At 43.8% G+C, this 72089-nt stretch overlaps 1 protein-coding gene across 1 annotated transcript; it reads left to right on the top strand.

Moving 5' to 3' along the window:
• Positions 1–13452: 13452 nt before the first annotated feature.
• Positions 13453–63060, top strand: LOC147731335 (dispanin subfamily A member 2b-like). Its single transcript, XM_086956387.1, has 2 exons — positions 13453–13906; positions 60173–63060. The coding sequence occupies exons 1-2, from the start codon at positions 13718–13720 to the stop codon at positions 60323–60325; spliced, it is 342 nt and encodes a 113-aa protein (XP_086812513.1). The 5' UTR covers positions 13453–13717; the 3' UTR covers positions 60326–63060.
• Positions 63061–72089: the final 9029 nt, after the last annotated feature.

The following is a 72089-nucleotide window of genomic DNA, read 5'->3' as shown; positions in this document are numbered from 1 at the left end:
AGGTGCAGAAGCGTGAAGGAAGGAGGGAGCAGTGTCCTATTGTTTCATAAGGGTGGCAGACTTGGTGTCTCCTCAACATTACCACCCTCTTTTCAGGTTCATTGGCGCACTCATAGAGGTTGTCCTGTGAGTGGTCAGTGGGCAGGGGAAGGGGACTGGTGCATGCTACGTTCCTGCAGTGCTCGGGCTGGTCGGAATCCAACACCGACAACCTAGGTGGGACGATAGCAGCAGACTAGGCCTTACAAAGACACGGCCAAACAAGGACAAATGATGCCAGGCAAATCAGAAATATACACACGCTGCTGTGCAATTGTATACTTTGGGAAATTACTCAATAAAAACAGTTTGGAAAAAAATTTGATGTAACAGATGTATAGATACGAAATATACGTACTGTCACAACTGTGTTCAACATCTACCACCGATCCATTCCATAACCTCTTCTATATTTTCCCATTATTGCTGATAGCTGTTTATGCACCGTGTAAATGCTGCTATGTACGGCATTGCTTGTCAAAATACTCTTGATGCTATGACAAAATATTATAAAAAAAATAAATAAAAATAGAGATGCTAGGATATAAGTAAGGCAAAGGAGTGGGAATAAATGTATTGGGCTAAAAGAAGCTATGTAGGTAGTTGGAGAATAGAAACTGGTAGAGGTAACAGGGTGAAGACGGGGTGGAGATACTATGTTATAGGTAGGTATGGCGGTATTACGGCATCTGCAAGAGCAGAGGTATTAGAATATAGGCAGGGGTAAGGGTATTACATCATAGCCATGGACATAAATCCTAGGGTATAGGCAAGGTAACTGGAATTATGCGATTATGGTGCTTCAACAGTATCCATGTAGCAATAGATTTACTGTACTTTACCACGTATTCCTCCATCTGATATATACATTTTATAAAAACCTACCACACGTCATTAAAATAAATTTGGCACTAATGGTGCTATACTGTGGGAGATATTTTCTAAAGCTTTTGTGGTCACCTCTTTGTTGTGTGCCAGTATTTTCAGGTGTTACATTGATACTAAACTGGTGAAACTGTAGTCCAGGCCATGCTAATTTCTCCAGTGCAAGAAGGTGGGAAGTGATTTTGTCTGCACCATGAAATATTTAATTGGAATTCAAAAAGAGCGAACTTCTTTGCACTGAAAAAGTTTTTTCCGTGATTCGTCTACATTCCTGTTACACCAGACACATTGGCACTGATTAGCCTGGTGGGCAGACTTTGCCCGCCATAGCCCCGGGAAATGAGACCACCAGCAATGCATGCGGCGGTCCCGCATTTGCAATTTGGATGCACCCGCCACACTGGCGGGGCATCCCGCATTTTTAACATTGCGGCGGGCGGAGCTGTCAGCAGCCCCCCCCCGCAAGGTTAAAAATGCAAGTTGTGCATTTGAATGCACAACGTGACAGACACCGCACGGTGCCTGCCACGTTGTACATGCAAATGGTACCCCCCATGTGCATCTGCACTCCTAAAATACCTGGGGGCCCGCTACGGGCCCCCAATGTAAAGGACCGCTTGTCTTTCCGTGGTGACAAAGCTGCCACCAAAAGGCAAATCCCTGCATGTATCCCTATATGGATGGCGGTGTCTACCAGACACCGCCACCATATTAAAACCTTTTCCGCCCGGTCGACACATCGGCCGGGCGGAAAACCGGTGGGCGGTCTTTCCCTCCACCGGGGTCCCCCCGCCTTCGTAATATGGCGGGGGGAATTGGGTGGCGGATGGTGGGTTATGGTGGGCGGATCGCCACCGCCATGAGGGCTGTGGCGATCCGCCCGCCATTGTAATCGACCCTATTGTTCGGAGAGCAATCATTTTTCAAGAGGGCATTCCCAAACATTCTACTTCTCTTTTTAACTTTTGATGCCTTAAATCATAGATCAGTCAAGGGGAAGAACAGGGGAACCCTACTCACAATGGAACCAGGGTACTGGGTATATAAAGGAAACAGCGGTTCCTGTGGTCTAATGCAAATGATTCAAGCAATAGATAAGCACAATGGCAATATAAAGGGTACAGTAATGTCAGAGGGCAAGAAACCATTTACACTGAAGGTTCAATATATCTTTTTTTTTGATTTTATGTATACTTTTTTACAATTCAAATAAATGGACATTTGTGCAATGTGTCCCCATGTGAAAAATGGAACCTAAATGTGAGTTACAAGGTGAACAATTATATACAAGGTTTCCATGAGTTCTAAGAATGACCATTCATATATCAGTTTTCGCAGCATAAATATACAATGATACATGCCGGGTAGGGGCTCGTTCTTTGTGCTTGTCGATGGCATTTCAACCCTTCTGTCAATGAGGGGTCTCCTCAGGATTAGTGATGCAGGGGCATCTCAATGCGAGGCAAGGCGTGCACTGTTGATATTAATGGGCCACAGGCTCCTCCAAAAGCACGCTACAGCTGTACCGGTGCATATGTTCCCTGGTAAGTTCTGCGTTCAGTAGTGGTACACTGTATTACCCGGATCGTGATTAGTCCAGAGCGGACTCTGTATCTGGTGTCAGCTTCAATCAGGCCACATGAGTCAGCTTCATGGTTCAAATCATAGATTGCCAGCAACACAATAAGAGCCAGATTCCGAAAAAGATTTTGATTTAGGTTTGCATCACTTTTTTGATGCGGTCCCAACACATGATCCTTTGTTGTATTTACAAAGCAAAGCAAATAGTTATTTGCTTTGCTTTGTAAAAAAAAAAGTAAGGTAGAGAATCACGCTGCCTTGCCATTACTTTGCAAAAGGCAGGCGCTCCAAGGTTGGTATATAGGTGTTAGTATTGAGAAAGTCGATGTCAAAATGAATAATGATACATTCTTGTATGAAAACATAATGACATCTTTATTAACTAATTTGCCCATTATGAACTTCATGTTAACCCTGACTCAGAAATACATAGTTATGCAGGCATTGAGACCAAGACCAGATGTCACTGATTGACAGGTCACAGGTGGGGTGGCATATAGCCTGCAGACAAACGTACAAACAGGAAATCCCAGATCAATCCCACAGATAGGTGCAGCCACACCACAATGGTCCAGGAAAATTGGCCCCATAAAGCACACATGGCCGGAGCGGTACGCGCTCTCTCAAAACACTATGAAGTCAGATGACACATAAAGTTAGGACCATATAGCGAATCAGGACACAGCACACACAGTACACGCAGTGATCACACGGTCCCCATGCTGGACATCTGTACACGTTACCCACTAGCCACATTGTGTCCACACCTGGATTTCCCTATCAGATACATTAATTTCTGACTCCACAGACAGCGGTTCACATTCCTTACCAAAAAGGATTGCTGGAACTTTTTATGACATTCAATGAATTTTATATAAACACATTTCAGATCGATTGTAAGTTCCTGTTCCTGTTTGCCAAACACCTTTTGTGACTTATTTTGTCAAGGTATTTAATGTTCAAGCAACATGGGTGTTTCCCTGCATCCGCCCATGGATTCTGACACAAACCCATGTCTACCAGGACTTGTAGACATGGGTTTGCAGCAACACAGTGTGCTTGCCTGAGGCTAGTGTAAAGAGGAGAAATATTTTTATCTCTCCTAGTTATTTCCTCTTTGCATGTGGACTGCACCCTGCAGCATACATACAAAGGGGAAATAGCGTCAATGGATAGTTGTTGTGGCTAAAGGTTCCCTTCCTGCACAAAAACTATCTTGGCCTTAGCCTAGATACCCTTGCATTATGGCACAAGCGTACCTGCATTGGTGCTAGGCAGCCACAACTGTTCCTGTGCATAGAGAGAGCAGAACAGTGCCATTTCGTTTAAGATATGTTACAGTTCTGAGCTCTTCTTTTCATGCAACAGATCTCAGCAACTTCACTTACTATGCTGCATTGCATAAACTCTTTGAAAATATGCCCTTTAGATTATAAATTGGAATCCATAGTGCTTCAGCAGGCCAAAGTGTGAAAACAGAGCACACTCAAACACAGGGATTAGCTCTAAAACATAACAGGTATACGCAGAATAATAAAGGCACATCTTTTATTACAAAGTGCAGCATGTAGGCTTGTTTTCTGCTGAGTGCAGCACAGCAATGCATTCAGCAGAAAACAAGCATACATGTGCACACAATTTTACTCTTAGAGTTACAAGGGAATCTAATCATAAAAATGATTTGCTGCTGAATAACATGTTCAATAGAGTCTGGTGAATCAGTAGACTCTTTTTCAGAAACCCTTGTATTTTGCATGGTGTTTGGGGTGCCTTGTGTATTAATGTGCTGCATGATTTAGTCAACCATACCATATCATTTGGCCCTTCACTGTTGCATGATTCCAAGGGTCGACGAATACGGTAAAGGAGGAGATGAAGGGAAGGAATGATAGCCGAGGAGGAGGAAGAGGAGTATCAGGAAAGTGTGCAGGATTTCCCATTCTTCCTCCCGCCTCCATCCCTTTTCGATCCAAATCTCCTTTTATCATCTTATCTCCTTTCATTCTTTCTTTCTTCCAGTCTTTCATTCTTCCCCACTTTTCCATAATCTGGGTGTGTAATTATTATACACTCGTAACTTTCGTAAGCCAAGCAGCTCTTTCTTTTCTCACCTTTGTCACTCTTTCCATGTGTCTGTTCTCCTCGCAGTTGTGCTTTCCTTCATGTGTTCTTTCTTTCCTGCTCTCCATCTGGTTGGGTAAGTGTTGCACACTGGCCACACTCTTTCTCTCTGATTGCTCTTCTTTATGTTATGTTATCCAAGCACCAATCACCCATGAGGGTATCCAGTTGCTTGTGGTAGGTGAGTAAGGCCTACCCTAGTTGGCTTACTTGAAGAGCCATGGTCCCAGCTTCTTGCGGAATTCAAGAGGGAAGGAGGAGACTCTGATATGTTGAGAGAGGTTGTTCTAGGGTTTAGGAGCCAGGTATGAAGAAGAAGAAGAAGAATCAAGTTCAAGTTTTATTGAATATATGATTTGGAACTCCATAGAGATCCACATATAACAAAATGACAAAAGAGCAGTATGAAGATAAAACAACATATTAAACCAACTTAATATTAACATGGTGTAACAAATTTTCATACAAATCATTTAATACAATTCTAAAAAGCATTTAAAAAAATTAAAAATTCTATTACAAAAGATTTCATTGGGAGGACAGATAATAGCATCTATAAGAGACCTTGCCGATAAAATGCCCAATTGTATGCATACTGGTCTCACCCACGTACGACGATAAGCCATTAGGGCAGGACAAACAACCAAAACATGTACAGTATCTTGGACCAAATTATTACAAAAACTGCATATGTTGGAGGTACCATACCATTTGGCCAATAACTTATTCAAAGGAAGGAGATCCTGCCTTAAAAGTAGCCAAAAACGGCGCAGACCATGGGGCATGTTCCAAGAGGCGTATGGTTGTAATTGTCTAAATAGATATGATTTAACAACTTGAGTGACACCCTTCTTTAAAATGATAGAGTTGCGGTCCCTTTCGAAGCTTAACTTCCATGTTGCCTGTTTTAATGTGGTTTTTAGCTGTTGTACAGAAAGGTCAAAAAGGGTTGTTTCCTCCAAATCCAAGAGTGTGATAGCCTTCCTAAAGTTCTTTATGAGTAACGAATACTCTTTTAGAGGACCCATTAACTCTTTTTTGATAAGAGATCTTAATGTGGTCGGATTTCCCTTAATCAAACAGGCAACCCAGCGAATCACTCCTGCCAAACCCTGTACCCAGCTACTTCTTAAGCCAAATTCTAATCGAAGGGATGCTGCAGTGCAACTGTTATTGACTGATGTAAGATTTCTCAAAAGGGAACCCTCAATAGTGTCCAAAAAACCCCACTTGCCTAAATCAATGAGTTCTATACCGTAAAGCAAGGTTGCAGGGATTTTTGCCCGAAATACCTCTAAAAGGTGCACGAAATGTCTCTTACCGGTTGATTTATATAAGGCTCTCAGCCCATTTCCCTGAGACCTTGCTTTGCGGGAACTGTTATCTATATGGGGTTTGTTACTTAAGTTGCTACTAACTATTTTACCTAAAAATACATATGATTGTACACTTTCTAACTTTTGACCTCCCAGCTCCCAGCTAATGTGACCCAGTTTCTGTTTTTTCCTCCCCTCCATACACATTACCTTGCTCTTAGAAATATTTATTTTCAGATAGTGTGCTTCGGAGAATACGTGTAGAGCATGCAGACGGTTATTAAGGCCTTTCGGGGTAAGGTCTAAGACTAGTATGTCATCTGCATACATCAAACAGGAAATGTGTGTGTCTCCCAAGCGCGGAGCAATTCCTTCACAGGGGGATATAGTGCGGGGAAGGTCACTAACATAAAGAGAAAACAGAAGGGGAGCTAATAGACAGCCCTGTTTGAGACCATTGGCGGAGGGGATGGGCTGGGATAAACCCCTTTCTCCCCCCAATAATACTCTACACCAAGTGTTGTCGTGTAAGTCCTGTACCAAGTCTAGGAGTCTAGGTGGCATACCAAAAGCTAATAGTTTTTTCCACAGCAGTAATCGGTCAACCTTATCGAAGGCTGTGGAAAAATCTATAAAAGCCACATAGACTCTCCCTTTTCTGGCTCTGATATATTTATCGATTATTACCTGGAGGGCTGTTAAATTATCCATAGTACCGTGGTTCTTCCTGAAACCAGTCTGTTCGAGTGGGAGTATATTTGAATGATCCACCCAGTCATTTATTCGCTTCAACAAACATCTTGTAAAAACCTTGCCGATTGCATCCAACAATGCAATCTGGCGATAGTTTTGGGGGGACAAGCGATCACCCTTCTTAAATGGTGGGACCAGGATACTTCCTTTCCAGGACGGTAGAACCTTACCTCTCAATAAACAAACATTAAATATGGGACAGAGTAATTTACTCCATTTGGCCCTACTTTGCTTTAATATAGAAATAGGCAATTCATCAGGGCCCATTGCCCCAGAGCGTCGCATTTCTCGGATGGCTAGGTCTATATCTTTTTCAGAGAATAGTACCAAGGGCAGACTAATCTCCTTTGGGCATACTTGTGGGGCCACAGAACTGTTACTGGCATAGAGGGTAGAAACAAAGTCCACCCATATTTGTTCCTCAATTGGGATGGGGAGAGGTCTTGTTCTCGACCCACACCCCTCGCCTATAAAGGACCAAAACTGCCTCATTTCACCGTTAATAGAGGCTTCTCTTATTTTTATCCAAATGGCATCCTCTTTTTCTTTACGTAATGTGGACAGTAACCTTCTCCTTTTCCTTTTTAACGATGATATTGATCGTGCCGTATCAACAGACTTAACTAAATATTGAGCCCTTACTAGTTTGTTGATTTCTATATTAAGAGATCTCAAGGGGCTTGGAGATATTCTAGCAGACTTTTTCTTATTAGAGTTTTTAGCCACCGCTATTACTGCCTTCATAAACAAAGAAAAGTTTTCAATTTCCAAACCATGCCAGGAAGGGAGATCATTTATTGCTACATTGAGCATTCCCTCCAAATTTCGTTGTGCTCTTGCATTCCAATGACACCTTCCTGATTTAACGCCGAAGTTTACCCACTCACTATTTAAAGACCACTGGTCACATTTAGGGGGCTTTACATTTACAGAGATAAAAAGTATTTTGTGGTCACTAAACGACGTTTCAATAATGCTGAGATCCTTCAGTAGCTCAAATGAGTGAGTCCCCACTATTACATAGTCCAAAATTGATTCACCCTGATATGATTTATGAGTGAAGTTAGCAGGGGAATCCGAGGGGAGTCTCCCATTTGCAATAATTCCATCCATATCTACCAGCTCATTTAAGAGTAACTTCCCTCGTTTGTTTGTTTTAATATTTTCGGGGAATAATGCCGGAGGAATATGGAGAGTTTCTTCTTTGAATTTATCACGAAATAAATTTATACTTAAATTGGAGATTTTGCAATTTAAGTCCCCTACTAGAATTATGGCAATCGTGGGGTCTTTCTCTCTGATACTCTGAAGGTAAGAAAAAACCTTTTTCAAAGTTACAGTAAAGCCAGCTTCAGGTGGAATATAGGCATTAATTAAAACTATGGGTTTAAAAACTTCAGTATTGCCATGGCTAAATAAAGTTACTGCTTGGAAAAGATTGCAGGGGTCCATATAGTGGGCATAATTCCAATTTAATTGGTTAGATAGAAGACAAGCTATCCCCCAAGCCAGGTATGAGAATACAGGACTGATCCACTTTTGTGTATGCATGGGGTGTGTGGTAGTTGGAGTCCAGTTAAGCAGAGGTATCTAGAAGGTTGGTGCAAATGAATGTAGGTGTTCAGGTAGGCAGGGTCTTTGTTGTGGAGTGCTTTGTAGAGTGGGTGAGGAGTTTGAAGTGTGCATGCTTATGTATCAGGAGAGAGTGGAGTTCCTTAACATGAGGAGCGATGTGGGCACAACATGAGATGTTGAGGACACTTCTGACTGTTGCGTTCTAGATGGTCTGATGTCTTTTTGTGAGCTGGTTGGTTATTCCTGCGTATAGGGTGATCTCATAGTCCTGTCTGCTAGTGGTGAGGGCTTAGGTGAGAGTTTTCCTGGTGCTGTCTGGTAGCAACTTGAAAGTTTTCTTCAACATTTTCAGGGTGTTGCAGCAGCCATTTTTAAGCAGTTTATTTACCCATTTGTTTCTACCTGCATTGCTGCATTTTGGCCCTGTGTGAAGGAAATTTCAACGCTGCTATTGCATAACAGCTTTTGTATTTCAGTAAGATCATTGCTCTGTTGCCTCGTGTTGAGGTAATCTTACTGCTGCTACCGACCTACAAGTTTTGGTTATTACTAAAATTGTTGAACTACTGGTAAAAGCACCTCTTTAAGGTATTTCTTTGACATTACTTTCTGTGTTTTTTTGTCTAAAAAAACCGTTATAATAAACATGGAACATCTGATCACTATTTGCAGCACTTACAATGTCCAATGTACAGCAGTTTGTTCAAATTCAACCTTTTCTCCAGATCCCTGAAAATCCTTCACTTTCAAGTGAAAAAAATGGTTCAGTTGTTTTGAGAATTTCTTGGTAGCTATTGAGGCTGAAAAATCTCAACAAAAAAGAAAAAAGCTATTTTTTACAGCAATTTAAGGTCAGAAGGTCAATAGGTTTATGACTTACCTGATGTATCACCTCCTGGGGATGGTGATGGTTGGAATAAGTATTTGGAGGTGATTACAAGGCTGAAGTACAAATTTACAGAACATCTGAGTGTACTGCTTGAAAGATTTAATTTTAACAACAGGAAGCAGACTCAGGGAGAGTCTAGTGAGGAGTTTGTTTCTGCGCTCAGGATTTTTGACTATGTTTGACTTTTATCAGGGGTCAATTTGTTTTTGGCTGCAACTCAAGAAAAATCCAAAAAAATGTACTCAGCTTTCATGATCCCACTTTCATTCAAGTATTGAATATGGCCAACGCCATATAATGTTCGGTAATTTCTAGTAAATGTATTGCAGCTCAACCTGTTACACATAAGTTGAATTCTGTACAAATTCATGAAACCATAAATATGTTGTCTTGCAGAGATAAAAATTATAAAAGCACGAAAAGGAGAGAGACATATTGCTTAAGATGTGGTTCCAAAACACATCTTAGCACTTATGCCTCTTGTTCAGCTGTAGGAAGAAAATGTAGTAATGCCATAAAAAGGAACACGTTTAGGGGGTCTGCGGGAGTGCTAGGGTGCTTCTTAGATCAGTTCTGTGGATATTGCTTCAGTTACTGATGAATGTTCACAGGGTTTTTCGAGATTCGTCCTTACGCTTGATGTGGATTCAATGGAAGCGAAACATGTGAAGGGTCGACACTTTGACGTGCATATTGGTTCTATCAAACTCAACATGCTGGCAGACTCAGGGGCACCCATTACGATTGTTTCAGATATGTTCTATGGACAAACATGTGCTAAAGTCAAACCTTTACTTTCCCCTGATGTCTATCCTGAGGCATATGTAGATCAGGATATTAATATGGTTGTTTTTTTATGGTTGATTTAGAGTGTTTGAGCAGGCAGACATGGCCCAAGATTTATATAGCTGAAAAAGGGAACATTGTTGGGTGGCAGGATATCGCAAAATTGGGTTTAATGATTGTACCTGGTGCGCCTAATCCTGTTATGTTGAACAATATGTTGGTGGCGTCAATCAGTGACAATAGTGACAGCTTATTGTCAGAGTTAGTTCAGAAATTTCCAGATGTTTTTACCAATAAGATTGGCAACATTCACAGATTTGAACACAGGATAAAGTTTAAGAAGAATGCCATACCAGTGTCCCATAAGGTTATCCATGAGGTCAGAATTCGAAAACCTGCTTGACAACCTGGTTAAGGAATGTGTTATTGCACAAACTGACTCCTCAGAGTGTGTAAGTCCCATATCGTTGTACGCAAGAAAGTTGGGGATATTAGGCTCTGTGGTGACTTGCCCACGCTTAACCAGAACTTGATTGTAGACTGTCATCCTTTACCCAAGATAAATGGGTTATTGGCGAATATTAGTGGTGCGCAATTTTTCACATTATTGGACTTATGCTCGGCATGTCACCAGATTCCGTTCACATCAGACTTGCAAGTCCTTATCACCTTTGTAAACCTCTTTGGAGCTTACACATTTTTAAGGTTGCTATTTGGTCTTGCGTCTGCTGCAAGGGTGTTCCAGAAGTTGATGGACTCTGTTTTGACCGAAATACCAGGTGCTCAATTCTACCAGGATGATATATTCATATTTTCCAGCACAGTTGCCGAACAAAAGACCATGCTCAATAAGGTTTTGCAAGTATTTAAGGGAATGGACATCACCATCAAACCTGAGAAAGATGTTTCTTGAAACAGGAGTTAGACTATTTTGCCCCCCATATTTCTGACAGTGGCATAAAACCCAAATGTTCATTAGTACAAGCAAAGCAGGATGTAACTCCAGCTGCAGCACCAGGATGCTCCTTTGGGAGTGACAGTGCCACTTCATTCATTCATTCATTCAACTCCACCAAAAGACAAAGACACATTGAGGTTGTTTCTTGGCATGAGTGAGTACTACTTAAGGTTCTTTCAGGGGTATGCCCTGGTTGTACATCCACTTCGGAAGTTATTGCAGATAGGTGTACTGTTTATTCGGGATGATGCAGCTAACGAGGCATTTTCTAGTGTCAAAACTTTGGTCATTAATGCTCCAGCTTTGTCCTCTTTAAGACCTGAAAGCAAGGGTGTGCTTACAGTGGATGCAAGTCAAATTGGAATAGGGGTGTTCTCTCACAATTTATGACAACAGAGAGAATACTGTAGCATTCTTCTCCAGCTCATTGAAGACCCCAGAGTCAAACTACAGCACCATCGAGAAATGTAAAAGTTTTCTTTGGGGCATGAGTACTATTCACAGATCACAAACCCTTACTATATTTGCTTAGTGGCAATGGCTCAGGAAAGACTTTTGCAAGGCTTGTCAGACTTCTTCCTCATTTGCAGGAACACAGTTTTAAAATTGATTACATCTCTGGGGGGAAGAACTCTAAGGCTGATTTCATGTCTAGGATACCAGGTCAGGGTGTTGAACAAAATAAAAGATTGTGAGGAAGTTGATTACGTGGTGGCCACTTTGGGTGACATGTTGAGCTCTTCTTGGTTTGGTCTCTCATGAAGAATGGCTGTCTGCTCTTACAAATGACGTGTTATCTGCTCTAATAGACTTTGTAAAAAAAAGGCTGGTCCAGGGAAAGGTCATCATCTATTCCTCTCAGATCTTTCTTACACATGGAAAGTGAACTAGCCATTTTAGATGGCATTCTCTTAGGTAATTATGTCACTGTTCCTCCCTCTGATTTTAGAACCAAACTCACTGAGACTGCTCATCAAGGCCATTCAGGGGTGGGAGCCACTTGTAAAAATGTAAAGCAATTCGTTAGGTGGCCTTCTTTAGATCAACATGTTGCAAGTTGGATCTCTGAACAAAGTACTTGTTTACTGTTAGATAAGCAATGGGATACTCACCAAACACTATTCTAATCTGTCCCTCTTCCTGTTGAGGTGTGGGCTAAGGTTGCCTTAGACTTTGCAGGACCATTCGAGGTTTTGCCCTCAGACAAGATATTTTTATTGGTCTTAGTTGATTATTTCTCCAAATTTAAAAAAAAATCAAAACTGAGGGGAACAAAAGGATTTAGTTACTGATAGCAGGACACATTTTGATCTTAACAAATGAAGGAATTTGTTCATAACCATCACATTCAGACATTTGAGGATGGCCTTATACTCGCCAACCTCAAATGGTCTGGTGCAAAAATAAAGTGATTTCTAGAAGAGGGAAAACAATCTGCTTTGGCCAGCAGGGTTCCTATGGAGGATTTTCTAAGGAAAAGGGTATTGGTATATCATCTGACTCCGCATTCAACCACTGGGGTTTCTCCTTTTTGCTTGTTCAGAAAAAGAAAACCCAGATCTCAGTTTTTTCCTGATTGGGTCAAGTACCTTATTTCAAAAGAGAAAGATTGCCAATGTAAAACCTATGAGATGGTCAAGGAAAAGGTGGCTGCAGTCCAGTCAGCTCATAAAATTTACTTGACAAAATGTATGATGTAAAAGGTATTGATTTCAAGGTTACTGATTGGGTTTTGACCAAACGTCCCACCAGAGTAAAAAAGTGGCTATCAATTCTCTCTGGACCTGTAAAAATTATCAAAGTTTCAAGAGGGCCAGTCTTGTTTAATGTGAGAGGTTAACACCTGAGCAAGCTTGTAAAATTCGCATACACAACAGTCTTGTTGGTGAAAAAGGAGGTCAAAGAAATTATCGGTTTGCATTAGAGGGAAACATCTCTTCTTCAAGTGCTACTCAATTTTCTTCCTCTGTCTTGTCTAGCACTCCTGAGGTGACAGAATCAGATCTCACTGAGCCAACATTGACAGGTAATTCGGGAGAAAGTTTTGATCTCAGGTCTTCTGAGGGTACTGATGCAACTGCCCTGTCTGGAATATTGGAACTTCTCTCAATGTTCCCGTGGCTGTGAAGTACAGAGATTTTTATGTGCACTGAAACTTATGCTGTTTTTCTTTTTGTTTATAAGGGCGGTGATGATGTAGTGATAAGCCTAGTCCTTCTTCCTTGTTTACATTTCAGGTATTACTTTCTTGGTACATTCGCTGTCTCGCACTGTGTTTATATTTGTATATGTTGATATGTGTTTTAGCTCACAATCATCATTCCTTCTCTATGGCACCCAGCCACAGCAGTCAGTTGCAGCTTGGATTCCTTGGAGGCAGGAAATGCAGGGCGTGGGTTCCTGCATTTCCAGGAATAAACATACTATTAATCATATTTGAAGTCTCCTGATTACTTCACCACCACCGCTACAGTCTACGTGGTTGCTGTGGTTTCCTCTGTGCTGATGGTGTCACATGAGGTTACTCTGCCTTCTTCGTTTGTCACCGGGAGACTTCTGGTGAGATTCAAGGGGAACGGTTGTGGGGTGAAGTTTCTGTACATGGGTGTGATCTTGCTGGTAGTGTGCTTTTGTCTCTCATTGTCTCCCCTGCCCTCGCTCACCCTCACTGTGGCTGTGTAAGTGTTGCCACACTGGCTCTTCCTCTCTTGCCCAACCATCACTATTATTCTGTTGGGTATAAAAGTGGCACTATGCAGAGAACGCAAATCTGCTCTTCCATCCCTGTGAGACAGCACTCGTCCTATCCCGGAGATGTCGACTCCTTACACAGTGAATGCGCCCCCTGCGGTGGTCTACATCCCTCCACCCTCCCACCAAGTTCAAGGCAGTGCTGCATACTTGGTGCCCAGTCAGCGAGACTATGTCCTCTGGTCCTTCTTCAACGCCATGTTCTGCAACGTCTGCTGCTTGGGCTTCGTGGCGCTCGTCTACTCTATCAAGGTGAGTTTCCCACCTGGAATCAGCCCTTAGGTTCCCATTGCATCCTTGTAATCCTGACTACATTGCTCTCATGCCCCTGCAGCTCTGGGCAACGACCTCGAACTAACCCTCGCACAATAACTGCTCCCGGCCAACCCAACACCGCCTTCACCCCCTTCTCTCGTCCTCCGTCTCTCCGCACAATCCCCCCGCCACCTCTGTTCGTGAAGTTCGAGGGTATGATTAACAGTCCGGATTAGGGTCTAGGGCAGTGCGAACGGTGCCACCGCACCGGGCTTTGACTTGCCGCGGGGGCGCCCTGTTTGCATATATATTATGGCTTGAAAAGCACCTTCTGCTGTGTTCCTTGCCTCCAGATATTTCCAGATATCAATAAAAATGTCAAGATAACTCTGTTGATTAATGTTCTTCCTGGAGAGAGATGGAGTTTTGTTTAGTGGAAGTTTGACTCCTGGTAAGTAGCTCAGAAGGTTAATGTGCCTGCTGCTAAGAATGTGTGCCATGCAGATCACAAAGTGCATATATTGTTAATCGGTCTATGGGTTACTGCTTTTGTCAGAGAGATGTTTTTGTTACTTGCTGTTTATAAATTAAAATCCTAATCTGGAACAATGAGCTATTAACTGTAGTGATCAAAGAGCTGCATGCAAACTGCAAGGGGTATATTACACCTGCATGTTTTTTGTCTGGTCTTTCCTTAACCTAATCTTGCAAAAACAGTTCGTTTGGGTAGAAATTAATTATTATTATTAAAGAACCCCCCTAACAATTAGTGTTATGTTTTAAATTCTGAATTGTGCTTTGCCAGACCAAGGTCTCAAACTATACTGCCTACCAGTATGGATGACATGTGACTCCTACATCTTGAAATCCTCTGTTTTATGTAACATTTTCTATACACTGATTTACAAGTGTGATTGTCTCTGTTAAATGTGTGTGTGGTGTAAAGTGCTCGGAGGCTCACACTGGTATGAGTGGCGCTACAAAACTAAATGAATTTGAGAGACTGGATATGGAGACTTGAGGGGCACTGTTAAATGGTGGTAGTGAGGGAATCTGTAGCAGCGGTGGTCAGTGTGTGGGGGGGGGGCATCAAACATTGTCACACAGGGCGCCAATAGTGCTAAAGAGGTCCTGTTCCGGGTCGCCAGCTGTCATACATGTTGCCCAGGGGAGTAGTTTGAGAAGCTGGCAGTAGTGAGCCCCGAGCGGATCTTACCAGAGAGCTGTGTGAGAAGCTTGCACCAGTAGCAGTGTGGAAAAAAATAACTGGAGAGCGACGTGAGGCGATTTTTATGAAGCAGACGAGGATAATTCGATAGTTTAAAAAAGAAAGAACGCTTAGATAATTAATTCTTTACCTTTTGTTATTGTTGCTCATTAAATAACATATTTAATACAAATACTTGACCGCTTTATCACGTTTGTTTAGACACTCGAAAGTGTTTTAACATGCATGATTCCCCATCAATCCAACCAAAGAGGACTCGTGCAGTCCAAATACGTTATAATGTTCGACTAAAGTAACACGTTAAATTAAACGTTAAAATGCAATGGGCTATATATATTAAGTAGTTGACCGTTTGGACTGACAACCCTCGTTGCGCCCAACCCCAACCCCAACCCCAACCCCTTTTGCTCCGTCCACAGGCAACGCACGCAAGGCGCGGGCCAAGGTGGACCAGATTTGGGTAGAAAGCCTGATGTACTTAAATAGCTTGATTTGGCATTGTTTCAAATCCCTTCGCAAAGAATATCAAGCGCAATTAACCCGTTAAGCGCGCCGCAAATTCCGCCCCAGTGCGGACGTTCCATTGCGCTAACGGAATCGGAACGTTCAGCGGATGTGCGCAGCACTGGCGAGGTAGTGCACTCGACGTCCGCTGAACGTTCGCAGCGCTTAACGGGTTAAGGGGCTAAGTGCTGAATCTCCTGATATACCTACACACGTGTGTAGTGGCATCTCCAGAGGGGGTCAAATTGAGCCCGTGGTCCACCTGTTCGTCCCGGAAGTGCACCTCGTCCACTGTAACCAGCTATCACGCCAGTGCAGTGGGAGTTTCATTCTGGCCCTGGGGGTGTGGGCAGTTGCCCGCTAAGAGCCCTGTGAGGACTTTCAGCCTTATTCATGAAGCCGAAATCCGCTCGCAAAGGGCCAGATTCTGAGAATCTGGCCCTTTGCGAGTGCGATTTTTGCATTTGGGATTCATCATCCCAAATGCAAAAATCGCTAATTGCGATCTCGCAATTTTGCGAGGAATTACATTTAAGGAATCTCTATTTGAGATTCCTTAAATGCAATTCATCATCCAATTTTGTTTTGCGAATTCGCAATTTCTGGCCGCAATTTACCGCAAGGTCAGACCTAGTGGTAATTTGCGAAAACTCAGAAAAATGCTTTTAAATGCATTTTTCTGAGTTGCATGTTACACACACACATGTCCTTTGGACATGTGTGTGTGCAACACCTGTGTAAAATTTCATTTGAGGGGTGCTACAGGGTGTCCTTTGGACACCCCTGGCACCCTTCAAATCGCTATCTTATTTGCGATTAGCTAATTGCTAATCGCAAATAAGGAATACTCCCCATTCATTCCTATGGGCCTTTTGGCCCATAGAAATGCATGGCGAGTTTTTCCTTATTTGCGATTAGCAATTTGCTAATCGCAAATAAGGATTATGTAGGAATCGCATTTCTTTATGCAATTTCTACATGAATCCCGTTTTGCGAGTCCTTAATAGCGATTCGCTATGAATCACTATTAGGGGCTCGCAAAACGGGAGAATGATGAATCAGGCTGTTTGCACAGCGGCAGTACAGCAGTACAGAATGGGGTAGTGTGAGAAATGTGCGAGCTTGCAGCGGTGGGCAGTAAGGGCAGTGTGAGGCGCTTGCTTTGATGCGCTGTATTAGGAGCTTGAAATGTTGGGCTGGTCTACAATCTGCACATTACAACCAACAACACACGCCAAAGATTCTCCGTTATTCCCCAGTTTAAGGCAGCACGCAGACTAATTAATCAACACGTTGCGTTGCTGCACCTTATTTATAAAGCCTAACCAATTAAAATGTCTCTACAATCTGAAGATATCACATGAGGATACTCAGTAGTGAGAAACTTGAACAGACGCCAGTGATAAGTCCTTGCACTTACAAGCAGTTCCACTGGGCAGTGATTGAGAACGATTTAAAGCTCTTTACACGTGACAGTGAAAGTAGCCCACACGGGTGACTAGTGCCAGCTGCTCGAACTGGTGAGTATTATGAGAAATCCGCAGTGACACATGGTGAGATAGGGCCTCATTGGTGAGCAGAGTGAGCTGCTCTCTTCAGTGAGTCAGTGTGTTAGCCTCACAAGCAGTGATTCATTTGTAAAAAATAAGTGCCAGAGCTCGCGTCAGGCAGTCACTGAATTTTGCACCACATATTGCCCCTGCTATGCTGCCAATGATAGTAACAACACAACTACTAATGGTCACACTCCTACAAGTGTGATGATCCAGACTATGTCAGGCCCCCAAAGCTATAAGAATGAATTGGGTAGCCAGTAATAGTCATTTTTATTAATGTATATTGAAGGAATAATAATTAACTGTTGTCGTGGTCATCCCTAAATTAGCCAGACAGCACCACCTTGTGGCAGACTATTAAATGGCGGGTGATAGCAATTAAGTGCCAGTGCTGAACACCAGAAACCACCAGCTCAAATTAAGCACTGCTCACATGGGAGCTCACATTGGAGAGTACTGCAAGGAGTCACAGTGGGCACTGTGAGGAGCTCACACACTGAAGGGAAGTGTGAGGTAGAGGTGGTCAAGTCAACAAATTAACAAGGCTAGCTGATCCAGATCCGAACCAACGCTCTGGGTAAGTTATCATGTCCAGTGCACGAGCTGAGCCATGCTAATGTTTGGCATGTAAATCGTGCAAAAACCATTGTGTAAAAATATGATTAAGTCTCTTCAAATAAAAAAAAAGCATATTTCTTTAACATGTGGAAGCACTTCGCCTTGATATAGCAGATTATATCACTGCATTGAAAGACGTTTATTAAAATTAATTTTTTTTTAACATGAATTAAAAAATATTTTTGCAACCCCTCTAAATCCCCTATCTTGATATACATAGAACAACCTTTTGTCTATTGAATCAAACACAGCAGTTGTTTTTGGATAGCACACAACCCGAACTCACCTCATTCAAGACATTCTCATGTGCAATAACGAAGAATAAGGAGGCATAGTAAAATATTTGCGTTGAATCACACAATTTAGTCCTTCAGGGGAAGCCAGGATTGATTGAGGCTTTCTGGTTCCACATTGCACAATTCAGCCACTTGTCACTCATGGTTTATATCAAAATGTATGCTTGTCTTTAATTCTTTGTGCATGTGGGTAGAGTGTGTGTGGCAGGCAGAAACCACATGAAAACTCGGCTCATTTCGGGTCTGAAAGTCAGAGAGGACTTGAGCTGAGCCACAGCCAGGCATCTGGCCCTGCAGCCTGCCTCCAGCCTCCAGCGGCCCGCCCATCTCTGCCATGTGGAGCCACAGTGGGGAAGGATGAGCCCAGACACCTGGTTACAAGGGTTTCTGGAAGCCGAGAGCCCAGGACCTTTCACATTGTTTATCCTGGTCTGGCTTGGCTGAGGGAGAAGGCAGGGTGTGAAGAGAAGGGGTAAAGAGCGCACCCCAGTGTCCAGCGCTGTATATAAAGTGTATGTTTATTATAGACCTGAGGATGGAGTACTTCCCATATCCATAGAATGCTGCAAGGGGTCAGAGACACACAAGGCATCTTTTATTTTACAAATCTTTGTTACCAGAGCAGTGCCACATTATAGATTGAACATATGTTTACTCATTGGAGAAGGAGCCTCTGTTCAATGTGCCAACTAACTTTTTTAATGTGGCAACTCTCTTAGTTTTAAAATCTTGTCTTTTTGAGTCATTTCACTGGAAAACTATCCCCTAATTTCAGGATAATAATATACTTGTGATTTCCTGTGGTTACAATTATTTCAAGATGCTCTTTTCATATTTCTCTTTGTGACTTAGTAGTGTTTGGACAGCACTCACAGAAAGGAGGCTGCTTTTTTTGTTTTTGCAGAGTTTTATATAGCGCGAACTAGACCCGAACTGAACCGGGTATCAGAGCGCTTTACATAGCACCAGTTACGTTCCACAAGGACACACATTCGTTTTGTAAGGCACGGGGATATTAAGTGATTTACCCAGAATCACAGGAGGTTTAGCGACATTACCGAGACTCGAACCGGGTTAAATTGAATCAAAACCTCTGACTATATGTAAAACTGTACTCATGTCCATGGCGCCCTCCCCATAACGTATCACAAATAAATGCATTGCACATGATATGTCATCATTAGTATTAACCTGCTGAGTTCTAAATATAAAGGGAATCAGCTATGCCAGGTTTCTTAAAATCATTTTTGCATTATTTTGTGCTTTATTGCACGTAGGCTTTATTGAATGTGTACATTCTTGTTTTGAAGGAATGCTTAGATATTACCGCAAACATGTATTGCTTTACAATGACAAGTAGATGAACATGATCAAAATAAATTGAAAATTACATATTTTCATGCCTATTTGATGGCTTTGCAGTTCGTACCTCAGCTGTTATTGCAAAGGAGGGTACTATATGGTTGTGTCAAACCTTCTAGTGATTAAATGACATTATTGCCTTGGTTAATTAGATTTCTATTTATTTTTTTGTGGGATTTTTTCAAAAGTTTTCGTATGGCACAAACATAGTCTGAGGGCCTCTTTACAATAGAACAAGACACATTTACACATTTTTATTATGTTTTGAGGCACAGGGAGATAAAGTAATTTTCCCAGAATCCCAGGATGTTGAGATGAGGCCCGGGTTCCAGTGGCTCCCATGTTCAAAGGTGATAGTGCTAGCTATTAGGCCACATCTCCTTCCCAATGACTTGCTTCCTACTTTCTGGCGTCAACGTGGTGCAACTGGGTGGGAATCATGCATAATTACTAAGACCATACACCCTTTGGCAGTTCCTGTCACAGGGTCAAGCATGTAGAGCAGTCATGGAGGCATACTGGGCTCTATTAACCAATCCTTTTATATACGTCACAGAAGTGATGATCTACAAGTCAGCTCGTATAAAGATCTGCGAATTCTTGCACTAACATCCAAGTGCCTGTGTGTATGTATGCATGCTGTGATCTACGTGTTACACGCTTAGTATGTGCCTTGAGTGAACCAGAGTGAAGAAGGCATGCAGGTATGCATGTGGGTGATCTACGTGTTACACGTTTAGTATGTGTCTTGAGTGAACCAGAGTGAAGGAGGCATGCAGGGATGCATGTGTGTGATCTACGTGTTACATGTTTAGTGTGTGTCTGAGTGAACCAGAGTGAAGGAGGCATGCAGGTATGCATGTGGGTGATCTACGTGTTACACGTTTAGTATGTGTCTTGAGTGAACCAGAGTGAAGGAGGCATGCAGGGATGCATGTGTGTGATCTACATGTTACATGTTTAGTGTGTGTCTGAGTGAACCAGAGTGAAGGAGGCATGCAGGAATGCATGTCGGTGATCTACGTGTTACACATTTAGTATGTGTCTAGAGTGAACCAGAGTGAAGGAGGCATGCAGGGATGCATGTGTGTGATCTACGTGTTACATGTTTAGTGTGTGTCTTAGTGAACCAGAGTGAAGGAGGCATGCAGGGATGCATGTGTGTGTTCTACATGTTACATGTTTAGTGTGTGTCTGAGTGAAACAGAGTGAAGGAGGCATGCAGGGATGCATGTGTGTGATCTACATGTTACATGTTTAGTGTGTGTCTGAGTGAACCAGAGTGATGGAGGCATGTGAGTTCCAGTACTGCAATGTGGAAGATGGTGGAGGTGAAGGGTGGTACTGCAGTCCTTGTTGGTCAGAGTATGAAGGGTCCTTTAGAAAATGTCAGCCTGTTGTCTCTCTTCCTGATTACTGTCAGGTGTGGCTGTTGATAGTCAGGTGCAGACGAACACCTCTTTGTGCCTTTCTTGAGGGTGATCCAACCTAGGGACAACCTGTCATGAGGCGCATCACTCTAGACAATACGTTAGACTGAAAGACAGCCTGAGAAGGACACTTGAAAAGGGAACCGACCTAGACTGGTTCTAAAAGTGTAGTAACAGAATAAACATCCTCTGTCTGCTGGACCCGTATAAAAGTGGAAGTTGTTGTCCTCATTCTTTCACTGCTCTGCAGAGCACCCAGAAGACTACTGAGCAACTAAGCTGGTGTCAGCCGGCTTCCCAGAGGTGGGTGAATATTACCTGGAGTCTCTTCTGGAGGAAACCCTTTCCCTGGAGAATCTTCCTTGGAAGAAGATGGAAGGAATGAGCCAGCCCTATCGGAGGAGCTCACTGCTAGTGTAGGCAAGAGCAGCTGATCCCTGTACTGTGGGTCTGTCTAACAAAGACCCCTGAAAGAATACCTGGTGTGCTCCTGGCTCAGAGACGGCCATCACCAGTGAAGCCGATGACCTGCAGCAATGCCAAAGTGTGCCCCAGTGGATCATCCAGTAGAGACCTGCTGTCGCAGTCCATGGCAGTCATCCAAGTGTTCCCAAATGGATGCTGCCATTGCAGACTGTGGCGCTTGTCACAAGCGTGCCTGAGCAGTCTGCACCACTGAAGAAAGACTACTGACAAGACGTGTAATCCCAGTTTAACAACCCTGAGAAGCATGTGAGGGCTCTCCATCACTCCCACTGAAATTCAAAGGCTGAAGGAGTTGCCTAGGCCCAGTATGCAGATTCGTAGAAGAAAGGACCACACATCATCAGAGGCAAATACCCCCAGTCTCCACATCTGTAGCCCAGTAGCCCCTGATTGCTCCATGGCCACCCGAGCTGGATCTGACAGAGGCAAAACAGAAAGATAATTTGCAGGAGGAGGCTGGGCCAGCTCAGCTCTGTATTCTTCAAAGGCTCCTGCTAAGAGACATGATGTACAGTGCAGGCTGGGTTCAAATGTGATGAAACCAAGCAGCAGGGGTTGGCAACGGAGGGAATGAGTGTAAATGTTCTTGCTGGGGGCATCTCACTTTTTACCATTCAAAGATGTGATATTTTGAAGAGTTCTAACTGGCCAATCACTGCAGAGAGGTTTAGCCACAAGTGAGAAAAAAGCAGAAAACTAGGGATAGACTGGAGATGGAAGATCAGAGGATTGATATCCCCAGTAGACCTGTATATCTGATGGTGTTTGAGATTAAAGCTCTGGGTTTGCACTGACAGCCTTCATGACTTGCAAGGCAAGGGCTTCGTGACTTGCTTGGCACAGGCTTTAACCACATGGAAGCAGCTGGAGGTTGTGTATGTTACATGGCTAATGGAGCCCAGACTTCTGAGCGTTCCCAAGAGACGGAGCACAACTGGAGGTCTGGACAAGTCAGGAGGACAGCCAGACCACAAATGCATGTGGTGCAGGATGCTGGAGGAGAGACAACTGGAGCAGTGGGGAAGGTTGGTGGCCACCCCAACCAAGAACCATGTGTTTTTAAAAGAGAATCGAAGAGGGCTGATCTCAGTGAAGCCCCCAGGGGGTGCACAGACAAAATATCGACTCCAAAATATCGACTGGACATAATATCGACTGGACAGAATATCGACTACAAAAATATCGTTTTTAAGGTAAGTGAAGTAATATCGACTGTGTAAAATATAGATAGCAAAAATATCGAATTTTTAACAATATATTATATTTTATAGTGTATTTTTATGTAATATGTGTGAAAAGTGTGTATTAATGTTATAAATAATTTTATTAAATGAATTTTGTTTTAATAATAATTGCGTAATGTAATTCTGTAGCGGGTTGTGGGTTTATAGGGGAATAGGGTGGGAAGTAATTTAATTATAATTAATTAAATATGTAAATTAATTAATTGATATTAATTTAAAATTAATTGTAAATTAATTTATATGTGTTAATTAATTGAATAGTAATTGCAAATTAATTAATAATAATTGATTAATTGGTAAATATGTAAATTCTACTAATTTAATGCAGTAGCGGGTTGTGTGATTATAGGGGAATAGGGTGGGAAGTAATTTAATTAATAATAATTAAATATGTTAATATATTTATTGATAGTAATTAGTAAATATTTGATAATTAATTTATACGTGTTAATTAATTAAATAGTAATTGTTAATTATTTTATATTAATTGATTAATTTGTTAATATGTGATTTTTACAAATTTAATTATTACAACTACGCTTTCCAACGCTTTCCCTACTGTTGCACCCACTGGAGTGGGAATAGTAATTTTAACCCCTACGCTATCCAACACTTTCCCTACTGTTGCACCCACTGGAGTGGGAATAGTAATTTTAACCCCTACGCTATCCAACGCTTTCCCTACTGTTGCACCCACCGGAGTTGGAATAGTAATTTGAACCCCTACGCTATCCAACGCTTTCCCTACTGTTGCACCCACTGGAGTGGGAATAGTAATTTTAACCCCTACGCTATCCAACACTTTCCCTACTGTTGCACCCACTGGAGTGGGAATAGTAATTTTAACCCCTACGCTATCCAACGCTTTCCCTACTGTTGCACCCACTGGAGTTGGAATAGTAATTTTAACCACTACGCTATCCAACGATTTCCCTACTGTTGCACCCACTGGAGTGGGAATAGTAATTTTAACCCCTACGCTATCCAACACTTTCCCTACTGTTGCACCCACTGGAGTGGGAATAGTAATTTTAACCCCTACGCTATCCAACGCTTTCCCTACTGTTGCATCCACTGGAGTTGGAATAGTAATTTTAACCCCTACGCTATCCAACGCTTTCCCTACTGTTGCACCCACTGGAGTGGGAATAGTAATTTTAACCCCTACGCTATCCAACACTTTCCCTACTGTTGCACCCACTGGAGTGGGAATATTAATTTTAACCCCTACGCTATCCAACGCTTTCCCTACTGTTGCACCCACTGGAGTTGGAATAGTAATTTTAACCCCAACGCTATCCAATGCTTTCCCTACGCTTGCACTCTTTGGAGTGGGAATAGTATTTTTTACACTTCTGGTATCGTACGGTAATATAATAGTATCTTATTTAATTATAGTATGTTACTATATATATATATTTTAACAAATAAGATTGTAAAAAATTATTTTTATTAATTTCATTTATTATTTAATTATTATAAGTTAATTTAAGTATTTTTAAGTATATTTTAGAAATTAAATTTTAATATTAATTTAATTTAACACTGTTTTTAATAAAGTCGATATTTTTTACAACTATATTATTGTAAACGATATTTTGTACTCGATATTTTTGTACTTACCTGTTTGTAGATACAAACTCGATATTTTGACTGTCGATATTTTGTCCACGATATTTTTGCAAGTCGATATTTTGTCCCTCGATATTATTTCAGTGATCCCCCCCAGGGACATAAAAGGCACACAAGAAGACACCGTTTGTGAAACGGACCAGTTTTCACTGGTCCATGGGAAGATACTCGATAGCACTTGGAAGTGATTAGCAAGGCTCACTCCCCCTCACTCAGAGGAGAACTGGTATCCAGAGGTAACTCTGTGAAGTTTGAAAGCTGTGAATTGCTCCTGCCTGCATGCACCTATCATGTGCACTGAACTGTGAAATGATGCTGTTACTTTGAAAATCTATGTCTTTTCAGTGACTGATCCAGGTTTTCTCATTTTGGTCCTACTGTAATCCTGATTTTTATCTGTATTTTACTACATTTGTTTGGTGCCTTTAGTCGGTGTTTGCTTGAGCAAAGTGTTGCACCGGTACTGCTGATCCTAAGTAGGCGTTTTCTGGAGTGGCTTTTTTTCTGCCACTAACCTGTAGGTGGGCTGTCTTAGTAAAACGGTGTTGTTTCTGAATTAGAACTAGTTTTGCATGATGGTTGAGAATTTACCCCACATAGCAATGTGGCTTCTACACCTGGCTCAAACGTCCTTACATCCTACGTTTTACCATAGTATGGGCTCATCACGTGAGGAGCCCGGCCCAACTAAAGGGTTTTCTGCAGTGCTTTTCATGGAAAAATAGAAGTGCAGGTACTCTGTACCTGAGTACCTGCTTGTTTCTGAGAAGGTCCGGTACTCTCCAAATAAAAGTATTGCATTTGTCTTGAGAAGTGCTGGTACTCCCTCTCAAAATAAAAAATTGACGGTACTCCGTACTGGGCAGTACCGGCCCATTTAAAGCACTGGCTTTATTACACCTTTACAGTCCGTTCAAAGCGAAGGGTAGACTTTTCTGTGGCAATACTCTATTGCCAGGGAATCAATGTGTTTCCAGCAGCTCTATCGCATGTGGGGCCAGGCTTTCCTGCCCAGTGTACTAGAAGACAATTGGTCTGAAGAAACTCTAGCTAGCGGTATGTTGAGAACAGCCATTGGCAGCCATCACATATAAGAAGGTTCTTCACATGGTCTTCTCTGGTGACCTCAGAATGTTAAAACAGTGTGACAAGGCATTGTGGAGTGCATGGAAGAGAGGTAATTAGACGACAAAAAGGGTGATGCTATAACATTGTGTCCTCATTGGTTGCGGGTTACCTGCAATAGTGTGCCCAGTTCAGGAAGCAAGGTCACAAGTGAGAAAACAATAGATGTAATACTATCTAATGTGGAACAACCAATGAACAGAGATAGAAGGACCTATGTTTACATAGTCTGGGGATGTTGAGGGAGGCAGTAAAATACATTAAGATTAAACATCTCAGGAATATAAATGCAACAGTGAAGGTGAGCCTATAGCAGACTGAGGCGGGCTTTAGGGTTACCAGAAGTGGATGCGCTGGAGGGGGAAAGGGTGCTGCTGGTACCGGTGCCCCACCTGTAAATGTCCTGGCCCCACCTGCTACCCCACCACTGGCCACAGCTGCAGTCAGCAGAAGCAGACACTTCCAACTCAGCCTAGAAACAGCAATGTGTTTCTGTTTCACATTTCACGTTTTATTTATTCGTGCTTTCCCTATGAGTATTTGCTTTTTCCAGGAAGGTGTATTCTTTAGTTTTTTTTCATGCAACTTTTTGCTCATCTGTAGTGTGAAAATAGTTGCTCCTATGCAGCTGTATAAGTTCAGGTTGTGGATGGGCCACAATGGGGAGCTGTGGCGTTGAGGCAGAATGCAGTGTGAATTCCTCACAGTACCTGTCAGTGGATCAAAAAGGGGTCGGAAATACAGGTTCATCCAACCCTTGGTCTCTCTGCAGAAAACACAGACCAATTGCCAGATGTGTCACTTGTAATTTTGATTATATGCGAAAATATATGATGGAGGTGCACACCTTTCAAAATATGTAGAGGGAGAAAGTTATAGTGTTATAGTTAGGACTAAAGTTTCCATAGCAAAAGCGTGTTTTGTTTCGCCAATAACATTGGCGCCGCATGCCGAATCTTGAAGAACTTTTCACACAAAGTCCCTTTTTTGGTTCAGGGCTGTGTTGGAAATTTAGGGGTGAATTGCCAAGCAGGGGTTGAGCCAAAAGGGGGGGTTCCAAAACTCGTTTTCCCAATGTTATGTCTATGGATGGTTTTAATTTTTTTTAACACGACTACAGCCTGAATGGAATTACACCAAATTTGGCCGAAAGCTAGATGTTGGTTCGGAAAGCACGCTTTTTGTGATTTGGTGTATATCCAGTCAGGAGTTTCATAGATACTTTGGTTTAAATATATTGATATCTGGCAGCCCAAAATCCTACTGAAATTTGATTGTCTGCCAACACTTCAACCAGGAAGTGTTGGCAGCCATCTTGGGACCAATGTAAATGATAGCATACTATTGAAGTGCATTGTAGTGAATGGCAGGTTTTGAGCGTCACAAAAAGGAAAACGTATGAAGGGTGATAACAGATTTGAGTTACAATATAAATCATTTGTTACCATACACATTTTAAGAATTATGGTGTGATCTAAGGTAATTTTACCATGTTGAAAAGCCTTCTGCAGGGATTTCAAGACTCACGTTTGAGAGAAAACTGTTTTCTCATCATTTCCCCATAGAGGTTATGGAAAGTGCTCCAGAAGCTAAAATGAGAGCATATATTCTGTAAATACACACTATCTTTCTCAGCCATATGAAAATGAAGTTTGACATGTGATTTCCTTGTGTTCTACTGCAGCCTCTCGGAGTTCTAAAGAACAACTGGAGCGCTAATGGTGTTACTTATGACAAAAGTATGGCACACCTTCAGCCATTTTGATTCAATCAAACTGGTAAAGCTTAAAACATTTAGGGGCAGATTAGGATAGCAGTTTTCAGCATCCTCCCGGCCGGCGAAAGCCACCGCCGGCCCGGAGGATACGGAAAAACCGCAGCGGACCCACCAAAGACTCACCACCACATTAGGATGGCTGGTGGGTCCGGGTTTCCGTCCGCAGCTTTTCCGCCGTGGTTGGCTTACAACAGCTGCGGAAAAGCCCTAATATGGTGGCGGTGTCTCAGACACCGCCAGCCATATTAGGATGCCCAAAAAGAAACGCTTTTCCACGGCGGGTTTTCTGCCGTGGAAAAGCATACAGAGCTTCACTGCGGGGGCCCGTTGCGGGTCCCCTGGGTGAATGGGGTGATGGGGGGTGCACATGGGGGGTACCTATGGTACCCCCCTGCATTTGTATCCAGTAATCAGCAGGCACCGCGCTGTGCCTGCCACTTTCTGCATACAAATGCAATGTATGCATTTTTAACATTGCGGCAGGTGCAGCTTGAAGCCGCGCCCGCCACAATGTTAAAAATAGAGTATGTGACCGCCAGGGTGGCGGTCACATCCTACTTGGACAGGAGGGAACTCCGCAGGCCATGCGGAGGTTCCCTCCTCCTTGATGGTCGCGGACGGACTCAAGTCCGTCCGCGATCATAATGAGCCCCTTAATTTTCAGAAAGGATCTCAAGACGTGGCTTTTCGGTCTCTAGGACGTCATGTTGTGTTCAGACCTCACTACTGATCTGTAAAAGCGCCGGGACACTCTGATCGAGTAGCCGTGCGCTATACAAACCTACGTTTAACATAACATAACATAACAATTTGGAAAGGAACAAAATTAGGGGGTTCAGTTTGTCATAGAAATTATAGTTAGTGCGGTAGAAAGAAAAATTAGGACACATTTTAAGTGAGTTCTCTAATATCTTCCTCTTCTATTTCATTAAAACATTCTGACATGCAGGCTGAAACATACAGACTGAAACATGCACTTTCAACACATGCAAACTGTTACTTGCACATTGAACACCAGAAGCAAACTTCCAGTTAACTCCCCGGTGATCAACAGTTTTACTACAGTGTTCTAATGAGCAACTAGAGTGCTAACATTCTGAATTTATGCCAAAAATGTGGGACATATGAACACCAGCTTGATCGAATCAAAGTAGAAAACTGAAAGCATTTTCTACTGAGGATACTGCAGTAAATGATAAAATTAGGGAGCTTCATAACAAATAAGTCTCCCAAGATGGCCACCGGAGAATAAAAGAGCCGAAAACAAAATCACAAATAACACCCAAATGTAGCCCAAATTCAGCCCAATGACAGAAGTGTGCAAAACAGTTAATTACGTTGTGTTTTGTGCAGTTTAATATGGCACAGACTTGACCCAAGGTTTAGGAGTGACTTACGTAAGCATGAGTTACATTACACAAGGACACATTCATTTTGATTTTAGCATACATGACAACATTTTAGAAGAGGGGTCTTCAAACTGTGGGACGCGACCCCCAGGGGGGCCGTGGAGTGATACAAAGGGGGTCGCGCATTCTCAGTCACACTCCTGCCCAGGCCCATAGGACTACAAGGGCTTCAGCCCCCGCCTCCCCGGTCGTGTGTCTCAGCCCGGGCTGCTGCAGTGCAGCTCGAGCTGCTGTGGGCTTGGCTGGGCAGTGTCTGCAGTCTTATCTCCAGCATGCCCGAGTTTTTCACAGGTCTTTAAAAACCATTTGCATTTTTACATACCTTTGTAAACTGGTTACAGAGGCATAGTTTTTTTTCTGGTTCCAGTACCCTCTGGGCCCCCACTCTGTCTATTCCTTACATTTGTATTTTACATTTACTGCTGTAGTGTGAGAATGCATTTCTTGAAAATAAATATAAAGCAGGGTTGCCAAAAGAAAAATTCCTGCCGTGTATTGTTTAAAGTGCCTGCAAAGACCTCCTCTTTTTTTTTTTTTTTTTAATTTTTTAAACCTTTATTGTGCATCAGAAAAATACAGTTACGGGCCCACAACCACATGGGCCGGCCTCGAAGCAATCAAGAGCACAAAAAGTGAGGATAGGTCAGTCCAGTAGTCCCAAACAACAAAATGCAAGAGTGTCCAGAGCATGGCATATGGAAAGAGGGACCGCCAGGTAAAGGAGGAATTAGGTTAATTTTATATTTTGTAGATAAGAAGGATCAGACGCAAACAATTTATCAAAGCAGATGGCAGGCAACAAACCAGCAGATCAGCGACAGTACGAGAGAGAATAACTGAAAAAGCAGCAAAAAATAATATGTTCCAGGATAATACAACAAACTAACAGTACATGCTGGTAATCGCCCGCCCCACGGACTCAGTACTCCCACAACCACCATAAGAGAAGAAGAGAAGCAAAAAGAATAGTCCGCGCTACCTCTAAACACCCATCTGACCCAAAGAAAAAGGAAAAAGGAAGAGAAACCAAGAAGAGGAAAAATTAAGGCCCATAGAAACTGAAACTAAACAAAATCCCCACCCCCAACCCCCCACCCTGCACGCGTGCGGAGGCTATGGCCTACCCCCCCCCTAGCAGTGTGCCTGTCGCCCAGAAATAGAACCCGAAATTTAGAACAGAAAAGGGAAAGAAGAAAAGAAAGGAAAAGTAATGTAATTCACAGAAGACCGGAGGAGGGCCACAGAGATAAGACAAAACTACCATTGCACATCACTCCGGCCGCCCGATCCCAGACCCCGCCGCCAACACGATACCTATATTCAATGACCCCGGCAGTCCATCAAGATCCCAGCAGTACAAGAAAAACAGTCCGAACATAAGAGGAGACAACCTCAGCCTGCCCCCTGCGATGTGAGGCAGTGACATAGTCCAGCCGTATGGTAAACATCCTGAGAGAGGCGAGCGAGCAAAGTGACCACATCAAAGCGGGGGGTTGTCCATCAAAGTCCATCCGAAACACAGCCATGTAGATGACAATAGTACAGGAACCATCCAGCCAGGGCAGTGGCAGTAGCTGCGGAATAACGTAGGAGACGTCTCCAATCGACAACAAAGGAGTATCCAAACATGGCGTCCGTAGATAGGCCCCCCTCCTCTGAAGCAGCACACAGATATCCGACCGCTGCGTTTCCATCACAGACAGCGTCTCAAGGGTATCGGGATCACATACCTCCAACTCCTCTGGGCACACCTGGGCAAGTAGTCCACAGAAGTTAGAAACAAGATGTGGCGCAGCGTCCCGCACTCGTGAATGCGTCCGGTCTGATGTAGGCACTACTGAGAGGACAGCATCTAGACGGAGCCCTAGGTCAAAGGCGTTGTTACGTAAAGCAGTTCGAAAGGTATACAGGGCTTCCAAAATGTCAGCAGTCCGCACTGGTGCCTCAGGAGAGAATGATGCAGCAATTCCCTGTTGACGGGGCTCGGAAACTCGTGGCAGCCCACCAGACTGGATGCCCACGTCTCCATGGCAAAGCTGAGCACCTCGCCGGTGCCCTGCATGGCATCGCCGGGCCGGGGCACAAAGGGAGCACAGACCATCGTACACTGTGCAGGTTGAAACAGAGCGTCAGCAGCGGCCGTGTCACCAGGAGCAGTCCGGGATCATGGGGAAGAAGTTGCGATCGCTCGGTCTTCAAGATGGCCCCCACCGCCTCACACCGCGAGGCAAGAGTCGAACAAAGGCATCCACAAGTCTGGGCGGTGATACATTGTTGCGATCACAGCCGGCATGTCCCCCGCGTAAAGAGGAGTAAGGCGAAGCAGGATAGAAAGTAGCAGAGGAAAGTCCCAATTTAGCCGCTGCACTCCGTAGGTCGGTTCGGTCCCGTCTATTGCGTTGTTGCTGGTGAAGGCAGCCGATCCCGGGGAACAAAGACCCTTCAGCGCCGGGCAGCGTCCGGGAGAAGGCGAGAACGCTACACCGCTTCCACTGCAGGGAGCGCATAAGGAGACACACCATCGGAGTCGGGGTCCTCTCCCATGCCCGAAAATTCGCCTCAGGAGCAGGATAAATGAAAGGATAGGTGACGGAATGGGAGGAAAGCGGAAGGGTCGGCGGAGCCGAAGGATCAGGCGGCCATCATGGCTGCAGGCTAGGCTCCTCCCTCCTGCAAAGACCTCCTCTTGACACTAAATAGAGTTATAAATAAAAAAGTATGTATTCATTAGTTATGTGACTTTTCTGTCTTTATTCTCTTTAATTAATAGTTATGGATCATTGAGGCAGCCCTAGAACACAATTAAAAGTGCTTTCAATTTTATTTGCTGTTCTAAATATGCACAGATAAGTGCTGAAAATACGGCTTTAGGTGACTGCTTATTTTTGTACTGTCTGGGACATCAAAATAATGAGTTGGCAACCCTAATCAAAAGACTGGAAGTTTGTTGCAGGATCAGCACATTATTTATTTCCTCCACCCTCGATCCTTGCTTAAGGCCATAATAGCAATAGTTTAACTTATATCTGAAACCCTATGCCGCCGTCAATAACATGCTGAGTTACTTCAAGTGTCTGGGAATGCACCCTGCATTCAAACAACTCAATCCTCATTCTCGCCCTTCACTTTCACCCTCACCATGCACTCACACCATTTACCCACTCACCCTGCACTGAGTGATCACTCTGCACTCACAATGCGCTTGCGCTGTTCACCCTATATCTACCCTGCAGTCACATGAGCACACTCCTCAGCCTGCACTCATGTGATACTTCACTCACCTGTCCCCCTCACTGCTCACTCTGTAATCTCACTCAAACAAGCCCGTCACTAACCATGCATTCATTCGTTCCACTCTGCACTTACATCCACACTCAAATTCATATGGTCACCTCACTCACCCTGCAGTCACTACTCTCACCCTAATCTCACACTATTGCATCACTCACCGAGCACTCACATGGCACTCCTGCCATCCACACAGTGCAGAGGGTTAATGTGCCTGCTACAAAGAACGTATACTATGCAGATCACAGAACTGAGTGTGAGTAAACTGGATCTATGACAGAATTTCAACAGACAGAATTTCGACCTACACAAATATCGGCGTAATTATATCGATTGCAAGAATATCGACGCCCTATGTACAACATGGTAAGTACCAAAATATCGAAAAAATAATATTGATGTTAAAAATATCGTTGTCAAATATATCAAGTTTTTTTGGGTTTAAAATAACATAAAAAATACTGTAAATAATACTTATAAATTACTTAAACATATTTAAATATATTTAATAATGAAAAAAAAAAATAATACATATTTAATAAAAAAAATAATATTAACAAATCATATATAATATATACTTACTTAACAATAATTACTATTCCCACTCCAGAGGGTGCAACAGTAGAGAAAGTGTTGGATAGCGTAGGGGTAAAAATGACTATTCCCACTCCTGAGGGTGCAACAGTAGGGAAAGTGTTGGATAGCGTAGGGGTTAAAATTACTATTCCCACTCCAGTGGGTGCAACAGTAGGGAAAACTGACCCTGAACCCAAAAAATATCCCTTTACCCAAGAACTGAAAACTGACCCTGAACCCTAAAAATACCCCTTTACCCAAAAACCCAAAACTGACCCTGAACCCTAAAAATACCCCTTTACCCAAAAACTGAAAACTGACCCTGAACCCAAAAAATACCCCTTTACCCAAGAACTGAAAACTGACCCTGAACACTAAAAATACCCCTTTACCCAAGAACTGAAAACTGACCCTGAACCCTAAAAATACCCCTTTACCCAAAAACTGAAAACTGACCCTGAACCCTAAAAATACCCCTTTACCCAAAAACCCAAAACTGACCCTGAACCCTAAAAATACCCCTTTACCCAAAAACTGAAAACTGACCCTGAACCCAAAAAATACCCCTTTACCCAAGAACTGAAAACTGACCCTGAACACTAAAAATACCCCTTTACCCAAGAACTGAAAACTGACCCTGAACCCTAAAAATACCCCTTTACCCAAAAACTGAAAACTGACCCTGAACCCTAAAAATACCCCTTTACCCAAAAACTGAAAACTGACCCTGAACCCTAAAAATACCCCTTTACCCAAAAACTGAAAACTGACCCTGAACGCTAAAAATACCCCTTTACCCAAAAAACCAAAACTGACCCTGAACCCTAAAAATACCCCTTTACCCAAAAACCCAAAACTGACCCTGAACCCTAAAAATACTCCTTTACCCAAAATTAATTAATATTACAATTAAATTACTTCCCACCCTATTCCCCTATAAACCCACAACCCGCTCCAGTAGTAAAACATATAATTTAGTTAAAAATATACATAAATTATCAATTAATTATTCAATTAATCAATTAAAATAATTCATTGCCAATTAATATTTAATTGCAAAATAGATTAATCATTAAAAAATAATTATTTAATTACAAATAAATTACTTCTCACCCTATTCCCCTATAAACCCACAACCCGCTCCAGTAGTAAAACATATAATTTACTTAAAAATATACATAAATTATCAATTAATTAATCAATTAATCAATTAAAATAATTCATTGCCAATTAATACTTAATTGCAAAATAAATTAATCATTAAAAAATAATTATTTAAATACAAATAAATTACTTCCCACCCTATTCCCCTATAAACCCACAACCCGCTCCAGTAGTAAAACATATAATTTACTTAAAAATATAAATAAATTATCAATTAATTAATCAATTAATCAATTAAAATAATTCATTGCCAATTAATATTTAATTACAAAATAAATTAATCATTAAAAAATAATTATTTAATTACAAATAAATTACTTCCCACCCTATTCCCCTAAAAACCCACAACCCGCTCTGGTAGTAAAACATATAATTTACTTTTATATATTTTTTATTCATAAAAACATATTAAACACATATTATAACAATTAATTTAAATACTTACCTAAAATTTCTAACACATATTAGTAAATCGAAATTACTTACATCGATATATATGCTATCAATATAAGTAATGTCGATATTACTTACATCGATATATATGCTATCGATATAAGTAATTTCGATATTACTTACCTTAGGGTCGATATTCTGGCCATCGATATTCTGGACATCGATATTCTGTCCCTTCGATATTAGCAACTCGATATAAGTGTAAGTCAAAATTAAAGATTCGATATTTTGACTGTGTACAGAGTAAACTATAAGTAGCGCTATAAAAAAAGAAATGTTCATCAGAAAAGTGCTATAGAGAGATGAGGTGCATTGTTGGTGAGTGGTAGTGAGAGAATTCATGGAGATGGAGGAAATGGGTGGCACCAAAAAAAGACTGTTGCACCATGTGCGTCCAAAGCTAGAGCCAGCCCTGGCTGGGAGTGTTAGCCCCCCCGAAGTTCGGGTCTAGTGGATCCCCTGCTTCTGGCTATTATTAATATTTACATCTGTAGTGCACTACTGTTACCAAAAGGTGTCCTGGGGCTAATAACCATTTGCTACCTGAAGGCAAATGAGAAACACACAGAAGGGGAAGGAGAACCAGCCAAATGAGGTAACCTACAGAGCATAGAGCCTTTATATCTTCTTAAAGGGTAACAGATTCTTGGTGGAGCGAAGCAAAGGTGGGTGCAAGTTCCATAACTGCGCAGCCTGCACCAAAACATCGAGACAGACAATTCATGCCTTCCTGAATTAGGGAAGAATAAGCAGAATGCCACTGGCCGAGAGGAGTATACAGGTCCGACCCGTATGCTCGTGGAGGAGAGATGAGAGGATGAGAGAGGACAGCAAGCGAGTGAATTTGATTGAAGAGGTCATGGCTGAGGAGAAATGTGAAGTGCCGAAGGGAAGTGTGGACATGCAAGAAGTGAGTGTGAGCGAAAGGTGAGGGCTACTATTAAACTGTGAGAGAAGATAGCTGAGAGATGATCAGTGACCTAAAAAGATAATTTGATGCGACATGGGTGAGAGACAGCAGCGATAGGGGGAGAGAGAGAGTACTGGGGTGGGTGCTGAGTAGTGATTAGTTTGTAATAAAACATGTGCCAGGACGCTCATCAGTAAGCCACTTAAACTTTAACCACCCACCCATTGTCTTGCCCGCGCAGCCAATGAAAATACCTATGCAACTACCAACCATAACACTTGCACAAGTGTGACTATTCAGACTATTTCAAGCCCCCAAAGCTATAAGAATGGCATGGGTGTCAGGGGTTTAAAGAGTTTATTGTATTAATAAAGAGCTGTTCTGCTTATCTCTAAACTACACAGACAGAACCACCATGTGGAAGACTGTCATAGTGCCAGTGTGCACAGTTAGGAGCCAGTGCAGAGCACCCAAAACCACTTGCTGAAATGAGGCACTGGTGCTGAGGTAACAGGGGAGAGGGACGTTGGTTCAAGAAGGTGTGAAAGAACAAAGGGGAGATTTGAAAGATGAACGGGGAACTGGAGAGTTGTAAGATACAAATAGACAAAATTTGAATGGAGAGATTTGAGGTGAATGAGAAGTGCTGAGGGGCACGGGAGGTGATGGGCCAGAGAGGCCATGAGATAAATGCTAGACACTGTTAGAGATGAGGGCAGTGAAAAGGAAAGAGGTGACTAAAGGTGAAGTGAGAGGTTGAATGGGGAGAGTTCAGAAGTTGTAAAAAGGGGTGAAAGATGGCCTGCAAAGTGAGAGAGGGATCCAGAGTTGGGAGAGGAGAGAAGAGAGGGATGGAAGGGAGGGAGTAAAAGGAAAGCGGCATGGGTAAACTGCTTAACTCTGCACAAGACTGCCAGGGTTTTAAAGGACCCCCTGCTGCTCCTGGCCAGGGCCAGGTGAGCTTCTAATGTGGCAGCACATATTCCTGCAGAGTGGAAGACCCTTCACAATGGTTGACTAGACATCTTTCTGATGTTAATTGTTGTATTTTGGTTATAAACTGGTAAAAATAAGGAAGCAATGCTATCCCAAAATACGCGGCATCACATAACATTATTTACATTTTCTTCCCACACAATTTAGTCAAGCCTGTCACATAATTTGGTCCTCAGTAGCCCTGCCTACAGGTTTAGACATTTTTGCCAAGAGAAGGTCCTTATGCTTAAAAATATTGACAGGGGGGTCTCAGTATCCAAAAGTTTGAAGACCTCTGTTTTTGAACAAAGTAAATGGGAGATCTTTAAAAAATAATCAGGAGAATGTGTTTCCCCCATTGACTTCTATTAAAGCAGAGGCAATTTTATGAAAATTTAGTCATTTCTTGCTTAAAAAATAGTGAGTCTCCCGCTGAATCTGGTCTATTGGCTCGTATGGTTTTAGGCATGGGCAGATTAGGTGATTTGCCCAGAATCACAGGATGTCGAGGTGATGCCGAAACTCGAACCTGGTTCCCTATTTGCAAAGTCTGAAGCTGACGGTAACACCACATTCTCTCCCTTAAGTGTAACATATAATCAAGTGATCAACGGGATAAAAAAACAATAAAAATAGCAAATTATTTAAAAGTGCTTTGTTGCTATATGAGAAATAAGACAATATGTCCTCATTTTAACTGTTTAGAGCACTAACCATAATTTCTATGGGAATAAGACCCTCTCACTGAGGAGGGGCAGAGGTAGCAAGTTGACCATGCCCTGCAGGTGAGAGGAGCAGTAGCAGCACAATGGACCATGGAGGGCAGGGAAAAGGGGGGCAGGGGCATCCAACCAACCATGCAGTACAGGCAAGAGAGGCTGTGGTAATATAAAAGAACACTGAGGGTAGAAGGAAGAGGCAGTGGCAGTACCAACATGCATGCCAACAGACCCGATTCAAGCAGGAGACTCCTGATGTTTTTAAGTTTAAAAATATGTTATTTTATTTGTCTCCTGCCTAAAATCTTCTCTTTTTCAATGTAAGTCAATGGGAAAAATCAACTCCCCCAGGTTTTGTTTTTTCAAAATCTCCCTCTTATCAAGTTAAAAAATGTTGGCAAGCTTGGTAGAGTGGATAACGGAGAGCAGAAGGAATCGGGTATTGACACAGTCTCGGATAAGAGATGACAGGAGGTAGATGGGCATGGGGGCCAAACTGACCTTACAGGGCAGGCGTCAGGGTTTGTAGCAGCACAACACATCACACAGGGCAAGCGGGACGGCAGTGGAGCAAACAGACCATGGAAGGAAAGGGAGGGAACAAGTCCATGCACAGAGAGCAGAGGGGAAAGAGACAAGGGCAGCAAGCTGACCATAGTGGACAGACAAAAGGAACAGTTGCAGCATAACAGACCCTGAAGGGCGGTGGGGCAGGGGAACGACAGAGGAAGAAACAAGGCAGAAGAGAGAGGTTAGGGTGTGCACATGAAAAACGGAGGGCAGGAGGCAAGGGGCAAGGCAGGAGCAGCAAGCTGACCATGGAGGGCATGTGTGATGGGAATTGGAAGCACAACACAGCATTGAGGGCAACAGTGAGACTATAATGCCATTCACAGAGACAACAGAGGGAAGCTGGGAGTTGGTATGGGGCAGCAAGCTGACCACACAGGGTAAGTGGGAGGGGCTGTGGCAGTCCAGAAAACCATGCATGGCAAGCTGGAGGGTTAGTGGCAGAGTAACAGCCATAGTGGGCGAGAGGGAGGAGACAGGGCATGTACAATATATCACGGAGGACAGAAGGGAGGTGTAGGGGCTGGAAATAGACAAAAGAGGACAGGGGAAGGGACTTCACAACAGACCATGCAGGCCGATAGGAGGAGCAATTACAGCACAACAGAGCATGCAAGGCAGAAGGGAGTGGCAGCAAAATGGACCAGGGAGGACAAGTGGGAGGGGATAGGGGCATGGAACTTGGACAGGCAGGATCAAGATGGCAGGGACAAGCGGCAGCCATCTGAGCATGGTAGGCAGTGGCAGCTTGACAGAACACTCAGAGTATATAGGAGGGTGGCAGGTCCATGGATTATGGTGGGTAGAAAGGAGGGAGCAGGGGTATGCACACAGACATCAGAGGGCAGGGGGGAGGAGAGTAGGGACAGCAAGCTAGGCATAGAAGCTAAGCAGGAGGGCAATGATACTGCATAGAATTGGGGAAGGGAGCGCAAGAGGAGTGGGAAAGGACATTGGGTTAAATGGAAGGCAGTAGCAGCATATCGGACCATGCAGGGCAGGAGAGAGGACAACAGAGGGTAGGGAGGAGGTGGATGAGGCAGAAAGCTAACTGTTTAGGGAAGGCAGGAGGGCAGTGACAGAATAACAGCCACACATGGTTGTAATGAGTCAGCAGGGTCATGAACATGGACAGTGAATGGCAAGGAGGAGGGGGCAGGAACAGCAAGCTTGGGTGGAGGCAGCACAATGCTAGGCCAGGCCCAGCGCTCAACTCCACCTAACTATGCATTGCGATGGGCATCTTGCTTCATGTTAAAAAAACGTAGAAATTCAATTAAAAACAAAGGTTACAGGGACGTGATAGTTAGGAAATAGAATAAAAAAACCTTAGAAATTCAGTGGAAAAAAACAAAGGTTACAGGGACATTATAGTTTGGCTCAGATTTCACTCGTACAAAACCAGTGAAATTTAGCAGTTATAGTTAGCTGAGCTGAGATAACTATGCACTGCTTATGACCTCACATATTACATTACTCATGACATGGTGAGTGACATGGAACCAACAAACCCTACAAGTGGGTAGAAAATGTGGCGTAACTGCCAGAGCTGCTGACTTTGGAGTTGGGGAACCAAGCTTGAGTCTCGGCTTCGGCTCAACATCCTATGATTGTGGGTGAATCAATTAATATCCCTATGCCTATCAAAAATTAATGTGTCCTTAACTGGTGCTCATGTGCCGGTGTTGATGAATAAGTGCCGGTGCTGAGCCCTGGAAACTACTGGCTCAAATTAAGTACTGATATGTACATAAATATGTGTATAAATATATATATATCTATATATATATATATATATATATATATATATATATATATATATATATATATATATGTGTGTGTGTGTGTGTGTGTGTGTGTGTGTATACACACACATATATAAATATTTTAATACAAGAATAAGGTGTACTCTATATTTCCGATTCTTCTGAAGTTTTATTCACTGAGTCGATTCACACCAACGAGTTTCAGCCCATCTAGGCCTTAGTCACGTGACTAAGGCCTAGAAGTCTGAGACTGTGACTCAACACTACCCTCTCATGTGACGATCATCATCCAATCACTGGCAGTATATAATGGTGTATCTCTCATTAAAACATTGAACAAGGCTCTTGCGAGCCGAAACGTCATGAGATTTAACCTGCACCTTAAAAAGAAAATTTGGAGCACTATACTTGGCCCGTGTCCGTTGGCTTCCTTCCTGGCTGGAGCAGATCCAGAGCGCGAGAGGAGTGGCGGTGTGTTCGATATTTTAGACCTGTTGTTTCCGGACCGGCTTTAACACGGGACCCTTCTTGGATTTGGACGACGCCTGAACCGGAAACAGTTTCCTGAACTTTGTTCTGGATGTGGTAACTCCGGAGGGAGTAAGGCGCCAGACCCCCACCAGCCGAGAGAGCTACACGTTGATGCTGCTAATCTGAAGCTTTGGTCGAAGCATTCCGCTGTCTTGCGGACCGGACGATTGGTGTTCCGGGTGATTTCCAGACGAGATCAAGTAAGCACGCTGTTTGGCATGGTGGGAGAGAAGCTTTAGTGCACGGCTGATTTCACTACCGGATATTTCATCAGAGCCAGTGGAAACGCTGTTTCATTGTTGGAGGTATTGCAGGGATGTCTAGTGACAATGTTCGGGATCGGGAGACATTGGCAGCTACGATGTTCTCCGACAGCACCCCCCTCCCTGTTGACATCAGAGGGAGGATTAATAATGATGCTAGTGGCAGCAGTAACAGTGCAATGAAGGATTTATTCAAAACTCTTGAAAAGAAATACCGCCTAGAACAATCGAAATGGTGGGAATCTAAGTCCCTACAAAGCTACATAGAGGTAAATTGCATACCACGAGGTCTCCGCATATTGACAGCCCCAACATACGAGGACCCTAACCCAGAGCTTATGAGGGAATGGGCTGAATGCAATTTGGACGCATCACGACGCCAGGTCCAAATTTTGATTTAATATGCCAACATCAATAGGGCTAAGTTGCTGAGCGAGATAGCTAATATCCAGGAAGAACTGGAAGCTATGGGAGACGAGGAGGAGCAGGCACGTTTGTCTAAAGCTATGAATGAGCGCCTCAAGAAGGAAGAAGCCAAAATTACAGAAAGAAAAGCCTATAAATTTGCAAGAGATCGGAATGACTACGAGTTGGGCCAAATATTTACGTTTTCACGCAAATATGACTCTCTCCGCAAAGGAGCAGCTAAACCGCCACCGCCTAAAACCAAGATCTCTCGCCAGAAACAGACGCAATCTGACTCCACGAACTCCTCCAATTCCACCTTTAGCTCAGACATTGAAACTGGGTCTGAAACGGACCGCCGCAAGCAAGTACAGGCTGAAGGTGGACCCAAACCCTCTCCCGGCCAAGAAATTGCTTTTTTATGCCAGGAGAGATTGAAATCACTGAGGCCGCGGGCGCAAACAGGTCAAGCCGCAAATGGGCAAACTACCAGAGGCGCAAAAGAAGCAGGGCGGCAAAGAGGAGGTTTCCAGAAGAAAAGAAGAGGACGAGGACGGGGGCAGGGATCTGCCGCCGCACAGGAATAGTGGGGGACAGTAACCGCACCATCGTTAACCTTACATCATGTAACTTTAACTATTCAGCCACACAATGTGACGTATACAAGGCAGTACGCAAACTCAAATTACGAAAATTCTACGCTTTGAAGGACAGGGCTAAAACGTATCCATCTCAGATATTGAATTCGGATAGTGACACAGCGAATGCCACTCAAGGGACAAAAACTATTACTGAACTCTGGGAAACAGAAGGGGTTGGCTATGAAAACAATCTGAAAGATGATGGTAACACATTTGATGAAAAAGGCAATAGAACTTCGATAGAAACCCAATTCAGGCTACCTTCTGTATTTGTACCAGTTTTACCAAGAGACAATATTGATGTCTTCCACGAGAGTGGGGTGGGGGACTTAAAACAGCTAAATAGTGAAACTGCTAAGAAAAAGTGGCAATTCAACGGCCGTGCCCAGCAATATGAAGCCCTAACAAAACGACTATCTAAGGATAAGGAAATCATTGTGAGAGGAAGTGACAAAGGGGGCAATGTGGTCCTTAAGTCCAGGACCAACTATGATCAAGAAGCTTATGCTCAACTTAATGACCGGACATGCTACGAGCGTATCCAACTTCAGGTACTAACTTCAGTTAAAACAGGCTACCATCAGAAATTGGCTAAATGGAAGGCATCTAAACTTATCAGCGAGGCAGAATACAAATATCTAAAAACTGAGCACCCGATCACGCCTATTTTGTACTTTCTCCCCAAGGTGCATAAAGACCCCCTACATCCACCGGGCAGACCCATAATTTCTGCCAGTGGCAGTCTTTTGGAGCACACCTCTGTGTATATTGATTATTTTTTGCAGGGGTATGTGCGGAATTTGGATTCTTACATAAAGGACACCAGGGATTTTTTAACTAAGATTATGAACATTGAATGGGTGGCGGGGATTGGCTGATTGCCTTGGACGTAACAGCATTATATACTAGTATCTCGCATTCTGATGGACTTGCAGCTCTGGAACATTATTTATCGAGAAGAGGCCCTGAGTTTGAAGAACATAATAGAATGTTGTTGAACATGCTTCGATTTTGCCTTGCGAACAATCTGTTCTTGTTTAATCATCAATTGTATCGCCAACTTCAGGGGGTAGCTATGGGGGCCAGCTTCTCCCCGAGCTTTGCGTGTCTGCACATGGGGGCTTGGGAGGAGCTGGTCCTCAGCCAAAACTACCAAGGTATCATTAGTAACAACCTGATTGCATGGTACCGTTTTATTGACGATTTGATGATCATTTGGAGGGGTAGCAAGGAGGAGGCTTTGAGCTTTGTTGAGAGTATAAATAATAACAATCTCAACCTCAGATTTACAGCCACCCTTAGCCAGGAATCTGTCACTTTCCTTGACACTGAATTATACATTCACAATGGGCACCTTGAAAGTAGAATTTATGGTAAATTGACTGCAGGAAATAGCATTCTTCATGCTGCCAGTGCACACCCGGCACATTTAATTTCTAGCATCCCCTATGGGGAGATGCTTCATCTACGCCGAGTGTGCAGTAACCCCATAGATCTCAAACTGGCTCAAGAAGACAGCATGAAGCGTTTCTTGGAAAGAGGCTACTCTGAACAGACGGTTCGCAAAGCCATGGAAAAATCAATGATGCGAACTAGAGAGGACCTCTTGGTTAAGACTGTGGATCAGCCATTAGTTGGAGCTGTGGGGACTGAGAGTAGGATGGATGCGGAAAAGAACAATTTCCGCATCATAACGGGGTTCAGTAGGCAACATAATGAGATATACAAAATTATGAACAGACACTGGCCTCTAGTTACCCGTGACTCTATCATTGGGACCACCCTACCCAAGAAACTGTCCCTTACATTCAGCAAGGCTCCCTCACTACGTGATAAAATAGTTAATACCAGTCCAGAACCTTTCAACAGAACGTCTTGGTGGCAACAAAACAAAGGATTCTATCGTTGTAAGACCTGTAAGGCGTGCGTCCATGGGGAAAATACAAAAATCTTCATGGACGGTTTCACTGACCATCCTCATCCCATCACACAGGTTTTGACTTGTAAGACCGAATTTGCGGTCTATGTTCTACAAAGCCCCTGTCTACTGAGATATGTGGGCAGCACGAAACATGCTGTACACAAGCGCATTTTACAGCACTTACGTGCGATCGCCAATGGTGATAACACATACCCAGTGGCCCGACACTTTAGGGAGGCCCACCAGAGCAATAACACCTTGCTGAAATACTGGGTAATTGATTCAGTGCTAGCCAGTAGAAGGGATGGAGATAGAGAGAGCAAGTTGAGGAGGCTTGAAACTAAATACATCCTTTTGCTCAACACCAAGAGTCCTGGGGGATTAAATGTGACAGAAGACCTTTACACATGCTTACCTTGATGACCAATACACAAGTATACTATTGATGTATCATCTAAAACAATCTTGTACTTTTACAGATTTTTCCCCGGCTGGGTGACGTAAATGTAGTACGTAATCTGAAATTCTTTGATTTTGTATCTGACATGAATCTGTTTCTGCTGCTATTTGATTATGACTTATTTTAACATTTGATGGGTAAGGCTGGATATAAGTGGACTACACGGGTCCTTGTTCCCTGACAGTCTTATATACCCAGCCTACTATGCACTTTATTCACGGTGATTATTGTTTTTAACATAGTGACATTAGAAGGAAAGGACCTGTGGACGGAGGGTCTTTTATGAATCTATCTGCTATTTTATCATCATTTTATTTGTACAGGACCGGGTAATTGACCCTACAATTGTTTTAACCATATTTTATAGTATATGTGGTTATTTAATTGATTATGGTATTTATTGTGTATTATGTACACAGTATTACAGCTGAAGGGACCATTAGATTATAAAGTCTCCCTTCTGTTGGCAGCAGCAATTTTTGCACTATTTTGCGGTATTTTGCACATTTGGTATGTGAATGATCGTACCTTGCGATTTGTTGCACATTTAAATTTGCACTAGTGTAGCTTTTTGCACACAAAAAACAACATGCACTTGCACTTTATTGAACAACAACTTGCTGTGAGTACTGTGATATAACTTTGGTATTTTACCGATATTAGACAACATATGTCCTATTATATTAATTAATTTGATGATTTATGCGTATTTCTTGATAACCTCTGTTCCATTTAAATTTGGTTTGGTTTTGGGCAATACTTTGGTATTTTACCGGGATTTCATTAATACATGTCTGTATTTGACTAAACATGCATTACAATGACCTGCCAGTATGTCTTCTATGTCTACTGTGACTCAACACTACCCTCTCATGTGACGATCATCATCCAATCACTGGCAGTATATACTGGTGTATCTCTCATTAAAACATTGACATGTAAACAAGGCTCAACGTCATGAGACTTAACCTGCACCGTAAATAAAAAATTTGGAGCACTATACTTGGTCCGTGTCCGTTGGCTTCCAACCTGGCTGGAGCAGATCCAGAGCGCGAGAGGAGTGGCGGTGTGTTCGATGTATATATGTATATATATATATATATATATATATATATATATATATATATATATATATATATATATATATATATATATATATATACACATATATATACTAGCAGCCCGTCCCGGCATTGTCCGGGTATGAATTGCTACCGGCCAATAGTATATTGTTTTGTAGGATTTTGTTTTGATAGCAATTCTTATCTTTGACAGGCCTGTGAAACGCTCCGATTCACAGTGCACTGCTGATGCACTTAAGAGTGCGCATTCAGTAGTGTGTGAACTCGAGTTTCCATACTTTATTTTTCCTTCCAATATTATATAGCGCGAACTCGACAACATGGCATGAATGCAATTTACATTACAGAAGAACACATTCATTTGTGGTAGGCACGGGGAGACAAAGCGATTTGCCTGGAATCACAGGATGTTGAGCTGATGCCGAGATTCGAACGTAGCTCCCCAGCTCTAAAGTTTGCAATTCTAAAACTTGTGGCGGGAGGTGTGTCTAAAAGTGTATGTCGGTGCTGTCCATCAATGAGAGAGACCTGTGCATTTTTCAAATCGGTGGTGAAAAAATATGAGTATGTTGCTGAAGATGTGGGCTGCCGTGCTACCAATGTACTTACCGGGGGAGGGTAAACACCCATTATTTCGCAACTTTCTTTCCGCATACCATCACTCTGTATACTTTCATTACGAAAGTACCATGACTCCGCAATGTCATTATAACGCATGGCATTACATTTTATATGGAGTGGAGAAGTGTGGCTCAATGCTTAGAGTGGCAGACCTTGATGCAGAACGCTGGCCAGGGACCAGGGTTCGATTCCCGCCTCGGCGGGTTTCGTGCTTAAATTCCTCTGACCGGATATTCTTGCCTCAGTGCCGATTCTAAGCATGGGTCCCACGCTGCAACTCTGGGCAATAGCTTGCTTAGTCTCCACAAAGGCCCCCTGATACACAAGGGATGCCTGGTTTCACCATGGGATGCCCAGGAGTGGACACCCCACAAGGAAAAGCCAGGAGGGGTTCCCTTGTGGTAGGAGTACAAGCGCCGGGATGCCTCCGGGTCACTGTTTGCGCTATACAAATACGCCACATTTACATATGCTTTTACCACGCATACATTTACAACGAAATTCGTTGTAAATGCATGAATGGTAAAAGCATGTTTTTTTTAATGTTTGGATAAGGTAAGAATGTGTATAGGGGTATATGTTTTGGGGAACTGAGTTAAATGTTTTGGGGTGTTTGGATATTTTAAGGGTTCAGAAATAGTTTTGGGTTATGGGGTACAGGGGTAGTTTTAGGGTTTAGGGATAGGTATGGGTTTTGGGGTACAGGGGTATTTTTAGGGTTCAGGGCAAGGTTTGGGTTTTGGGGTAAAGGGGTATTTTTAGGGTTCAGGGGTAGGTTTGGGTTTTGGGGTACAGGGGTATTTTAAGGGTTCAGGGCTAGGTTTGGGTTTTGGGGTACAGGGTTATTTTTAGGGTTCAGGGCTTGGTTTGGGTTTTGGGGTACAGGGGTATTTTAGGGTTCAGGGGTAGGTTTGGGTTTTGGGGTACAGGGTTATTTTTATGGTTCAGGGCTAGGTTTGGGTTTTTGGGGTACAGGGGTATTTTTAGGGTTCAGGGGTAGGTTTGGGTTTTGGGGTACAGGGGTATTTTAAGGGTTCAGGGCTAGGTTTGGGTTTTGAGTTACAGGGGTATTTTAGGGTTCAGGGGTAGGTATGGGTTTTGGGGTACAGGGGTATTTTTAGGGATCAGGGCTAGGTTTGGGTTTTGGGGTACAGGGGTATTGTTAGGGTTCAGGGGTAGGTTTGGGTTTTGAGGTACAGCGGTATTTATAGGGTTCAGGGCTAGGTTTGGGTTTTTGGGTACAGGGGTATTTTTAGGGTTTAGAGATAGGTTTGGGTTTTGGGGCACAGGGTATATTTATAGGGTTAAGAATGGTTAGTGTTGGGGCGTGGCTTGGGCGCCGATGGTGGAGGTCGCCTGAGCGCTCGGCTCCGCGATCGAGCCACCATTAATCCTGATCCCCGGGCGATACGGGCACCCCGACCCCCAGATCGTTGAGTGCTGTCGGTGCTGAACCGGGGGGCGAATTTGGAGCCCTGCAGCGAGGCCCGATTGAGGTGAACGAGAGTCTACGAGGCGAGCGGAGCGGAGCTCAAGATGGCGCCCGCTCCATCTCCGTGGTCCTGAAGCGGCCCGTGGACCCAGGGTGACTCCAGCGACACCTTTTTCTTCCTTCCCTTGCTGGAGGAACGATGTCAATGCCGACTGCCTGAGCGGCTGGTGGCACCAGTGAACTTTCCAAGCGATGTTCATCGAGACCGCCGCTCAGCCGAGCCCTGAACACGACGTAAAGCCACGGAGGGAAAGGGGAGCGGCCTGACACCTTGCTTTACTCAAGACGACGCCGACCGCCACCATCTTGGTCCTTGGACTCTGCAGCGTATGGGCCTACTTGAACCACACTGGCAGAGCTCTAAGCCCTGACCAGGCACTGGGGCGCAGCGAGAGTGGCTGGACGGAGATCGGCCTAGTCACGATATCCACATAGGCCGAACTTGGTGGTTGGAAAGACCTGCAATTGATGTCGCAGGTGACAATATCTCGTGGAGATCGAAGACCCGGCTGAACACTATTGCCTGATAGTGACCCTTCTCCCCCCCCTCTGCCCTTTTGCCTCCAGGGGAAGTGCTGTCGGCCTTCGCCCAGCCCGGCGACCTAGCAGGGGAGACGGTTCGTCTGGTGCCCGCGCCACGTGGCAACAATGGCGGACACCATTGCTGCCTGATCCCAGCAACCTCGCCGAGCCTGCGAGGACCCACTGGCAGTTATCGCCGACTTCCTGTGCTCTCCGTGTTCGGATGCACCCGCTTTGATGAGCACCCAATTCTGTGCGCCTGGCTTATGAGCAGTCGCGCTACTTCCAGCCACCACACCGGAGACCGATTGGCGGTCCAGATCCTTCGACGGGAGAGGAGGACATACTGATTGACCCTCCCCTTGACTGGGCGACCCTCGGGTCCACCGCTGAAGACCGCAGCCGCCATGGTGAAGCCGAACAGTACTAAGGGTGGCTCCCAGGCCGCCTCAGACGTGGAGGCACCTGATAAAGAAGATAGGTTAGACCCGGAGATATCTGGGAGTCCACACCTCCAACAACAACTCGATAAGATCCTGGAGGCGATCACAGATACGCCTTCAGCAAGACATTGCCCAGGTCGCGACGAGCCTGGGCTTGCTCAGAGCGGACCACGGTAAGCTCTCGGACAGAGTCAAAGAAGTGGAGAGCTCGGTGGGAATCTTGGAACCGGCGCAAAAAACCTTAGCTGCCGCCATGAAAGACGCTCTGACCCGCTTAGAGGCATGAGGCAGGGCTGCTCGCTGTCCCCGCTACTCTTTGCGCTTGCAGTGGAACCCCTAGCGCTATCGATTCGCACCGGAGCCCATTATAGATGTCTGCGGACCTTATCAGGGCGACAGTACATTTCCCTCTATGCTGACGACCTGTTGCTTTTCCTGGAGGATGCTGGAGAGGCCTTGGCCGCTGCTGACACAGTGTTCCCGGTTCGTGGGGGAGAGCCCCAACCTGATACTCCTAGAGCGATCAGATGGGCGCCTAGCTGCCTCAAATATCTGGGGGTTTACGTTTACCACAGCCCTGCTGACATCCTGGAGGGCAACATTTCCAGATGCGTCCGGGCACTGAAGGGTAGCATGTCTTTCTGGGCCACCCTGCCCCTATCGGTGGCAGGACGTATAGCATTGCTGAAAATGGTGGCACTTCCTCGGCTGCTGTATTATTTCAGGGCGCTTCCGGTCTGGATCCCTCCGGCAGTCTTCCGGAGCTTGAGCTCACTGCTCGTGGCATTCCTTTGGGGATCGGGCCGCCGCAGAGGTGCGCTTAAGACCCTAATGAGACCTAAAGAGGAGGGGGGTTGGCTGTACCCGACTTTGAAACTTATTACTTGGCTGCACAACTGCAGACCTACACCCAGGAGATAGCACAGGAGTTTCGAGGCCCAGAAGAGGAGCGGGGGCTGGGCATGCCCAGACACGTTCTATCCTATATAGCACTGCAACAGAGGCTGGCTTTGAGGGACCTCACACTGGAGGAAGGCACTATTAGATCGTGCTGGAACCGGGTGCAGCGCAAGTCGGGAATGAAATACCTTTACGCCCCGGAAATCCCGCTTGGGATGCTCACTGCATTACCGCATGGGGGCGATTGGTCACAACTGCGGGCTTGGGAGGACATGGACATACAGATTATAGGTGACCTTTATGAAGATGGAGTGCTACTGTCTTTCCAGGTGCTACTGGACCGCTTTGACATCCCCTGGGGCGACTTTTTGCTCCATGCGGCGGTCACGAGGGCACTCCAAGCGCACTGGCAGAATGGTTTTGAGGAACCACAGACATCAGCGGTGTGTCAATATGTCATGATGGCGGCGGGAACGGTCAAAGCTGTAACGTGTTTGTACTCCAGAATGGTCAACGAGCGGTTACCTCCATTGGACACACTCAGGACCCGATGGGAGACAGACATAGGGAGGGACATCCCGGAGACCACGTGGGCCCAGTTGATGCACCAGGCCTGGAAGAGCACACGTAACGCTCGGTTCCAATTGGTCTACTTTTACATTTTGCACCGCGCCTACCTGACCCCGGAGAAGATACAGAAATACTTCGTCTCTGACACGGCGGCCTGCCCGAGATGCCGGACGATTGGGGCTGACCTTATTCATATGATATGGTCCTGCCCCGCTTTGTCCTCGTATTGGACGTTGATAGGGGACACCCTTAATAAGGTTACAGAGCGGTCCCTACAATTTGACATTGCAGTGGGGATCTTGCACTGGTTTCCTCATACCCCCAAAAACAAAGTCACCAGTAAATTTATTGACATGGGGCTACTCCTGGCGAAGCTGGAAATAACTCGACACTGGAAGGCTGAAGTTGGTCCAACGGGCACTAAATGGCGCAATGAATTTCTTAAGTGGGCTGAGGGAGAGAGCACCCTGCGATACCAGCTAGCGAGGCGGCAGCAGAATGAGAAGGCGCTAGAATCAGCACAGGCGTGGGAGACATTGGTGCAGGCCCTGCGCGATCACAGCACACCCAGTGACACTGACAGTGATGCCGATGGGCAGCCTGCGTCTCCGTAATGCAATAAAGGCACGGTATTCCCGTCAGGATGCGTAATGTCTCCTACCACACGCTCTTTGCACATTTGCCATGACACCGATGGCGGGGGTGGGAGGGGAGTGGGGGATAGAGGGCGGAGGGAGCATCATAAGCTTCCTATTGCACTGTGTGATTATTGCACTTTCTGATTGGACATTAGACCTCTGGGTGGGTGTTGTTTAGTTGGAAGGGGGAAGAGGGAGTTTTCTTTCTTTTAGAAAAGCAGAAGTAAAACTTTAACTTATAACTGGTCATATTTAGAAGGCCGCTGGACCCGAACCGTCGTTTCAGCATAATTTGCCGCCCGACCCCCGGGTTGTGGGCTAAATGGACGTGTATCAATGTTATTTCACTGTCGGTGCTATCATCACCGTTTGCCTTATCACTGACCAATGTGTAACTATAACGAATTCCTGCAATAAAAATATATATATAAAAAAAAAAAAAGAATGGTTAGTGGGGGATGGAGGTATTTTAAGGAGTAAGGATGGGTTATAATTATGGGGTGCAGGGGTATTTAAAGAGAGCAGGGTGGACACCTGGAGCTGTAATGTACAGAACCTGGGAAAAAAAAACAATTAAATATTGGGCACAACGCTCTTTTTTTTCCATAATCCTGCGCCCCGCACACGGCCACGCCCCCAGCACACGGCCACGCCCCCAGCACACGCCCACAGCACACTATATGAGACATGGCATGAAGGGCGGAACGTACCACATGCCCCCAGCGTTTGTCACGCCCCCAGCACACGCCCACAGCACAACACAGACACGCCCACAAGGGACTACTTTGCTGGCGCCGTTCTTTTACCTTTTAAATGTATATGGTGGGTGTCTGCATAGCCTATGTCCTTCTGCTGCAACTGCCCTTTCCAATGCTGTATTGGATGTTGTGATTGGTGCTGTGGTTCCTGAGATTACCCTTTCAATTTGGAATAACTTTGGCGCCGGTCGATGATTCTTCGCGAAATTCTCCAAGAAGATGGCCTGTTCCACACCGCTCCTTCCTTGAAAGTTCGGGGGTGATTTGTTAAGCGGGGCTGAGAAAAAAGGGAGTTCCTAAAATGTGTTTTCCCCATGCATTTTTCCATGGGGACCTTTAGACACGCCTACAGCCCGAACCTCGGAACGAAATTACAGCAAATTTGTTAAAAAGGTAGAGTTTGGTTCGCAGATTACGCTTTTTGTTAAATGGTGTCAATCCGTTCAGTAGTTCCTGAGAAAATCAAAAGTAAAATCATAGATATATCTATGGACAAAGTACCGTACGCGTACCGTCCGAGGATTATACGCGTATCATTACGAGAACGAACTGCATGCTAATTGGCTGTCAACTCGCTGTCAACACTCCAAACCAGGAAGTGTTGGCAGGCATCTTGTGCCTCGGTAGAACCGAGGCACAAGAAACAGAAAAAGAAATGCAAGAAACACGAAAAGGGGCCTGGGTAGAAACACCCTGACCCCCTAGGCCTGCTTAGGGGGTCCTACAAGGACCCCCAAGGCCGAAGAAATTATTATTATTTTTTATTAGCCCCGGGGGGCCAAATCCTAGGGTCTTTATGCAAATAAAGTGTGGGGGGCCCAATCCCCCCACACTGCCCAGGGGACCGCCACCCGGGGCAAAGTACATATTATAGTGGGGGGCACACGGCCCCTCCATAGCCCCGTGGACCGCCACCCCCTGGGGCTTTATTGTATAATGATGGGGGCCTCTAAGGCCCCCGAGCACTGGGGACCGTCATCCCCCGGGGCTCATTTATATAATAATTATTTTTAAAAGAACCGACACGCCCCGGGGACTGCCACCTCTCTGCAACACAGCCCCCTGGCACATACTGGAGGTTCCTGGTGGGCTAGTTGGCCCCCAGGGACCCCCAGTATTCAAGGGGATTTAGTTCCCTCTCTGGAAATGCGCCAGGGGGCTGCGTTGCAGAGAGGTGTAATGAGGCCGCGCCCCGTTTCACACCTCTCTGCAACGCAACCCCCTGGCACATACAGGAGGTTCCTGGTGGGCTAGTTGACCCCCAGGGACCCCCAGTATTCAAGGATATTTAGTTACCCCTCTGGAAACATGCCAGGGGGCTGTGCTGCAGAGAGGTGTAATGAGGCCATGCCCCTTTTTACACCTCTCTGCAACACAGCTTCCTGGCGCATACTGGAGGTTCCTGGTGGGCTAGTTGGCCCCAGGGATCGCCAGTATGCAAGGGGACCTAATCCCCCAACTTAGAACGTGCTACGGGGCACGTTTGCACAGTGGTGAAGGTAGGGGACGGGGCTTGAGGTGATATGTGTGCAAACATGCCCTGTGGCGAGTTTTAAGTTGGGGTATTAATTCCTTTTAAATCCAGAGGTCCCCTAGGGGCCAACTAGCCCAACAGATACCTCTAGTAAGTGCCACAGAGCTGTGTTGCAGAGTGTTGTAAAAAGGGGGCGTGGCCTCTGAACACCTCTCTGCAATGCAGCTCACTGGCGCATACTGGAGGTACCTGGTGGGCTAGTTGGCCCACAGGGGACCTCAGGATTGAAGAGGAATTAATTCCCCAACTTAAAACGCGCTTCAGGGCATGTTTGCACATATGTCACCTCAGGCCACGACCCCTTCCTTCACTATTGAGCAAAATATACCTCTAAAATCAGCCGAACTACGAATTCCGATTTACTCACCTGTTATCACGAGAGACGTCAGTGCTGCATCTTTGAGCCCAGTACGGACCCTGAAAAGTAAATCTAAATGTACTTACCAGTAACTTGTATTCCCTTCCATAGGAATCTATTGTGTGGTTTTCACCAGAAAAGTTTCTGTCTATTTTTGAAACGTACAAATATTCCTCTAAAATCAGCCGAACTACGAATTCCGATTTACTCACCTGTTATCAGGAGAGACCTCAGTGCTGCATCTTTCAGCCCACTACTGATCCTGAAAAGTAATTCTAACCATACTTACAGTAACTTGAATTTCCTTCTATAGGCTAACATTGACTGGTTTCACTTGGAAATTCTTCTAAGTGTGGAGTTTTGGAACTTAAAAAAATTCCTCTAAAATCAGCCGAACTACGAATTCCGATTTACTTACCTGTTATCAGGAGAGACCTCAGTCCTGCATCTTTCAGCCCAGTACTGATCCTGAAAATTAATTTTAACCATACTTACCAGCAATGTTCCCTCTAATTGTTTTCCTCTGTGGGCGGCAGAGTAAGGTCTCTGTGCACTGCAGCGGAGGCTATGTGCGCCAAGAGCCCGTCAGTGCTTGTGGACCAGGGCTTTAAGTAGGATGAAAAAATTGGGATTCTCTCAAAGAGGCGTGACCGAGTCAATAAATGGCGTGGCTTAAAAGCAATTAAGCTAAAAATCTGTGCTTAGCATAGTGTGCCACCCGACTGATATTTAGCTTCTTCTGTCATTGCATCTAGATATATAATACAAGTAACATTGCACCTACAAGAAGCCAGGACTATTTGCTTTTTTAATGGTTGTTTGTGGCATAAAGCTGTATATAATATTGAAAATGCTTTTGCTCTTGTGGTAGAGGTTGTGGCTTAATACTCGAGCTGCCGACTTAAGAGATGGTTTTGAGTCTAAGGGCCAAATAAATATAAAAAATGATGTAAATCTCTCCAATACCTTTGGGTTGAGTTCGCACTATACAAAACTTGCTGCATTTCTTTTCTAAATGCAGGGCTGTCTTTTGAAAGCACTTATGTTAAATGCAGCCCATGACGGATGTTGTGATCAGGAGGACCAACTAGGCCCGAACTTCAGGGGGGCTAACACTCCCAGCCAAGGCTTGCCCAAGCACTGGTCGCACACTATGCAACAGTGGCGCCCCCTCCCCCATTTCCTCCTCCTACATGAATTCCCTCACCACCACTCACCAACAATGCACCTCATCTCTCTATGCTGTTTATGGAAACAATGGTTCTGATGTGACCTAAAGGTCCATTCAGGAGTGACCCTCTGGGGGGGCATTAACAATTGAGTGTGGGAAATTAATTCTTGGAAAGGGAGCGATAAGTAATACACTAAGGGAATCGTAGGTAAGTATATACAGGTATTTATTCAAAAACAATAGTATTCAGGAGCTCACATAATAAGTGACAAACAGCGTGGTGTGAAAAGTGAAGGTGAAATTTAAATAAAATATTGCATTGACAACAGTAGTGCGAACTCCTTCGAAAAGTTATACGAAGTAAAAGGAGTTCATGTTGTTGGGGGTCGAGGGCGTTTTGAATTCATTTATTTGAGTTCATCATCAGGACAAACATTTGTGAGCAAGCTGAATCTAAAATTATTGGAAGGGGTGAGAAAAGGAAAAAATAATAAATATAACATAGTCTGATCCCTGGATATATTTATCATAGTTAAGTCACAATTTAATTTTAAAGGCTCCCTATTGAGTAAACATGCATATTTAGCTCATGCATACAATGTATATCATAGAGTAAATCGTCATTTAAAAAAATAGGTAATTAAGAAAACGAAAAAGTGTCAGAGGGTCATAATTAGTAGTCGGAAAAACACAGTAAACCAGATCTGACAGTTAAGAATGCACTTGCACACTGGGCAACATTCGGGGTTCATAATTCATTAGATAGAGTCAGGGAAGGGAGTGGCGCTGTTGTGAAGAATGACAGGAAATTTCTGAACGCAGCTGCGCTGATATGGAAGCACTTATGAACTCTAATCAAGAAATGAGAGCAGGTAAGGCGCAAGGACAAAGCACGACTACAAGTGATAAAGGTACACTTACTGGGTATGAACACAGTTAATTGCACGTCATTGGTGGAATGCGCCCGTGAGACACTGCGGTCCTTAAAGTGAGCGCGTGGAAACCTGGGAGGGAATGGGTGTTCAATTAATTACTAGGTTCAAGGAGTGATGCGAATGGGGGTGAGAAGCTTGTAGAACAACAGTAAGTGATTTCTGCTGAATATGGGCCTTTTCAAAGTATTTATGTTAATCACAGCACCCATCAAGGGCTGCATTTAACAGAAATACTTTCAAAAGGCAAACAATCAGCTCCACAGCTTTGCTCTATTTAGGAAAGAAATGCAGCAAGCTTGAAAGCACGAACGTGTGCTGTCAGATGATTGATTGTAAACTTGATGCATTTCTTTTCTAAATAGAGCGCAGCTGTGGGGCTGATTGTTTGCTTTTTGAAAGTATTTGTGTTAAAGGCAGCCCTTGATGGGCACTGTTATTAAGATAAATACTTTCAAAAGGCCCACAATCAGCATGACAACAGCGCACTATATAGAATAGAAAGGCAGCCAGTGCAGTAGCATTTTATTCCTTCCGGCGCAGGAACGCTCTATTGCGATGTGCTGTGTGTGCGTGTTTCACACACAGCACTGCGCGCTCGGGAGAACAGAGGTTTTTGAATGTGTGTATCAAAGGTTATATTAGGGTGAGAGATCTGCCACTTTTTCACAAGGATGATGTCATCAGTGATGTCATCAGTGTTGTCATTTGAGATGTCATCAGTGATGTCATGAGTGATGTCACTGACCATGTTATGAGTGATGTAATATGTGACGTCATCAGCAGTGCATTGCGGGCGCATGAGTTATAGTTAGCTGAACTAACTATACGGGGGAATTTCAATGGTTTTGTATGAGTGAAATGTCCAGCTAACTATAACATGTGTGAAACCTATGGTTTTTTCAGTGAATTTCTAAGGTTTTTTTAAATGCTAATTCCTAACAATAACGTGGCTGAAACCTATGTTTTTTTCAGTGAATTTCTAAGGTTTTTTAAATGCTAATTCTTAACTATAACGTGGCTGGAACCTATGGGTTTTTCAGTGAATATATATATATATATATAAAGCTAGAGTGCCTTGCCATAAGAAGGACACTCACAGTTAATTCCGTAACCTAATCCAGCGGCAGGCGAGGGGCATTTGAAAGCACTGGGACTACGGCTGCCATTAGATTTTATTAGGTGATAGGAGCACCACAACATTTCAACTGGACATTGGGTATGGTTGGGGAATGGAGCATTGAAGCCCGGAATATCATTAATAAACATTGAGAATGGTGACACCCCATTGCCGGCCTCTGGGAGGTTGCTGTTCACCCATTGGCCATGGATCCACCAATCAAGTGGCAGGACTGTTCAAATGTCTGTGCTTCTTCATCTACGACTTTTCTGCACTGATGACGGCAACAAGCCAGAAACGTGCCTGCGGATATTATTAAGCCGATACATACCCAGTGAGTACACCAAACTCTGGTCTTTTCAGTTGTTGTTCAACAAGCGGGCACCACACCCGCCTTCTGGTTTGCACTCACCGCGAGTTCGGCTGGCGCTATGTGGAATGGTGGTTTTGGATATATATATATATAGTGAGCAAGGCGGGAGCAAGCCGCCGAAACGCGTCTGAGCAGCAACTGATTTGAGAAATATAAACGTTTGAATTGAGATACACGGAGTCAGCGCCTTCTTTGATGGCAAGTTTGGTATGGTGAAAATATATATATATATATATATATATATATATATATATATATATATATATATATATATATATATATATATATATATATATATATATATATATATATATAAAAAACTCCCTCGAAGAAAGAGAAGAGGCCACACAGGGGAAATTTTGGAGCCAGCTTTATTTGGAGGTCACACAGAGTGGCGAATGCATTTCGGCGTCATAGCCTTCTTCAGCGCCAGGAGTGTGGTCAGGATGTAGGTGCATGTCATGGTTTTAAAATACCCAGCCCCATCCTGATAGGTGTTTAGCTGCTCCTCCCCCAAGGTGAATCCATGTGCTAATACCTTACATAGGCCGCGCGGTGGATGGTGCCTACAAGTCCCAGAATGCTTGTTTCTTGAAGGGTGGGCATTGCGGGGGTGGAACAGCGTCGTAGTTTGGCACAATACTCCAAAGTCTGTGTGTTTCCGAACTCAGCTTTCTCCTCCAGTCCCCAAGCTGCAGCACCCTCCAGACAACAGGGATCCATTCAGCGTGGGCAAGTATGTAGATACACCTCGCCAAAGTGCAGTCAATGACCACAACACCGCCCCATCTCCTCCCGTGCCTGGAGGTGGGCTTTGGTAAATCCAGCAGCCTGGATATAAACGAAGATCTGCCGAAGCAGTGTCCAGCAAAACCAGGGCCAACTTGAAGCTGCGCGGGCCTCTTAAGCGCAATACTGGAACTTGCGCGAATGAATGTAAAAAAAAACTCCCTCGAAGAAAGAGAAGAGGCCACACAGGGGAAATTTCGGAGCCAGCTTTATTTATAGGTCATATTTATATATATATGAAAGTAAAACTCCTCCGAAAAAAAGAGTAGTGACCAATGGAAGGAATTCAAAAAAGCGCTTTATTGGAGAATTGTTCATAGTGAATGCATTTCGGCGTGTCTGCCTTCATCTGCGCTCCTCTCCAACTGCTTCATGTTCTGCAGCGTGGGCAATCCTGCCTCGATGAAGTTGACTCCACCATGCTCCCCCCCCTGATGTGATTGGGCTCTCCTGTGTAGTCCTGTAGACACAGACTTCAAGTCCCAAGATGCCGCAATGTGGTGCATCACAAGGAAGGAGATGCTGCAAAGGGTTACACTCACGGAGTGGACGTCGAGAGCAGGCACAGAGTCAAAGCAGGTTGGGAGGTGAGGCAATTCGGCAATCCAGCGCCCCCTCAAATCCCCTGCATTCTCCCACTGCAACCCTTCCGCCTGGAGCCTTTCACGGGGGTCGGCACAGGGAACCCGGTCACCCAAAGAGAAAGTATGCATACTTTCTCACCGCTGAGTCCTCTGGGCATCGTGGTGGGTTCTGGACGTGATTGTAGCCACAACCAATGTAAAGATGCTCAGCGAGCCTGCCAGACCGTCCTGACCTCTTGTGCTGTGGTGGTTCACTGAAATGCGTACTGGCAATCGCATATATTCATGAAAGTAAAACTCCTCCGAAAAAAAGAGTAGTGACCAATGGAGGGAATTCAAAAAAGCGCTTTATTGGAGAATTGTTCATAGCGAATGCATTTCGGTGTGTCGGCCTTCATCTGAGCTCCTCTCCAACGGCTTCATGTTCTGCGGCGTGGGCAATCCTGCCTCGATAAAGTTGACTCCACCATGCTCCGCCCCCTGATGTGATTGGGCTCTCCTGTGTAGTCCTGTAGACACGGACTTCAAGTCCCAAGATGCCACAATGTGGTGCATCACAAAGAAGGAGAGGCTGCACGGGGTGACACTCACAGAGTGGACGTCGAGAGCAGGCACAGAGTCAAAGCAGGTTGGGAGGTGAGGCAATTCGGCAATCCAGCGCCCCCTCAAATCCCCTGCATTCTCCCGCTGCAACCCTTCCACCTGGAGCCTTTCACGGGGGTCGGCACAGGGAACCCGGTCACCCAAATAGAAAGTATGCATACTTTCTCACCGCTGAGTCCTCCGGGCGTCGTGGTGGGTTCTGGACGTGATTGTAGCCACAATCAATGTAAAGATGCTCAGCGAGCCTGCTAGACCGTCCTGACCTCTTGTGCTGCGGTGGTTCACTGAAATGCATGCTGGCTGTCGCATATATTCATGAAAGTAAAACTCCTCCGAAAAAAAGAGTAGTGACCAATGGAGGGAATTTTAAAAAGCGCTTTATTGGAGAATTGTTCATAGCGAATGCATTTCGGCGTGTCGGCCTTCATCTGCGCTCCTCTCCAACTGCTTCATGGTCTGCGGCGTGGGCAATCCTGCCTCGATTAAGTTGACTCCACCATGCTCCGCCCCCTGATGTGATTGGGCTCTCCTGTGTAGTCCTGTAGACACGGACTTCAAGTCCCAAGATGCCGCAATGTGGTGCATCACAAGGAAGGAGATGCTGCCCGGGGTGACACTTACGGAGTGGACGTCAAGAGCAGGCACAGAGTCAAAGCAGGTATATATATATATATATATTCCACAAACAAGGTCAACCCATTCGTAGCCCAAATGGAGAGCACACTCAGAAAGGTATTCCAACTTAATGCTTTATTGTGCAGACCCCCCTGACGGACGGGTTTTGCCTTACGGCTTCTGCAATGTCATTTTCACTTTGCCTCACTGAAGTATTTGAAATGGCAATACATCACAGGTTTTTACTAGGCATAGAAGACAGACTTATGCAGCGTTGAATGTACAATTCTTGGCGGCCATCTTAAAACATGCTATTAACATAGTGATATTACAAAAACGTGTTTAAGTGACATTTATAGTATTAAAACATGATTACAATTATCAGGGGTTAAGAAAATTCATGTATACATATTTTTTGATATTTATGCAATTTCATGATTATTTACCAATTATAACATCAAAATCCATATGCTAAAAAACACAGTTATTTGTTTTTGTGTGTATACACAATGAATATCTATTTAGTTCTTGTATAAATATCAATGGATGATTTCCAATAATAAATCGTTCAGCATTCTATAAATACAGAATTAATATATTACAAAGAAAATAGTTTTTTCTTTTTTGTGTGTACAGAACCATCATCATAGCCCCTTTGTCTTCTCAATTGAGCCCTGAATGGGCAATTATTTAAAAAAAAAATAATAATAATATATATATATATATATATATATATATATATATATATATATATATATATATATATATATATATATATATATATGCGCACATATATATTTCACAGTTTCATCTTCAGGTTTTGGGTGATACATCAAGTAGGGGCTGAGAACAGCACTACAGCCAAAAACGTCTGAATGGAATTTCACCAAATTTGGTAGAAAGCTAGATACTGACCCAGAAAATTAGCTTTTTGTGATTTGGTGCAAATCCATCCAATAGTTTTTGAGAAAATAGGGCTCAAAATGCATAAATATGGTTTTGTTTACCAGAGAGGAACGGTAGTAGCATGAGGAAGACCTTCTTTGCAAAAAGATAAGTAAATACACGGGATATCCATAAAGCACAAGAGGCGTTCTAGTCAATGGACTGGAATCAAAGTGTAAGAGCAAAGGCCTAGCTGGAAGCCAGGTAGAGTCTACTATCTTCAAGAAGGCTTGAAAGGGAACATTAGAATAGATCTGGCAGCCCATACCTTCCCTCAATATCCATCTATGCAGGTAGGTCATGAGGATGAATATACTATAGAGGCCAACAGAGCCTTATGATTCCCCATTGCCATATGTAAATGTAAATGTAAATGTGTTTCGATTTATATAGCACACTTTAACCCAGGGGCCTCAAGGCGCTTGCTTAGGGAACCCGTCCTGGTATTCCCCTGCGAGATACCCCGGGCCGGGTATCCACAAGGTGAAAGCCAGGCATCCCGCCGCGAGGGGCCGTAGTGGAGATTAAGCAAGCTATTGCCCAGAGTCGCAGAGTGTGACCCCGTGAGTCGAGTAGGCACCAGAGCGAGAATTGTCGACTCCGTGGAATTTTTGAGCCCAAGACCCGCCGAGGCGGGGAATCAAACCCTGGTCCACGGCCGATCTCAGCTTCTGGGTCTGCCGCCTCTAACCACTGAGCCACGCTTCTCCACAACCACTGAGCCACGCTTCTGCCATAGGCAGACCCTGATGTCTCCTCACCAGTTGTCTTGAGACCTTCAGGCTCTTTTGTGTCCTCCACCCCAGCACCCCCATATTATTCCTGAAAGAGTCAAGAATATGTGCTCCAGGGTGATTTTTCTTCAGCTTCTGCCTCATAGCCTCTTTATTTCTTCTCTTCGCAGGCCAGAGACAGGAAGGTTTTGAATGACATTGGTGGCGCTTCGACCTACGGAAGAACCGCCAAGCAGTACAACATTGCAGTGAGCATCCTCATCGGCATCTGCCTGGGCATCACGCTCATTTCAGTCATTGTCACCTCTGTATCTGCTCGTTAACTGGACCATGACCAGCTGAAATCCGCTGCCCCATTGTTCTTGAGGACATGCCCCAAAGATCCCATAAAAACTGGATCCCGGAGGAGACAGAAACCCAACATGGAAAAGGACTCAGAATGGACACCACTCTGCAAAGCTGATGTGCTCTGAAAAATACTTTCTTATACATGTTGAACATTTCCCAAGTTATTGCAAAGAAAAGCTATATCATGTCACATGCAAGGCAGAGTGCTTCATCCAACCAAGTTGTGTAAAAACCCTCTGCAAAGAAATACATATTTGGGAAGAAAAAAATGGCTTGCAGGAGAAACTGTCAAAGGAGAGAATTACATTTCATTTACTCCAGGAACCCATAAAGTGGGGGTCAAGATATGGCAGCGGAAATAGGAAGGAGCCAAGAGGGGCAAAGTCATGAAAGCTGAATCTCACAGTCACCATATGCATTTATTTTAAATCTGCCACAAAGAAATTGGCAACACCAAAAACATCTGACGGTAAATCCGTTCTGTTTAACTAATTGGTCACAAATAGGCTGCATATTATAATATCTTTTGGGTCACAACATCTGCTGCAGAGATCTTTGTGTGCCCAGCAAATTGTAAGGGTCAAAAATAATGGCAAGAGAACTCTGATGGTTGATGCAACTGCTGGAGAGATCTGTGTTTTGTCTAGTCACAGTTTTGAATCAGAAACTAGCATATAGTGTTAATGTGCTTGCAGCAAAGAACATCATGTAACATGCAGATCACAACATTGTAGAAAGATAAGGCGGTTGATGTTTTTGACAGAGATCCTTTTACTTCCTGTTCGTAAGTTGCAGTCCTTCCAATATAGCAAATGAACTATGAACCAGCATCAAGGCACAGCATGCAAACTGCAAGTAATGAGTTTTCTCAATCTGTTATTATTCCAAGTTTGACAAAGAAGGGTTCCCTTGTGTAGTAATAAAGTCTTGTTAGTTCAGAAATCCTCAATCACTGCCTTACATTTTAAATCCCGACTTTGTGTTTTTCCCAACTGTGCCCTCTTAGCTTAAAATGTCTAGAAGTGTGGACAGTGTGTGACTCCCACACCTTATAACCCCCATTGTCTATGTAACATTTGCTGTACATTGATTTACATGGTTGCAATAATAATTGTCTCTGTTTGTAAGATGCTCCAACACCCTACACTAGTGTGAATAGGGCTCTAAAAGAACTAAATATAAAACAAATGAGTAAGTGCAATTCAAATCATTGTGTAATTACTCATACACACAGATACATTTGGCATTCTTACAGTGCAAGCACATCTCTTACATGGGGTAAGGGTTTGAATAAAGCCAAAAACCTGCATCTAAATCATAATTCATTTAAAATACTTCTAAAATTATAAGCTTTGTTCCATTCCAGTACATTGCCATCTAGATATTAGCCTCCAGATGATGCAAGCCAGAATGATACTTGAACAAAAAAGGACTGATGGTTCTTTTAAATCAGGCCTTTGTTTTGTGTCCAGCTGGAAGTGAAAATACCGCCTGCCACCTGCAGATTGCTGCTCTGAACAGAAAGCAGACAATGTGTGGGCCAGCTGAATTGTGCCCCAGGGTTGGAAAATTACACCAGGACACATTTTACATAGTTCATTAGGGCACTGGTTCCCAGATCCGGCTCAGAAATAGCTGCCAGAACTGAGGTCTGGCGAGATACCCGCATTTCCTGAGCTGAAAGTAGCTAATGGAAACAGTGCCACAGAAAACAAGGCATTTTTTAGAGGAAATATCACAAAAACAAGCATTGGCAAGGCCAATAGGTCTGACTATGTGAGAGCTGTTGGTTTTATTGGAGTGGACTGGAGTGGCATTGTTGTATGGCGTTTTAGGTTCCGAGCGAAATTTAGCGATTCATGCCCTTATATAGATGCAATTCACATTGCCCGTATATAGACATAGGAATCATAACCATATTTAGACATAACCCATGCAGTCCAAATACAGCTACTTCCACTCATTCCAAAAAGCCACAACGATTTCTTGGAAAACTCGGCTTAAGCAGTCAGGGACATCCCCTTGCTTGAATATTGTTTTGTCCTAGAAATCAAGGACTTTTCAAAGAACTACCATTCCCTTGGGGATCTTTGGCGACGTTATTATGTCCGACTCTACGTCAAACTAGGTACCTTTGAGGTCTACACTTGCCCTTGCCAACACACAGTGGTTCGGAGCAGCTCAACTATCTACTTGCCCAAAGCAGCTCGCTACAGCAAGTGCCGAAGGAAGCCGACCCTCCAGCTGACGCACTGACAGAGAAGCTGTCCTTTCTCTTGCTGAGAATCCAGCTCCAGTGTTTCTAAGCTCCCCTCGCGGGGTGTTGGGAAATCGAGTCCCGGGACAGAGATACCAGACCTCCTTCATTCTAAAACCAAGGTACGGAGCTGATTGGACCCTAAGAGAAATCTTGGATAGATTCTTGGCAAAGAAACTAAACCTATGCTACACCACACTTACTTCTTCCATTGTACTAGACCTAGGTTAGGTACAATGGGGTAGGCGTATTTTAGAAGCGTGGTTGATTACTTTTAGCCTTTGTTATTTATGTATGTATTTTATGGCTTAGAAACCATACCATGCTTTTACAGTATTATTTTATAATACTCTTCTTGCTGTACACATTATACTTTACAGCCAGTATTATGATTGTAGCAGTTCATTTCTTTTGCATGAGAAAGAAGACTGTTCAATAAATCCTTTTATTGAAAACGCCCGTCTCTCTATTTCTCTGCACCTCTGATGAAACAAAGCATGCACGATTGACTGAGTGAAATATCTATCTATTGTTTCCACGACTCTGAAGATACGTTTATTCTTGGGGAAACAAAGTTGTCATGTTTATGCGGTTGTCAGAAATGAATACCTTCTTTTAAAGGACATCAGAGAGCTCAGTACACCTCTTAAATAGGCCTTAAATGATTCCCATACCAGTTGTTCTGTACCTGAACCAATATTGCAAAGAACGAACTCAGATATGCTTTCTTTAACCTTAGACTTAGTCTGATTCTCCAACAGGAGTGTTCTGTCTAGGGTCCATCTAACAACTTTAGGCTTGATCCTGGAGTTTAATACAAGCTCTATCGATGAATGATCCGAAAGGCCTACAGGAATATGGGTTACCGACACTATGTCAGGCATTAAGGTGCGGTCTACCAAAAAGTAAACTATTCTCGAGTACTGCTTATATTTCTTGCTATAAAAATAATATTCTCTAGCAGCACCATTATTGGCCCTCCATACATCCTGGATATTAAAATCTTTCATTATATTCCTTAGAGCTAGGAAAAGAGTTTTTCGGGCGAGAATACTTCGCTCTAGAGGTGGGATCTAGCTGATTATCAAAGACTAAGTTGAAGTCACCTCCCATTATTACTGGCACATTATGCTGTAATAAGCTACCCTCCAATTTCAAAAGAAAGTCAGAGTTATCCTCGTTGGGGCCATAGTACACCGCACACGAATGAGGGGCGTTATGTATTAACAGGGCCACCACAAGCCATCTGCCAGACTGGTCAGTATCCCATTTCTGGACTATAATCCCTTTGTTCGCTCTGATGATGATAGCTACCCCCCTTGATACCCCCATCTGCCTTGAGCAAAGTACTTTCTGTACCCAGCCTAGTTTACTAAAGACTTGTTTACACAACTTAGCCTCTAGATGAGTTTCCTGTAATAGACATACAGATGCCTCTGAATTTTTTAAGAATTCACAGACCCTTGTCTGTTTCCTCACACCCATTGAGATTCCAAGAGAGAATTTTATTACCATTGATCCTACTGACAGCCATAATAAGCCTTAACGAATAACATTCCCACCTTTCAACGTGCTGACAGACTTACTGGTTTTGCAGTATATGAGGATTTTTTTTTCTTATTTTTCTTCCCTCCCCTCCTTGACCCCTCCCAAACCCTCCCCCGGGGAACCCTCCCGTCCTACTAGGCCTTGGTCTCGCCTTTAGGGAACCCCCTGCTCCAGCGGCACTGCATTACCCTTATTCAGCTTTTGCAGGACCCCGGTGTATTTTATATATAGTTTTTTTTTTAATGAGTAGTCAGATTTTTTTATTTTTTTTTAACATGCTTACTATTGTTAAACGTACTTTTATATTTTATATGCATATATATATATATTTTTTTTATTTCATTTTTCTTCCTTCTTTTTTTTTTCCCAGTGTTACCTATTTCTTTACTTTGGAGACTGTCCAACTAAATCTCCCTCTTTAGAACACCAGTTACATCAAGCTGAAGTACTCAGCAACCAAACTACTTCCTCATCTGGGACAGGAGCTCATCTACCTCCTCTGGATGGTTACAATTATGCATTTCATTGTTCCACGTCACCTTTAACAGTGCAGGGAACTTCATCTGAACCTGTGCCCCTAATTACCTAAGTTCTGGCATTCCAGAGCATAATTCCCACTGCCTCTGTGCTTTCCGGCCACCGATATCAGATCGAATTAGGTATGGGTTGGCTCGATGATGTAAGGGGGACCGCGAAAGACACCTACTCAGAATCAATTCCTTAACGCTGTAAGTTTGAAAGTTAACCAGAATTTTCCTGGGTGCCTTCCGATCTGGGTGTAACCTAAAGGGGTCTCTGTGCACCCTCTGAATCTCTGATTCCAAATCAATGTCTGGCCGATCCTTCAAAACCCCCTCTCGTAACAGTGTGCACACGAAACCTTTATTGTCCTCGACTTCCTCCCCTTCTGGAATTTTCAGGATTCTGAGATTGTTCCTACGTGTGTGCATCTCCAACGTTTCTATGTCCATCATTAGTGACCGATTTTGTACTTTTAAGGAAGCTATGTCCTTAGTATTTCCTAGCGTGGACTCAGATAACAGAGAAACCTTATATTCCAGAACGCTTGTGCGAGCACATATGTCCTCTGATTTTGTCCCCAGATGGTCAAATCGGTCATGTAGACTTTTTTGATGACTCTCCGATACTTCAAATTTGCTCAAGAGGTCCTCCGTAACAGATTGAAATAGGGAGCCAATCCTATCTCCTTCAGGCTGAAGATTAGTCAAACCCATTGGTGGTTGAGAGCCTGTGACAGCTTGAGAGGCTACAGAAGTTGTCAAGGGGAGAGCCTGTACCTGTATCTGGGCCTGACCGAGACCTACAGTAACCAAAGGCAACGGGGAGGTAGTCGGCCCTGTCGCTAGAACTGGCACTAGCACTGGTGGACCCTGTGTGGTATTGCCTACTGAATCGGTTACTTCTGAGGCCCCCAACTCCTCTCCTTCTTGAATGTTATCGAGAGGTGTGTACTGGTTTTCCAGCGTAAGAACTGAAGGCTGAACCGACTAATTCACTTTTTCCGTCGACCCCTTAGGACCCGCCATACGCTCCATAATTTTAAAGTAGGCTTTGAGAGATGGGGTGTTTTTCTGAGGCTGCAGCTGATAAGTTGCTTTAGTACTCCTCGCTTTCTTAGCTCCTAAGTTTCTCTTCCTTTTATACGGGGTTACTGGGGTCAGGCCACCTATCTCAAAGATGTCTGCAGTGTCCAAAACACCCTTTGACTTCAGGTCTTGTTTGGACATTAGTTGATATCTGTTTCTAATGTTAACCTTCTCAGGTTGTTTCCGAACACTTTCACTTAAATTATTCCCTGATAGTATTGGAGAAACTGCTACTGAACCGGGCACCACCGCTCCCCCTGTTGAAATTATCGCCCCACACTCCTCACCAAAGGCTAACTGAGCTAGTGTAGCAGATGACACTGACTCCAAAACCATGCAGCCCCCCCTTGTTGGAACAACCTTACAGGTGTTTTGGGTGCAGACACGACTCACTGCTGGAATATAACCCCAGCAGACTGGCCCACGAAACTGAATACTGAGTAGTCCGACCTGAGCACGGTTCCACAGTCTCTTCCGCTGCTCTCCGACCTACCGCACTGCCGCACCTCCTGATGCCGGCAAGGGGAGGGATCGTCTGCTGATATACTCGGCGCTTCCCTCGATACCGCTTGCCATACGTCCTCGGGATCCTAGAGCCTCCGAGCGCTTCAGCCGGCTCGCTTACTGCGTGAAACACAGAGAGTACATGGCAGTAAAATATCCCAAAGAGGGAAAAAAGGAAAGCCCCGGGTTTCTCACCGCATTGGGAGATTGAAGACCGCGTCCTGCCTTTCCGCTATACCGCCTTCTCCATCGGCAGTGCCGCTGAGCTGCGAAGCTCCGCGACCGGCGTTAGCCTGCCGCCGCCATGTTCCCCTGACCAACTGGTATGGGAATCATTTAAGGCCTATTTAAGAGGTATACTAAACTCTCTGATGTCCTTTAAAAGAAGATCATCAAAGTTAAGAGACATTGAAGACCTTGAAGGGATTAAGAAGAAAGAACTGGAATTGCAGTTAGCGGTCCTGGCAGATAGAGACAGTACAACACACAACAAAAAAATTTAAATAGGGTCAGAGGCCAAATTTTAAAGACTAACTGGAATATGTAGCCCCTAAACTGACTTGTACACACAGAATATACTCCAGCGTCTGGAAAAACAGAAAACCGAAAAAGGAAGTTCCTATTAAGAGTCAAAATTGTGAAATGGCAACAAACATAAGAATTTATGTGTATGGATTCCCATCATTCACCAAGCCTGGTGATTAGCTTCATCATTTGGGTATCCCTGGATGTACACAATGACAGACTGGCTCTATGAGTATCAGAGCTTGCGAATGTCAAGAAGGTATATCAACCAAGATGAGCAGGATAGAATATGTGGGACCAGATTTTTATGATATTTTAAATGCAGTGCAAAATAGTGGGGTGCAAAGATATAAAATCGGTGCGTGAACAGACTAACAATTATTATTCGTGTCAGTCACGATCAAAGATTAAAAACGTGAGTGCCAGGACTAGTTTTAATAAATAGCTGTCCTAAGCAGTGGTGGTCAACATGTTTCAGCACTCGAAGGCCAAAGGTACAGCCATGTGCTTTCGTCAGGACCTCAACAAGACAAAATTGCAATAACTGCTATTTTTAATACTTCAAAAAGGATATGGTGTGAGTACTGTATCTCACAATCCCGTTTTCCTCTCGATATCTTCAGATTTCTGAAAAATTAAATAAAAATAATAGCACGAAACACATGTGATTCTTTCCAAGGAACAACCAAAATAAGTTTTCTCTTAATATGTGGCCACAAAACATTATGCCATCATATTTGTCCCTGAGTGGTACATATCACCATCTTACCTTTGAAATAAGGAAGATACAGCCTGATTCATCATACTCCCGTTTTGCGAGGCCCTAATAGCGATTCATAGCGAATCGCTATTAAGGACTGGCAAAACGGGATTCATGTAGAAATTGCATGAAGAAATGCGATTCCTACATATTCCTTATTTGCGATTAGCAAATTGCTAATCGCAAATAAGGAATAACTCGCCATTCATTCCTATGGGCCAAAAGGCCCATAGGAATGAATGGGGAGTATTCCTTATTTGCGATTAGCAATTTGCTAATCGCAAATAAGATAGCGATTTGAAGGGTGCCAGGGGTGTCCAAAGGACACCCTGTAGCACCCCTCAAATGAAACTTTACACAGGTGTTGCACACACACATGTCCAAAGGACATGTGTGTGTGTAACATGCAACTCAGAAAAATGCATTTAAATGCATTTTTCTGAGTTTTTGCAATTTACCACGAGGTCTGACCTCGTGGTAAATTGCGGCAAGAAATTGCGAATTCGCAAAATGAAATTGGATGTTGAATTGCATTTAAGGAATCTCAAATAGAGATTCCTTAAATGTAATTCCTCGCAAAATTGCGAGATCGCAATTAGCGATTTTTACATTTGGGATGCTGAATCCCAAATGCAAAAATCGCTCTCGCAAAGGCCCAGATTCTCAGAATCTGGCCCTTTGCGAGCGCTATTTTCTTTGATGAATCGGGCGGTTAGAGCCTCACCCCACCTGGCAACGGCTCAGGATATAGGAGGCACCGCTCTAAAAAGAAGAATACACCAAACTAAAATTCTTGTGGTGTATCAGACTTTTACATCAAAACAGTAACAACTTATCCACAGCACACACACACAAAAACACTTCGGCAACAGATACATTCACATAATATTTGTGTAGTTTGACTCTGATATTAATACTTGAAGGCAGACCCTCAGGATATCAATATGTTCAACAATAAACTGCATTGACATATATGCTGAAGGTTCAGCTTATCTAGTCCGGTTTGGGGAAAATTACAGTTTTTTCTTTGAAAAATATGCAATAAATATTGCTCATTGTGCATAAACCATATATCGCAAAAGTTTTACATTTGTATTAGGGAAGGAGCTGTCTCTACCTATTATGTTTAAGCATTGCTGGTTGCTGGTTATCACTGTTTTGATGCGTGTAGTCTACAACCAGCCTTGCGTATAAAACGAGTGTTGCATACACCGCGTTAAACCAAAAAGAATCCTAGACTTTGTAAATAGTGAAGGCTTCCCCTACCTATCCGTCGGTACCTCGGACGGTCAGCAGAGTCGTCGGGGAGGTACCGGACGGGGGGGCGTTCGGGATTATATATCCTGTGTAGTTTCGGCAGTCTTCCGTGTCTCGTTCCTGGTCTCGCGGTGTTGTTAGTATCGCGAGACTTCAAACGGAACTGCAACAGAAATGGAAGTTTCTGTAGTTCCAAAATCGCGCGTATTGCAAACTATGTACATCAATATTGTCTATACTCAGCAGGGATTCAAATGCATCTACTTGTTTAGGCAATGTCCCAAACTCACTCGAAAAGCATATCAATCATGGATAACACGATGCCACTAGTGTCACGAGATTAGTATCGGAACTACAAAAAAAGTGAAAATTGTAGTTCCAATCAAGCCCATGGAAGTATTTGTAAATCAACCTTATGTACAGTGAGATTCAAAGGTTGATTAATTACTCATTGCTCATATATTAGCATTCATTTAATTATAAAATCGATGCCCCATAGTCATTTAGGTTACAAGGTATTACAAGCTTAAACAACACTGGTTAGACATAGGACACAGCATTTAGGACAACAAGGTTGATAACAATGGCCATGGAACAAGGAAAATCAAGGAAGAGATTTTCATAACGTAGACCTTAACTTTCCATTGTGTTCTAGGCACCTCGTTCAATTTATGATAGTATGTAGCGCTGATGTGAAAACTATATAAGAGTGTACAGATGTACTCTGGGCAATGGTGGTTTGGGATTACACATACTAATCATAAACTTACAGGAAGGTTTTTTTTAGGGTTTTTTTTAGCGTTGTCCAAGGAATAGAGTCGTTTAATCCCTTAGTGTCACTTTTGAGTTCAAAAACCCAACGCTGTTCTCTGTGGAACAAGAATTAAGCAATGTCGGTGACATGCTGAGGAATATACGGTTGTTCCAAAACGGTCCATGTCATATCTTCAGGTTTATGACTCAGTTCCAGAAAATGAGCGGTTAATCGTGTGGCTTGTTTTTTGCACCTTATTGTGCTCATGTGTTCTATAATGCGCAGCTTAACCTTGCGTGCCGTCATGCCCACATAGTGAAGTCGGCAGGGGCAAGAAATCAGATATATCACCCGCTCGCTGTTACAGTTTGTCATTTTGTTCTGTGCCCATGGGCGTTCTGTGCCTATGTCAATAGTCTTGGATTTTTTGGTCATAGGACATACTTTACAAGAACCACAGGGGAAGTGACCCTGTAGATTAGGAGTACCCCAAATGGTATCTTGTGCAACTGTTTTAATGGTAAGTGGCCTCGTGTGTACCATCTTGTCTCGTAAATTACTGTTTCTTTTGAAAGCGAAAAGATGGAGGGGGCAGGTTATCACCTTCAACATTTTAGAATTTTCCAATTCTTCAGAATATATTTTTTAACATCATTAGACATTGTTGAGAATGTATTAACGAATGTCAATCTCTGAGACAAGATCGGTTTGGTATTAGCCTCAAGTTGGCTTTCTCGATTGTTGTTAATGGCCCGTTTAGCTGCATGCCTAACAACTTTCTTTGGATAGTTTCTCTCTATTAAGTTAGATGTCAAAGTTTTTGCATGTTTGAAGAAACTTTCTTTGGTAGAACAGTTCCTCCGGATACGGAGAAACTGTCCAAACGGCAAGTTGTCTCTGAGGGCTACCGGATGGTGACTATTGTAGCTCAGCAGGGAGTTCCTTGCCATGGGTTTGGTGTACAATTCGGTCTCGAGGCCATCAGGCGAGGCCGTAACCAGAAGGTCCAGAAAGGGCAGTGTGTGTTTATTCATCTCTACCGTAAATATCAGGAAATTATTCCTGCTGTTTAACCACACCAGAAACTCGTTCACACTTGCTAAGTCCCCTCTCCAGACAACCAAAATATCATCAATATATCGCCTCCAAAGGCGGATGGAGTTGCGATATGGGTTGTTCTGGTTGAGGACATGTTCCTGTTCGAACACGTGAACATAGAGATTAGCCATGCTGGGAGCGAAAACGCTCCCCATACTCGTACCAGATGTTTGGAGGTGGATGGTATCCTCAAATTTAAAGAAATTTTCTTTCATGGCTATTTGTGCACATGCCATAATGAAATGTGGAGGTGTAATAGAATCTAGGTTGCGTTGTGATAACAACATGTTCACAGAGTCGAGAGTCTCGTCCTGTGGAATAGAGGTATAAAGGGACTCTACATGGAATGATACAAGTATGTCAGTCTCATAGTTATATTTGATGTCCGGGATGAGTCTAAGGACATCTTTGGTGTCCTAAAGGAAGGTAGAAAACGTATTTTGGTTGTTCCTTGGAAAGAATCACATGTGTTTCGTGCTATTATTTTTATTTAATTTTTCAGAAATCTGCAGATATCGAGAGGAAAACGGGATTGTGAGATACAGTACTCACACCATATCCTTTTTGAAGTATTAAAAATAGCAGTTATTGCAATTTTGTCTTGTTGAGGTCCTGACGAAAGCACATGGCTGTACCTTTGGCCTTCGAGTGCTGAAACATGTTGACCACCACTGCTTAGGACAGCTATTTATTAAAACTAGTCCTGGCACTCACGTTTTTAATCTTTGATCGTGACTGACACGAATAATAATTGTAGTCTGTTCACACACCAATTTTATATCTTTGCACCCCACTATTTTGCGCTGAATTTAAAATATCATAAAAATCTGGTCCCACATATTCTATCCTGCTCATCTTGGTTGATATACCTTCTTGACATTCGCAAACTCTGATACTCATAGAGCCAGTCTGTCATTGTGTACATCCAGGGATACACAAATGAGGAAGCTAATCACCAGGCTTGGTGAATGATGGGAATCCATACACATAAATTCTTATGTTTGTTGCCATTTCACAATTTTGATTCTTAATAGGAACTTCCTTTTTCGGTTTTCTGTTTTTCCAGACGCTGGAGTATATTCTGTGTGTACAAGATAGAGACAGTATCCTGAGGCTAGAAAAAGATCTTCTGGAACTTCAATCTTTATTTCAAGCAAGAAGTGATAAAGTCATTAAGGATAAGTGGGAGGTTAGCAGAATGAAGAACTTCGAGTACGGGGAGAAATGTGGGGCCCTCCTAGCCTGGAAGACGAGGGTAGAGAGGAGCAGGAATAATATAAATTTGCTAATTCAGCGAGTCTCAGAGACTTTGATAACAGGGGAAGATGAGATCAGGGAGGAAGCCAGGGGGTTCTTCAAGGGGCTATACCAAGAGGATGATTGTATCGAAGTTGAGGAAGTAGCAACCTGGCTAAGTTTGAGAGATCTG

The sequence above is a fragment of the Lissotriton vulgaris genome, chromosome 2_1, assembly GCF_964263255.1.
Source record: "Lissotriton vulgaris chromosome 2_1, aLisVul1.2, whole genome shotgun sequence".
NCBI lineage: Eukaryota > Metazoa > Chordata > Amphibia > Caudata > Salamandridae > Lissotriton > Lissotriton vulgaris.
Note: the sequence above shows the minus strand (reverse complement) of the source record. Positions and strands in the feature narration are given on the sequence as shown.

Excerpts from the sequence above, each read along its gene's own strand:
- LOC147731335 (XM_086956387.1), top strand. The coding sequence starts at position 13,718 with ATGTCGACTCCTTACACAGTGAATGCGCCCCCTGCGGTGGTCTACATC. Across the intron at positions 13,907-60,172 it reads CGCTCGTCTACTCTATCAAG|GCCAGAGACAGGAAGGTTTT; the intron begins GTGAGTTTCCCA and ends TTCTCTTCGCAG.